Raw genomic sequence first — 52,095 nt, forward strand, 5'->3', positions numbered from 1 at the left:
AATGAATATTCAACACATAAAAATGTCCTCTCGGGTGCTACAGGAACAGCTTTCTCTTGTCTTGCCTACTGAAGCATGCTGCTTTTAATGGCCAGGTATACTGTCATCCTCACTGTTTCTCTTTTCCTTTCAACAATGAACCCATGTGCCACTGCATATAGTGCACTCAGAAAGTATTCAGACCCCTTGACTTTTTCCACATTTTGTTACGTTACAGCCTTATTCTAAAATTGATGAAATTGTTTTCCCCCTCCTTATCAATCTACACACAATACCCCATAATGACAAAGCAAAAACAGTTTGTAGAAAGTTTAGCTAATTTATATCTATTTTTTAATGAATCACATTTACATAAGTATTCAGACCCTTTACTCAGTACTTTGTTGAAGCACCTTTGGCAGTGATTACAGCCTCGTCTTCTTGGGTATGACGCTACAAGCTTGGCACACCTGTATTTGGGGAGTTTCACCCATTCTTCTCTGCAGATCCTCTCGGGCTCTGTCAGGTTGGATGGGGAGCGTCGCTGCACAGCTATTTTCAGGTCTCTCCAGAGATGTTAGATTGGGTTCAAGTCTGGGCTCTGGCTGAACCACTCAAGGACATTCAGAGACTTGTTCCGAAGCCACTCCTGCATTGAGTTGGCTGTGTGCTTAGGGTCATTGTCCTGTTGGAAGGTGAACCTTCACCCCAGTCTGAGGTCCTGAGCACTCTGAAGCAGGTTTTTATCAAGGATCTCTCTGTACTTTGCTCCGTTCATCTTTGCCTCAATCTTGACTAGTCTCCCAGTCCCTGCTGCTGAAAAGTATCCCCACAGCACGATGATGCCATAGAGATGGAATTGGCCAGGTGATGAGCGGTGTCAGGTTTCCTCCAGGCCAAATAGTTCAATCTTGGTTTCATCAGACTAGAGAATCTTGTTTTTCATGGTCTGAGAGTATTTTAGGTGTCTTTTGACAAACTCCAAGGTGGCTGTCATGTGCATTTTACTGAGGAGTAGCTTCCGTCTGGTCACTCTACTATAAAGGCCTGACTGGTGGAGTGCTGCAGAGTTGGTTGTCCTTCTGGAAGTTTCTCCCATCTCGACAGAGGAACTCTGGAGCTCTTGGTCACCTCTCTGACCAAGGCTTTTCTCCCCTGATTGCTCAGTTTGGCCGGGCGGCCAGCTCCAGGAAGTGTCTTGGTTGTTCCAAACTTCTTCAATTTAAGAAGGATGTAGGCCTCCGTGTTCTTGAGGACCTTCAATGTTGCAGAGTTTTTTTTCTACCCTTCCCCAGATCTGTGCCTCTACACAATCCCTTCGACCTCATGCCTTGGTTTTTGCTCTGACATGCACTGTCAACTGTGTGACCTTATACAGACAGGTGTGTGCCTTTCCAAATCATGTCCAATAAATTGAATTTATCATAGGTGGACTCCAATCAAGTTGTTGAAACATCTCAAGGATGATCAATGGAAACAGGATGCACCTGAGCTCAATTTCGAGTCTCATAGCAAAGTGTCTGAATACTTACAGTTGAAGTCGGAAGTTTACATGCACTTAGGCTGGAGTCATTAAAACTCGTTTTTCAACCACTCTACAAATTTCTTGTTAACATTTACATTTACATTTAAGTCATTTAGCAGACGCTCTTATCCAGAGCGACTTACAAATTGGAAAGTTCATACATATTCATCCTGGTCCCCCCGTGGGGAATGAACCCACAACCCTGGCGTTGCAAGCGCCATGCTCTACCAACTGAGCCACACGGGACCACACGGGTTAACAAACTATAGTTTTGGCAAGTCGGTTAGGACATCTACTTTGTGCATGACACAAGTAATTTTTCCAACAATTCTTTACAGACAGATTATTTAACTTATAATTCACTGTATCACAATTTCAGTGGGTCAGAAGTTTACATACACTAAGTTGACTGTGCCTTTAAACAGCTTGGAAAATTCCAGAAAATTATGTCATGGCTTTAGAAGCTTCTGATAGGCTAATTGACATCATTTGAGTCAATCGGAGGTCTACCTGTGGATGTATTTCAAGGCCTACCTTCAAACTCAGTGCCTCTTTGCTTGACATCATGGGAAAATCTAAAGAAATCAGCCTCAGAATTTTTTGTTGTTGTTGATTTCCACAAGTCTGGTTCATCCTTGGGAGCAATTTCCAAACGCCTGAAGGTACCATGTTCATCTGTACAAACAATAGTACGCAAGTATAAACACCATGGGAACACGCAGCTGTCATACCGCTCAGGAAGGAGACGCATTTTGTCTCCTAGAGATGAACGTACTTTGGTGCGAAAGTGCAAATCAATCCCAGAACAACAGCGAAGGTCCTTGTGAAGATGCTGGAGGAAACAGGTACAAAAGTATCTATATCCACAGTAAAACGAGTCCTATATCGACATAACCTGAAAGGCCGCTCAGCAAGGAAGAAGCCACTGCTCCAAAACCCCCATAAAAAAGCCGTAAAGCAGTTTGCAAATGCACATGGGGACGATTGTACCTTTTTGGAGAAATGTCCTCTGGTCTGATGAAACAAAAATTGAACTGTTTGGCCATAATGACCACCGTTATGTTTGGAGGAAAAAGGGGGAGGCTTGCAAGCCGAAGAACACCATCCCAACCGTGAAGCATGGGGGTGGCAGCATCATGTTGTGGGGGTGCTTTGCCTCAGGAGGGACTGGTGCACTTCACAAAATAGATGGCAATTTGAGGTAGGAAAATGATGCGGATAGATTGAAGCAACATCCCAAGACATCAGTCAGGAAGTGAAAGCTTGGTCGCAAATGGGTCTTCCAAATGGACAATGACCCCAAGCATACTTCCAAAGTTGTGGCAAAATGGCTTCAGGACAACAAAGTCAAGGTATTGGAGTGGCCATAACAAAGCCCTGACCTCAATCCAATAGAACATTTGTGGACAAAACTGAAAAAGTGTGTGCGATCAAGGAGGCCTACAAACCTGACTCAGTTACACCAGCTCTGTCAGGAGGAATGGGCCAAAATTCACCCAACTTATTGTGGGAAGCTTGTGGAAGGCTACCCGAAACGTGTGACCCAAGTTAAACAATTTAAAGGCAATTTTACCAAATACTAATTGAGTGTATGTAAACTTCTGACCCACTGGGAATGTGATGAAAGAAATACAAGCTGAAATAAATAATTCTCTCTACTATTATTCTGACATTTCACATTCTTAAAATAAAGAGGTGATCCTAACTGACCTAAGACAGGGAATTTTTACTCTGATTAAATGTCAGGAATTGTGAAAAACTGAGTTTAAATGTATTTGGCTAAGGTGTATGTAAATAAGGTATTTCTGTTTTTTATTTTTAATACATTTGCAAAAACAAAACAAAAAGTTTTCGCTTTGTCATTCTGAGGTATTGTGTGTGTACATTTGTTTTTATTTGATCCATTTTAGGATAAGTCTGTAACGTAACAATATTTGGAAAAAGTAAAGGGGTCTGAATACTTTCCGAATGCACTGTGTACACTGTGACTTCAGAAAGTATTCACACCCCTTGACTTGTTTTACATTTTGTTGTGTTAAAGAATGAATTTAAAATATATTAAATTGAACAATTTGTCAGTGGCCTACACACAATAGCCCATAATGTCAAAGTGGAGTTGTTTTCAAAAATTTTAAAAATCATAAAAAATTAAAAGGTCAAATGTATTCATTCAATATGCATTCAACCCTCTTTAAAAAAAAATAGTAAGCCTAAATAAGTTCAGGTGTGAAGATGTGCTTAGCCAGCCACAAAATAAGTTACATGGGCTCACTCTATGTGCAATAATAGGGTTTAAAATGATTTTTGAATTACTGCCTCATCTCTGTACCCCATCTGTACCCCATCTGCAAGGTCCCTCAGTCGAGCAGTGAATTTATTTCAAACACAGATTCAACCACAAAGACCAGAGAGGTTTTCCAAAGCCTCGCAAACAAAAAAGCAGACATTGAATGTCCCTTTAAGCATGGTGAGATTATTAATTACACTTTGGATGGTGTATCGATACACTCAGTCACTGCAAAGATACAAGCATTCTTCCTAACCCGGAGGGGAAGGAAACCGCTCAGAGATTTCACCTATGGAAATGGAATGGAGCTCAGTGACCTGTATTCATGATTACCAAGGGAAGCTAGGCTTCACCAAAAATGTTACCAATAAAAGAAGATACATTATTAAATAATTTATCTTTCGTCTCTCTCTGTGTTTTCATAATATTCCGTCATTTCTCAAGGGGCTGAATCTCACCGGAGAAATCACCAGAGCGAGCGAACAGTGCCCCTCTGTCTCAGTATGTATAGCCGTTGTTATGATTGCTGTCTGAACCAAAGCGTATAACATTTTGGTGCTGTAGCGTTTGATTGATTGATGTCAGCAATCATTTGGCCTTTACTAGCCAAGCTGAGCTCAACTGTGGGTTGTCCTGGTGCAACAAAACATCCCCCAAGGGAATGCAGTTTGGATTTGGCTTCAGACCAATCAGATCACTTCCTAAGCAAAATGTAATTTTCAGAGAAACATGTCTGTTTCTGGTCTGCTTGTGTTGATGTCCTTCAGTAGCTAGCTAGCTAAATCAGCCCTTTCCAAAGCCATGGATGGAGATGAGGATTTGGACTTGTGGTTTTGACTTAATTCTGTTTACAGGCCAATGGTTATTACTGCAATTCTAATCTAACCATAAATTAATATTTGGTACCACTGGCCTGAGATGCTTAAAGTTCAATATGTAGCCTAGATGTAGCCTTGTAGGCTCCCGCTAACTAGCTAGCTAGCTAACTTATCTGGTTCTGTGGTTCATTGTTGTCCATGAGAGGAAGTTAGGCTAGCAAGCATTTTAGCTAGGTAGCCCATGACAACAAAAACTAAAAGTGTACTGTATAACAGAGCCATAGACCGTTTTGCCAACATGGAAGAGAGGAGGATGACATTGGTGTTCAACTAGTCTACAAGTAGGGTGAGTCAACATTCTTTGTTTTACTTGCTTGTGCATGCACACACACACACACACACACACACACACACACACACACACACACACACACACACACACACACACACACACACACACACACACACACACACACACACACACACACACACACACACACACACACACACACACACACACACACACACACACACACACACACACACACTCCTGTCGCCTTTGTGCTGACCACGGTAACGCCGTGGTTCTAAATCAGTAGTTGTTTCGGAAACTGACGGGGGAAAAAACTTGCTTGACCATGCTGCAGATTATATAACTGTTAGTTACATGCAATATTTGCTTTGTGGACTTCACCAGACAGACATTGCTCACCGGTTTTGTGATGAACAACTGTATGTGTGGTTGAATTTGTTCTGCCACAGTGACAACTGTTTTGTTGTCACAGCTTTATTGTATATCCCGGTGGTGTATGAACAAATGGGTTATAGCGTAAACAACACCATTATCACAACATAGGTTGCAAAATGGCTTTTTTTACTGGCTTGGCTTCCTCAGTGATTTTACCCACGCACCGCTACTGATGGAGGTAAGCACAGGGTCAATCCTAGAGGAAACCTGGTTCAGTCAGCTTTACACCAGACACTGGGAGATGAATTCACCTTTCAGCAGGTGAATAACCTAAAACACAAGGCCGAATCTACACTGGAGTTGCTTACCAAAAAGACAGTGAATGTTCCTGAGTGGCCGTTTTGACTTAAGTCTGCTTGAAAATCTATGGCAAGACTTGAAAATGGTTGTCTTGCAATGATCAACAACCAATTTGACAGAGCTTGAAGAATTTTGAAAAGAATAAAGGGCAAATATTGTACAATCCAGGTGTGGAAAGCTCTTAGAGATGTACCCAGAAGACTCACAGCTGTAATCACTGACAAAGGTGAATCTAACATGTATTGACTCAGGGGTGTAAGTACTTAGGTAAATTAGATAATTCTATATTTAATTTTCAATAAATTTGCTAACATTTATAAATACGTTTTTACTTTGTCATTATGGGTTATTGTGTGTAGATGTGCGAGAGAAAAAATATATCGTACCAGTCAAGGGTTTTTCTTTATTTTTACTATTTTCTACATTGTTGAATAATAGTGAAGACATCAAAACTATGAAATAACACATATGGAATCATGTACAGTAGTCACCAAAAAAGTGTTAAACAAAACAAACAAAAAAGCTGTCATCAAGGCAAAGGCTACTTTAAAGAATCTACAATGTAGAAAATAGTCCAAATAAAGAAAGACCCTTGAATGAGTAGGTGTGTCAAAACTTTTGACTGGTACTGTATATTTATCCATTTTGAGTTCAGGGTGTAACACAAACAAAATGTGGAATAGGTCAAGGGGTATAAATACTTTCTGAAGGCACTGTATTAAACCAGATTTTTTATAACATGAAAGATTCATCATTTCCCTGTGCTCACAATCCAACCCCCTAAGAACCCAAGAAATACATACCATGGACTTACATTTCCAAATAGTGGATTACTCCGTTCAAGTCTAAAATGCTGTTGGATATAATCAATAGTTAGGGAATGGAAGTGTAATGACAGTAAGTAAAGACATTTCAACCTTAGGTGAAGTGTAACTGCAGCAACAGCCAACAGTGGTGCTGGGCTGTGTGCCCTGGGCAGTTAGGAGTTCACAGACGTTTGTTTAATGCTATAGTAATGATTTCCCTTCTGGCCCTGTCACAGGGGAAAGTAAAGGGGCATGGAATGACTCTAAATAATCAATTATATTAATGTAGTACCCACAGTGTTGGGAATGAAAAAGATTTGAAGAGCTTAATCACTCTGCAGTGTTACTCTGTGACATATATGCACCATACTCTGATCATTTCCTAGATTTTCCGAGAGTGAGCATCGAGTAAGACATTGACCAAATAGCTTAATTATGGTACTGAAAAGTGTTATGAATTATATTATTTTTTATTGTGGTAAAAAGGTATGGGGTCCTAAAGTTTATGAGGGGTGTGTGTGTGTGTGTGTGTGCGTGTTCTTTGACTTGGGCTTTGATCTGTCTGGGCACAGTCTCAGTTCACAATGCTTTTTCTCATATCAGCCAAATGAAATGACTGTGGTGAAACATTACATGAAGGACCCTCAAAGAACAGGATAACCTACTAAAAACAATATCTTGGTTGGTTAGTTAACCCGAGGGTCTTCACAGAGTCCACTCATGCTTTATTTGTTTAATTCTCCATAAAGAAGCCATACATAGCCCTTCTAGTGGTCAAGTCCACGCTCCTATTTCATTGACCCCATGACTATGTGACGTAAGGACCCTAATGTTTTTTTGGTCACCCATACCAAAAAAGTGCCAATGTAGCTCAGGGAGAGCATTGGCGCCTCACTCGTCTCACAGTGTATCGAACGAACGACAGAACAGCTGTTATACTGTACGTAGAAAGGAAGACCGTAAGTTGTGCAAGACACATCTAGACAATCAAGCATCCTTATTGGGAACTAAGCTACAAGATCAGTGTTTGCAAAAGTATTTGTATTATTGGTTTGTTGTAGGCTTGTATACGACCGTTTCTCTGCCTCTATAGTGATATGTTGTTACCGTGGGCAGCTTATAGCCTGCAATAAAAAAGCTTCGACTTCTACCTCAACCTAACCGTCAGCCAAACGGATAAAGGACACACTCAGAAGCTTACAGGTAATACGCATTTATATTATCTGCCACTTTCAATTGGTTCGCAATTTATGCAGGTGTATACCCCACCAATGAATACAATATGAAATAATGTGGCTTCATTCACACCAATTGACTTTGTTCAATAGGAGATAGTTGCGTAAATATCGGATGATTCACAGCATCACGCCCCTGACATCTATAGTATACAGAATGGATTTAAAGGTAGTAAATGCACGTTAAATGTGCATGCATATCTGGACAGATTGGAAACCGGTGAGGTACTAATAACATAATAAAACCATTCAAAGGCTGTTGCGCTCTAATCTGACGACCAGTCGAATAAACTAAATGTGTATGCCGCTATAATCAGAATAGTGGAAGGTTTTATTATATGTTGAATTGGACAACAATGCGAATTCGCTGCGAAATAACAATCGTGCCTCCTTTTTTTGAGATATCTGGCAATCTCTGAAGTGCATTTAATAGCCGAGGCTATAGCGCTGTAACAGGTGCTGGAAACTGAATGAACATGTTGAGGTGGGGACGTTAAGACTAAGCACAATCCATTTGATCATACTGCAAATGCACTTCTTGAAATAAGCAATTGCAATATAAAACATTGTATTCTCCTATCACATGCATCATTTGTCATCAAGTCATATTGAAAGGTATGAACCATAGAAACCTCATATGCTCATTAACAACTGATAGGTCAGTGTGCTTAGTAAATATCTCTCAAACAATCCGTTCTGAAAAATTGTGTGTCTGTGTTATAGTTGTAATAGAGTTTAGTATAAGCCTTAAGAGAATACTGCCTTTCCCTTTAACAGCAGCTTAGCTTTAATTGGGGGATTTTGGTTGTCGACTACATGATGGCCCACTGGGCATAGACATCGATTCAAAGTCTATTCCACATTGGTGCGACGTCTGGAAACAACGTTGATTCAACCAGTGTAAGCCCAGTGTGGGAGTTGAACTGGTCTTGACATTAGTCGTGTGAATGGGGTTTCATTGCTGATGTGATAGGTGACCTCTAGCACACAGTTGCTAAGTCAATGAATGGCCCTGTACACGCTCAAATTGTACAGCTGATACGACTGTGATACAGTTGACAGTTCTTCTGCACAAAAATAAATTCACAAGCATTGTGCATATATATACATATATATTTTTTGTTGCAGTCAAGCTCTCTGTTGTATCACAAAAATATCAATTGTATCACAACCATTGGTGCAAATGTGTTGTTGTACATCAAATGTGTTGTTGTACATGACTGTGTAAGGAGCCATAAAATAGGAAATGCTTCAGCCAGATATTCTCTTCCCAGTTTACTCTGCTATGGTCTGTTATAAACTGCTGGTGATATCCAACCTCGGAGTTAAGGGCAGACCCCACTACAATTTGTAATTTGCATAAGACTACATTTGATCATTTAGCAGACCCTCCCTAACAAAGGAGGCTGAACAGCATAGCGTAGAGATGATAATCATGAATAAACGATTGTGGTCATTATTCGCTGATTTCCCCCAGAAGATTTCGGCATGAAGTGAGAACTCCACTCAAGAATAAGAGATTGACCCTTCATAGATGTGTTGGACCCACAAGAGCATTAGAGCAATCAGCCATGGAACAACCCTAGGCTCTCAACAAAGAAGGAAGGAAGGATGAGAAAGATCAGGTCTCCAAAAGTGCTCATTTGAGCAGTCGTCCTTTAAATCTAAATCATCTGTATTGGCCAGCCCTTGCCAAACCAGTCCAATTAAAATATTATACATTAGTCTATAAGCAACAACTATACAGTCTTCACTCAATGTAAAACTGGCATTTTATTAGACACCATCGGTCAGAAGTTTTAGAACACCTACTCATTCAAGGGTTTTTCTTTATTTTTACTATTTTCTACATTGTAGAATGATAGTGAAGACATCAAAACTATGAAATAACACATATGGAATCATGTAAAAAAACAAACAAGTGTTAAACAAATCAAAATATGTTTTAAATTTGAAATTCTTCAAATAACCACCCTTTGCCTTGATGACAGCTTTGAACACTCTTGGCATTCTCTCAACCAGCTTCACCTGGAATGCTTTTCCAACAGTCTTGAAGGAGATCCCACATATGCTGAGCACGTGTTGGCTGCTTTTCCTTCACTCTGTGGTCCAACTCATCCCAAACCATCTTAATGTGGTTGAGGTCGGGGGATTGTGGAGGCCAGGTCAACTGATGCAGCACTCCATCCCTCTCCTTGGTAAAATAGCCCTTACGCAGCCTGAAGGTGTGTTGGGTCATTGTCCTGTTGAAAAACAAATGATAGTCCCGCTAAGCCCAAACTAGATGGGATGGCATATTGCTGCAGAAGGCTGTGGTAGCCATGCTGGTTAAAGTGTGCCTTGAATTCTAAATAAATCAGAGACAGTGTCACCAGCAAAGCACCCCCAGTCTCCTCTGGACAGTTGATGTTGAGATGTGTCTGTTACTTGAACTCTGTGAAGCATTTATTTGGGCTGTAATTTCTGAGGCTGGTAACTCTAATGAATTTATCCTCTGCAGCAGAGGTAACTCTGGGTCTCCCATTCCTGTGGCGGTCCTCAAGAGAACCAGTTTCATCATAGCGCTTGATGGTTTTTGCGACTGCTCTTGAAGAAACGTTCAAAGTTCTTGAAATGTTCAGTATTGACTGACCTTCATGTGTTAAAGTAACGATGGACTGTCGTTTCCTTTTTGCTTATTTCAGCTGTTCTTGCCATAATATGGACTTGGTCTTTTATCAAATAGGGCTATCTTCTGTATACCATCCCCACTACCTTGTCACAACACAACTGACTGGCTCAAACGCATTAAGAAGGAAAGAAATTCCACAAATGAACTTTTAAGAAGGCACACCTGTTAATTGAAATGCATTCCAGGTGACTACCTCATGAAGCTGGTTGAGAGAATGCCAAGACTGTGCAAAGCTTTCATCAAGGCAAAGGGTGGCTATTTGAAGAATCTCAACTATAAAATAAATGTTGATTTGTTTAACACTTTTTTGGTTACTACATGATTCCATATGTGTTATTTCATAGATTTGATGTCGTCGCTATTATTCTAGAATGTAGAAAATAGTAAAAATAAAGAAAAACCCTTGAATGAGTAGGTGTTCTAAAACTTTTGACCGGTAGTCTCGTTAAGTTGATGTAGCCTTCCTTGATGAATAAGACTATAATATAACATATGTCACAATTTCAGTGTCTCGTTAAATGTTATTGAACCTGGCAGTTTCACACTCTTAAATAGCATAGCCAGATGAAATTTTGCCGAGCCCCCGATTAAATGTTGCTGAGACATTGCATTGTTCAGTCAGACATTGCATTGTTCAGTCAGATAGGCATTTTGAGATGTGAAGACAACCTCGACTGAACCTCGACTGAATTACAACTATGTCAACAGTAACAACTAGCCTAAACCTGCTCTCCTCAAAACACAAAACCTGTTCATTGATTCTAAACCAGTAGAGCAGTACACCTTTAAATGTCACTGGAAACATTGAAAGTCTTCTGTCAGCCAGACAGGGATCAATAAACCATTCATTCTGCGCTCATACAACCACTATTGTTGTACTGTGTTATACAGAAATAACTAATTACCACTGTTAGATAATCATTGGGATTATTTCCACATATGCAATATACTTCCACATGCACTAGCAGATAAAAGGCAATAAGAGAAAAACAATATGAGAAAAAGAAAGATGAACATAAAGCTGACTAGAGCCACTATGAACCAAGAAGATGATGGTTGATGGTTAGCCTGAGGACAATGCAGAGTCTAGTAGGAGGGAAAGAGGACAGCTAGCAGGCAACAGCAGTAGCAGTGGGACTGTCACAGCCAGGCACTAGCAGCTTTTAGGTTACGGCAAATAGAGCCAAATTATGTTCTTTCACTAATGAACCACTGGCTCTGTCTGCTGCGGCACTATCGGTATGCACCCTGTTCTGCCACCTCTCAGAGCCCAGTCTCAGCCTTGCTTCTTGGATTTTGCCTCTTGGCTCATACACAACAATTTAACAGAACAGAATCACCTCACAAATACCAAACGCCACTAGCATACCACACCACTCGTTTTCAATTCAAGTATGTTCTGTGAATAGATTGGAATAGTTTTCGGGCATTGCAAAATTATCATTGTTTTAAATGCAGATTTTGAAGTAACCACGTCCAAAGGCTGGATGTCTAGGGCTGTGGTGTTGAGCCTACACATGAAGTGACTTTCAATTTATGTTTGGAATTGAATTTGAATTCACCACAGCCCTTATCTCACTATATACTTCCCTGAGGTGCCAGGACAGGCCCATCCATTTATTAGTGTGGTATATCCTAAGAAATGACATTTTTTATGTTGTTACTGATAACATATGTTTCTTGTTCCCTTTATATTACCATACAGCATTTTTTTAAAGACTGACTTGCTCAGGGAAAGCTTAAAGTATTTATACAGCTTCTATTCTTTCATGAGAATCCTAATTAGGAAACGGTAGTTGCAGCTACTCTGTTGAAAGCTAATTCAGTGCCAGTGGAGTTGACATTTTAATCAATACTGCATGGACTCTTTTTAAATGGGTCCCGCTACATGTCTACGGCTCATTGTTAGGTCAAAGTCAATACAGCGAAATCTCACCTTTTTACACAAAGATAGACACATCCATTCCACTGCAGTGTCGAAACAAAACACAGGAAGGCATTACATCTCAAAAAATAAATAGCATATTATGATAGTTCGGTGAATCAAATAGATTGATTAGTAATGAAACAAAACGTTTCTTCGTCTCTGTCACAAGACATTGCATACGGGGTGTCATCGACATGACCTCATCAACTCAATGCAGTAATTGACGTCCGTCCTAGGACCAACTCTATGGCATTGTGGATAGAGTGTCCACCCTGATATTGGAAGGTTGGGAGATAGATCCCTGGATGAGTCATACCAAGGACTATAAAAATGGGACCCGATGGCGGTAAGGACCTGTGATAGACTAACGTCCTGTCTAGGAGGTGTGCTTGAATACTGCAGAAACAGGAGATTGGCTCCTGTGTCTATGGGCTGTTCCATCTCGCACAAGCTGGAAGTACTCACTCGCCTTGACTTTTTCCCCAATACCCCATAATGTCAAAGTGGAATTATGTTTGTGAAAATGTTAACAAATTAATTAAAAAAGGAAATGCTGAAATGTTTAAAGTCAATAAGTATTCAACCCCTTTGTTATGGCAAGGCTAAATACATTCAGGAGTAAGAAATTGCTTAATAAGTTGCGTGGACTCACTCTGTGTGCAATAATATTGATTAACATGATTTTTGAAGGACTACTTCCTCTCTTTACCCCACATATATAATTATCTGTTAGGTCCCTCAGTCGAGCAGTGAATTACAAACACAGATTCAACTACAAAGACCATGGTGTTCCAATGACTTGCAAAGGGCACATATTGGTAGATGGGTACAAATGAAAAAAACAGACATTGAATATCCATTTGAGCATGGTGAAGTTATTAATTACACGTTGGATGGTGTATCAATACAACCAGTCACTACAAAGATACAGACATCCTTCCTAACTCAGTAAGAAACCACTCAGAAATTTCACCATGAGGCCAGTGGTGAGTTTAAAACAGTTGCAGAGTTAAATTGCTGTGATAGGAGAAAACTGAGGATGGATCAACAACATTTTAGTTGCTCCACAATACTAACCTAACTGACAGAGTGAAAAGAAGGACGCCTGTACATAATAAAAAATATTCAGAAACATGCATCCTGTTTGCGACAAGGTATGTGGTGGCATATTTCTGCTTTACCAAATGAGGAGAGTTACAAACTTCACACACCAGTCAGTTATACTTAAACTACATCTTTAATAATAAGAGCTTTGCAATAGCCTTTTTGACTTTCAATGATGCGCTATCTCTAATGAACCATTGAAAAGTACCAACAGAAAAGTACAAAGATCTTTTATAGCCAAGATACAACCTACATGACGAGCCACAGATCTTAGGAACAGTTCACAAAGGTGAAGATTTGTATGAAAGATATCTATAAAACATATCAGACAGTTACTGCTGTGTCAACAGTTTTCACTGTAAAAACCAGTGTCGGGCCCTCCTACTCCAAACTGGAACCGTCTCTCCCTGGTACGGAATAGAACAGAACCATTAGCTCATGTTCTCTGGAATGCTCTTTAGGTTTTATCACCCAAAGACATCGTAAATCTCCTCTGTCAGTGTTATCTCATAGAGGCCCATCCTCAGTAGAACACACACACACAATAGTTAACAGAATATTCTATTCTGTCGAAAAAAACAACCATTATAATGCAATACAAGCATTATAATATAATCTTGCAATTTTCCACGACAGGCATTAAAGTAATACTGCAAAAAATGTGGCAAAGCAATTCACTTTTTGTCCTGAATACAAAGTGTTATGTTTGGGGAAAATCCAATACAACACATTAATGAGTAGCACTCCATATTTTCAAGCTTAGTGGTGGCTGCATCATGTTATGAGTATGCTTGTAATTGTTACGTACTGGGGAGTATTTCAGGATAAAAAATAAATGTAATGGTGCTAAGCACAGGCAAAATCCTAGAGAAAAACTTGGTTCAGTCTGATTTCCACCAGACACTGGGAGATGATATCACCTTTCAGCAGGACAATAACCTAAAACAAAAGGCCAAATCTACACTGGAGTTGCTTACCGAGAAGATAGCGAATCTTCCTGAGTGGCTGAGTTACAGTTTTGACTTCAATCTATTTGAAAATCTATGGCAAGACCTGTAAATGGTTGTCTAGCAATGATCAACTACCAATTTATAGGGCTTAAAGAATTTAGAAAATAATAATGGGCAAATGTTGCACAATCTAGGTGTGGAAAGCTCTTAGAGACTCACAACCCAGAAAGACTCACAGCTGTAATCGCTGCCAAAGGTGCTTCTACAAAGTATTGACTCAGGAGTGTGAATATTTATGTAAATAATATATTCAATAAATTAGCAAACATTTCTGAATAGATTATTTCACTTTGTCATTATGGGATATTAGGTGTAGATTATTGAATTTTTAAAATATTGAATCCATTTTGAATTCAGGCTGTAACATAACAAAATAATAAGTAAAAGGGTATGAATACTTTGTGAAGGCACTGTACTTACCTAGGGTGGTGGTGTCATGATAATGTCATAGAAAATGTAAAACAGCAAATAGTCATGACAGTTGGTGTCTGTTATGACAACCGAACACTGTCATGACTCAACCATTGTTTGATTACTGAACTTGGTAGATTATGATTACTGCATTTGGTAGATATGGCCATTGTTTGACAAATATAAATAATGAATCCAAAGGCTTCATTTTTATTCCCTTTACATTAGTGGTCTCAAACTCCTGGCCAGCGGGGTACATCAGATCCGTAAGTCGCAGTTTGGTGGCCCTGCCTGGAGGTTGAGACCACTGCACAAAACAGGAGCCAAAGTTATAGAATATACTGTATAAAGACACACTTCATTTCATTGTTCTGTATAACACTGTTCACTGATCTAAGTTGGTCTGGTAATTTCTTCAAGCTACAGTAAATTCATTCTTCCTGAAGATAATCAATTTCTCCCTGTATACAGTTCTCAGATTTATTTGAACTGGTATCCATTGATTATTTTTCCTTTGTTCTGAGTTGGGAGTGAGAGTGTTAGATTCAAGTAATTTTTTTTAGCCATTTTCTCCTCAGTCTATCTCTGCTGGATGTATTTGATGCAAGGAAGCGTTAATGTAAGAAAACCTATTGATTTCCTGACACAGGCCAAATCAATACAGTCCAAGGAAATAGGGTTTTTCTTTGTCATGTGAGGTGTTTCTTTGATAGGATCAGACATTGCAATAAAAAAAATCTGAATTCTTACCATTATTGGGGCTAACATGGAGACAATTAGTCATATCTGTTTATGCTGTATAGCCATCTCCTATGTTTGGCTATGACAACGACCGGAGGAGTTGGTTCTAGATGCATAAAGAGGTCGATGGAACTCGACCAAAACAATGTAAATGCCATGTATACGCATGGGGGAAAGATCCTGAATCTTCTTATTGCCCCCCTGCAAAATTAGCCTACATTTAAGCTTGGTTCGAATACCCATACTAACATACCGTATACTACATATTTAGTGAGTATATACTACATATTATATACTAGTAGTTCATTTTAATAAGCTTTGAGTAGTTAGTTAGATAGCCTGTAGTTAATATACTGGTAAGTTTGATGTATAAGTAGCCAACTAACGTTAGGTAGCTAGCTAACATACCGGTATGTGGTTCGTAAGGACAGCGTAGCTAACAAATTGTCAGCCAACAGAATGTGTAAGGTAACTTATTTGAAAAGTCATTACTTTATTACATTGATCAACATTTTCTTAACATTTGTCATAATAGGTTAAAGCAATTCATTTGTATCCGCTCTCGTACTTCGGCTGTATATTTTTCGCAATTTTCTTCAAATCTGAAAACGATGTGAAGCCACGCCCATTTCCTGAAGAATTGCATTATGGGCCCTAAAGTACAGAAATAGTGTCCTCTGCATGTATGCTTTATATATTGGAGAATTTAGTGCGACATCTGGGACCTTTTGGCATATTAACTATATCCATACTATGACCAATAAGCATACTATATACTTAATTCACGTCACAAATAGTACGGTTAGTATGGTTAGTATGAGTATTTGAACACAGCTTTAGTCTATTATTTATATGTGTATTTCACACTATGTTAAGGTAAACATCAGAGTATAATGCTGTATGGATGTCAACTCCAATACATGTTCATATTCACTTTGTTAGATCAGATTTATTGAAATGTGCGTCATCTGGCATCCTTCTTCTATCCCCCACGGTCTGCGTTCCATTGACCTCTTCACCGCATCTATCCAACTGATTTTGGACCAGGCTAGGAGACAATATCAATGTCTATACTAAATGTGACAATCCTGTCAAATAATTAATTCTGGTTTCATTCTCTTTTTCCAGATGGACTGGCTCACACCGGAGATGTGAAGTGTGTTATGTGAAGCCAAGGTGTCATCCCACCTTGCAGGTGGTGGGGAGAGATGCTGCACTCTGTTGCCATGACAGCGGAAGTCCTGTTTGTTATGTGGTTTCTCATGACCAGTACTCAGTGTAATCCCGTGGCAGACTTGTTGGTGAGCCGGGAACGCTTTGAGCGCGTCCTGACCCAGGCCAGAGAGGACAAGTATGACAAGCAGCAGGCCTCGGAGGGGGCGCTCAGTTACAGCACCCAACAACAGCTGAAGGAGATCAGCTTCATGGGCCTGGAGGCTAACAGAGGGGTCAGCAATAGAACGTCTGTCAACAAATCCAGGACGAACTCCAGCTCCCAGAAACGTGGTGGATCCAAGGGTGGGAAGGCATCATCACAGGAGTTGTGGGAAGAGCAAGAGGGGGGCCTGAGTCGGGTAGACGAGGGCCCCACAAGTGAAACAAACCTCTCTCTTGACGCTATCGACGAGTACGCATATCCAGATTACAGGGGGAAGGGCTGCATTGATGAGAGTGGCTTTGTGTTTGCCATCGGGGAGAAATTTACTCCGGGGCCCTCCACGTGCCCTTGCCTCTGCACGGACGAGGGACCCCTGTGTGCCAAGCCTGAATGTCCCAAAGTTCACCCTCGCTGCGTCCGGGTGGACACCAGCCAGTGCTGTCCAGAGTGCAAGGAGAAGAAGAACTACTGTGAGTTCAGGGGAAAAGTCTACACAACGCTACAAGAATTTAAGGTGAGTCTGGAAATGAGGTCTTTAAAGATTTACAGGGTCGTATTCTCTAGGAACCCAAAAAAAGCCAACATGCCAAAAAAGGGAAGGGATTGCCTCAACGTGTCCAATAAGAAACGTTTGTGTTTGTTATCCATTGCGAAACGTTTGGCTACATGAATACAACCCATGTGATGTTGACACACCAATCCTTAGGCAGCATATTTCACGGTGCGGTTTCATTTCAGTGTCTTAAAAAGGGTTTCTTCGACAGGCTGTGCTTCACGAGATCAACCTCTGAATTGAAAAGAAGCTCCAGAACACTGGCGATCTACATGCGCCACAGATTGAATGTATCTTGTTACGAACGTTTCAGTCTCAGTAGACCTTCATCAGGGAAACTGTTGATAGCCTGCCAGTTGTATGCTGGCTTCATCGTGAGGGCTATACCAGTGCAGCAGGCAAAAAAGCAGCCAAGCACATTTAAAAGTCTGCATTTATTTGATTCACACAAAGCTTGAATTTTACTTGGCTCTGCTGAATTGAATAGTACTGTTTAAGCTTAAGAGTGTTTTTTTCCCCCCTTGATATTCTTATCTTGATACACTCGCTAGTTTTTGTGGAGTTATCTATTTCAAGCCAAGCTCAGGAGACCTCAAAAGGTCTTATCTCTTGATTTACTATACCATCAGCTTTCTATTCTATATTTGATCAAAAATGTATTATATGTGGCTGTATAATGCGTCCCTTTGTGCTAGCACTGGAGGGTCACACCAAGAGGTTAGGTCTAATATGGGGATTTATTTCTGCTAACGCAGAGTGATACAAGCAGCTCTGTATTGAGAGGCACAGCTTGTTACTCTCCTGGGAGAAGTCTGCGGGGAGAGAGAGACAGACAGAGATCAGAGAAAGAAAAGAGAAAGAGAGAGAGATACCGACTTCCACTAGAGTAAATAGCACTATCCTCTGTGGATGCCTGCCTATGGGATTTGAAACAAAGCAACAGGCAGAGCCTTCTGGTTGATTGCTGTGTTCTGCGGTGGTACAGTAAGTGGCGTCTCTCTTGCCGTTTTTCACAGTGGAGTGCCAGGCCAAAGCACGAGACGCTCTGCAATCAACTTGATCCATGCTGTTAGGATTAACCTATGGTCTCTGATTAAAAGGAAAGGCTCACATGGCCACGGGTGCCGTCAGACTAAAACCTACAGCGGTAACATCTCCAGTCGAGGGGGGTGACCTGGTTGAAGGCGTAGTGTCGACAGAAGCTGCATCAGACAGTCTGTCGGATCTGTTTTTCTCCAATACTTTCAGAAATGGAAAGCTCCATTAAACAAACAAACTGTTCTCTCTTGTTCACAAAGCAATACACTTGGAAGCTTCTATCTGTTACCCACTGAGCACACAATCAGCACATTGATTTCCCCATTTTCGGTTGATTGCGCACTGAAGTTCATTTCTCCTCTCCTTCAAATAAAGTATTTATTTCCAATGAAGTTCTGTAAGATCGGGAACTTCCTGTGTTCTAAGCTTTGTGGCTGACTCTTCGATGTTCAATGTCATTGTGTTGGCTAGCGGGCCAGACATGTGTGTGTGTGTCTGGTGTGTGTGTGAGTGTGTCTGTGAGCGAGTGAGTGAGTGAGTGCTTACATGAAAGAGATGTACAAATAGTCTTTCTCCCTCTGCCCCCAGGTGTCTCCGTGTGAGAAGTGTCGCTGTGAGGGGAGTGGAGAGGTGTTGTGCTCTGTGTCAGCATGCCCTCAAACAGAGTGTGTGGATCCAGAGTATGAGCCTGATCAGTGCTGCCCCATCTGTAAGACCGGTGAGTGATCAAGCTTGTCTCAAAACACTTACGTTTCCGTAATACGGAACACACAGCATGCACACATGCAGCACTGAGCCATTTCATTTACCATTTGAATTTGAGTGTGTGTCTTTGCGAAATCATACATGATTGCCCAGAAAAAACCATGCCTCATCATAGTTTGTTGCAGTGCTATTAATTCATATGATAGTGGGAATGCCTCTTTATTACCCAGACCTATTTGTTTCTAATGTGAACAGATGCTCCTGGTAAGTTGCCACAATATGCTGGTGTGAATAAAAGGCGAATCAAGGTTTGGGAATCCTGGGTTAGGGTGAGAACCTTCTGATTTGAAAGCATTGCACTGTTTTATAGGAGTGCTTCTCTGGCTCACTGTGGATTATCTGAAGTTGCTTCAGATGATTTTAGACAGCATGTCCTAGGTTGTGTCCCCTTGTTTTTCATGGCGTGACTCTAACGCAACATGGCAATGTCAGCAACGTTGCCTCGTTCAGCAAAAATAATGATGACTGGTGATATGTATCTCGAACATATCTCGGCCTCCTAAAGCGATGCTGTACCACAAACAAGGGAAACGCAATCAACATGAAATGAAATATCTATTGCTGCAAACACACAAAAACTGATACCAACAGAAAGTAATACCTTTATCATCTTCACTTGTGAAATACCACCATTTAATATTAGTACTGTATTGTTTTCTTAAATACATTTAATTGATAGTTATAATTTTTCAATAGCTATTTTTGCATACATGTGCATCCTGTCTCTTCAGCAGTAGTGCTCTCTCTTTCTCTAGAGATGTTTAGGAATACCTGCACTTGGAGAAATATGGCATACTGTATGTGGTGTCCATGTATATCAAAGATCCAAACAAATCTATGCGCCCATTCAGGCAATAAGAGCTTTGTAGTGTTGTGGTTTTAAAATTAATTAAGGCCAGCTTCAGTCAAATCAAATCAAATGTATTTATATAGCCCTTCTTACATCAGCTGATATCTCAAAGTGCTGTACAGAAACCCAGCCTAAAACCCCAACAGCAAGCAATGCAGGTGTAGAAGCACAGTGGCTAGGAAAAACTCCCTAGAAAGGCCAAAACCTAGGAAGAAACCTAGAGAGGAACCAGGCTATGAGGGGTGGCCAGTCCTCTTCTGGCTGTGCCAGGTGGAGATTATAACAGAACATGGCCAAGATGTTCAAATGTTCATAAATGACCAGCATGGTCAAATAATAATAATCACAGTAGTTGTCGAGGGTGCAGCAAGTCAGCACCTCAGGAGTAAATGTCAGTTGGCTTTTCATAGCCGATCATTAAGAGTATCTCTACCGCTCCTGCTGTCTCTAGAGAGTTGAAACAGCAGGTCTGGGACAGGTAGCACGTCCGGTGAACAGGTCAGGGTTCCATAGCCACAGGCAGAACAGTTGAAACTGGAGCAGCAGCACGGCCAGGTGGACTGGGGACAGCAAGGAGTCATCATGCCAGGTAGTCCTGAGGCATGGTCCTAGGGCTCAGGTCCTCCGAGAGAGAGAAAGAAAGAGAGAAAGAGAGAGCATACTTAAATTCACACAGGACATCGAATAAGACAGGAGAAGTACTCCAGATATAACAAACTGACCCTAGCCCCCCGACACATAAACTACTGCAGCAGAAATACTGGAGGCTGAGACAGGAGGGGTCAGGAGACACTGTGGCCCCATCCGATGATACCCCCGGACAGGGCCAAACAGGAAGAATATAACCCCACCCACTTTGCCAAAGCACAGCCCCCACACCACTAGAGGGATATCTTCAACCACCAACTTACCATCCTGAGACAAGGCCGAGTATAGCCCACAAAGATCTCCGCCACGGCACAACCCAAGGGGGGGCGCCAACCCGGACAGGAAGATCACGTCAGTGACTCAACCCACTCAAGTGACGCACCCCTCCTAGGGACGGCATGAAAGAGCACCAGTAAACCAGTGACTCAGCCGCTGTAATAGGGTTAGAGGCAGAGAATCCCAGTGGAGAGAGGGGAACCGGCCAGGCAGAGACAGCAAGGGCGGTTCGTTGCTCCAGAGCCTTTCCGTTCTCCTTCACACTCCTGGGCCAGACTACACTCAATCATATGACCCACTGAAGAGATGAGTCTTCAGTAAAGACTTAAAGCTTGAGACCGAGTCTGCGTCTCTCACATGAGTAAGCAGACCATTCCATAAAAATGGAGCTCTATAGGAGAAAGCCCTGCCTCCAGCTGTTTGCTTAGAAATTCTAGGGACAATTAGGAGGCCTGCGTCTTGTGATAGTAGCGTACGTGTAGGTATGTACGGCTGGACCAAATCGGAAAGATAGGTAGGAGCAAGCCCATGTAATGCTTTGTAGGTTAGCAGTAAAACCTTGAAATCAGCCCTTGCCTTAACAGGAAGCCAGTGTAGGGAGGCTAGCACTGGAGTAATATGATCAAATTTTTTGGTTCTTGTCAGGATTCTAGCAGCCGTATTTAGCACTAACTGAAGTTTATTTAGTGCTTTATCCGGGTAGCCGGAAAGTAGAGCATTGCAGTAGTCTGACCAAGAAGTAACAAAAGCATGGATACATTTTTCTGCATCATTTTTGGACAGAAAGTTTCTGATTTTTGCAATGTTACATAGATGGAAAAAAGCTGTCCTTGAAAACAGTCTTGATATGTTCGTCAAAAGAGAGATCAGGGTCCAGAGTAACGCCGAGGTTCTTCACAGTTTTATTTGAGATGACTTTACAACCATCACGATTAATTGTCAGATTCAACAGAATATCTCTTTGTTTCTTGGGACCTAGAACAAGCATCTCTGTTTTGTCCGAGTTTAAAAGTAAAAAGTTTGCTATGATGGGGTCTAAAACCAGACTGAAGCATTTTGTATACATTGTTTGTCTTCAGGAAGGCAGTGAGTCGCTGCGCAACAGCTTTTTCAATTTTTTTTGAGAGGAATGGAAGATTCGATATAGGCCGATAGTTTTTGATATTTTCTGGGTCAAGGTTTGGCTTTTTCAAGAGAGGCTTTATTACTGCTACTTTTAGTGAGTTTGGTACACATCCGGTGGATAGAGAGCCGTTTATTATGTTCAACATAGGAGGGCCAAGCACAGGAAGCAGCTCTTTCAGTAGTTTAGTTGGAATAGGGTCCAGTATGCAGCTTGAAGGTTTAGAGGCCATGATTATTTTCATCATTGTGTCAAGAGATATAGTACTGAAACACTTGAGTGTCTCTCTTGATCCTAGGTCCTGGCAGAGTTGTGCAGACTCAGGACAACTGAGCTTTGGAGGAATAAGCAGATTTAAAGAGGAGTCCGTAATTTGCTTTCTAATGATCATGATCTTTTCCTCAAAGAAGTTCATGAATTTATTACTGCTGAAGTGAAAGCCATCCTCACTTGGGGAATGCTGCTTTTTAGTTAGCTTTGCGACAGTATCAAAAATACATTTCGGATTGTTCTTATTTTCCTCAATTAAGTTGGAAAAATAGGATGATCGAGCAGCAGTGAGGGCTCTTCGATCCTGCACGGTACTGTCTTTCCAAGCTAGTCGGGAAGACTTCCAGTTTGGTGTGGCGCCATTTCCGTTCCAATTTTCTGGAAGCTTGCTTCAGAGCTCGGGTATTTTCTGTATACCAGGGAGCTAGTTTCTTATGACAAATGTTTTTCGTTTTTAGGGGTGCAACTGCATCTTGGGTATTGCGCAAGGTTAAATTGAGTTCCTCAGTTAGGTGGCTAACTGCTTTTTGTCCTCTGACGTCCTTGGGTAGGCAGAGGGAGTCTGGAAGGGCATCAAGAAATCTTTGTGTTGTCTGAGAATTTATCATTTATAGCACGAGAATTTTGATGCTCCTTGGTTGGGGTCTGAGCAGATTATTTGTTGCGATTGCAAATGTAATAAAATGGTGGTCCGATAGTCCAGGATTATAAGGAAAAACATTAAGATCCACAACATTTATTCCATGGGACAAAACTAGGTCCAGAGTATGACTGTGACAGTGAGTAGGTCCAGAGACATGTTGGACAAAACCCACTGAGTCGATGATGCCTCCGAAAGCCTTTTGGAGTGGGTCTGTGGACTTTTCCATGTGAATATTAAAATCACCAAATTTGAATATTATCTGCTATGACTACAAGGTCCGATAGGAATTCAGGGAACTCAGTGAAGAATGCTGTATATGGCCCAGGAGGCCTGTAAACAGTAGCTATAAAAAGTGATTGAGTAGGCTGCATAGATTTCATGACTAGAAGCTCAAAAGACGAAAACGTCATTTTTGTTTTTGTAAATTGAAATTTGCTATCGTAAATGTTAGCAACACCTCCGCCTTTGCGGGACGCACGGGGGATATGGTCACTAGTGTAACCAGGAGGTGAGGTCTCATTTAACACAGTAAATTCATCAGGCTTAAGCCATGTTTCAGTCAGGCCAATCACATCAAGATTATGATCAGTGATTAGTTCATTGACTATAACTGCCTTTGAAGTGAGGGATCTAACATTAAGTAGCCCTATTTTGAGATGTGAGGTTTCACAATCTCTTTCAATAATGGCAGGAATAGAGGAGGTCTTTATCCTAGTGAGATTGCTAAGGCGAACACCGCCATGTTTAGTTTTGCCCAACCTAGGTCGAGGCACAGACACGGTCTCAATGGGGATAGCTGAGCTGACTACACTGACTGTGCTAGTGGCAGACTCCACTAAGCTGGCTGCCTGGCCTGCACCCTATTTCATTGTGGAGCTAGAGGAGTTAGAGCCATGTCTATGTTGGTAGATAAGATGAGAGCACCCCTCCAGCTAGGATGGAGTCCGTCACTCCTCAGCAGGTCAGGCTTGGTCCTGTTTGTGGGTGAGTCCCAGAAAGAGGGCCAATTTTCTACAAATTCTATCTTTTGGGAGGGGCAGAAAACAGTTTTCAACCAGCAATTGAGTTGTGAGACTGCTGTAGAGCTCATCACTCCCCCTAACTGGGAGGGGGCCAGAGACAATTACTCGATGCCGACACATCTTTCTAGCTGATTTACACGCTGAAGCTATGTTGCGCTTGGTGACCTCTGACTGTTTCATCCTAACATCGTTGGTGCCGACGTGGATAACAATATCTCTATACTCTCTACACTCGCCAGTTTTAGCTTTAGCCAGCACCATCTTCAGATTAGCCTTAACATCGGTAGCCCTGCCCCCTGGTAAACAGTGTATGATCGCTGGATGATTTGTTTTAAGTCTAACACTGCGGGAACCATAAGTCCCTCTATTACCATAAGATTACCACATTTCAATTTCCCCCCGTTTTAGAGTAGCACTGTAAAAATGTAAAGTGGTACTTGACTGTACATAACACACATTTTGTCATGGCTCCATTTATCACGTTGGAGGTAAGACCCAGATGCAGACAGCGTTGAAGAAACAAAAGTTTATTCCTGACAACAGGGGCAGGCAATCAACAGGTCAAGGCAGGCAGGGGTCAATAATCCAGAGAAGGTATAAATGGTCCAGAATGGCAGGCAGTCTCAGGGTCAGGGCAGGCAGAACGGTCAAAACCCAGGAAGGACTAGAAACAGGAGCAGGAAAACAGGCAAGAGCAGGGAAAAATGCTGGTAGGTATGAAAGAACAAAACGAACTGGTAACAGACAAACAGAGAACACAGGTATAAATACACAAGGGATAATGGGGAAGATGGGCGACACCTGGAGGGGGTGGAGACAAGCACACAGGTGAAACAGATCAGGGTGTGACACCATTGAGAAGTACTTGGGTCAGTAGATTTTTTACATGGGTCTCAACATGGGTTTAGGTGTCTTCATTGTTTCATTGTGTTTCATAGTCTAGGCTACATTTACACGGTCTTGTAACAAAAATAAATGTTACTCGTTTTCTGGAGTCTGTAAGAGGGCAATTGTCAGCCCTTGTAAAGGCCACTTATATCTGAATCAAGCTGAGAAGTTAACCTTTTTCTCATACGTCTCTGTTAATGTTGCGCAACCAGCTGCTTTAACTTTTACCTGGTACTCATCCCGGATCTGGGAGCACCCCCCACAGTAAAAAAGCTGACTAGCATAGCCTAGCATAGCGTCACAAGTAAATACTAGCATCTAAATATCATTAAATCACTAGTCCAAGACACCAGATGAAAGATACACATCTTGTGAATCCAGCCATCATTTCTGATTTTTAAAATGTTTTACAGGGAAGACACAATATGTAAATCTATTAGCTAACCACGTTAGCAAAAGACACCACTTTTTTTACTCCACCAGTTTTTTACTCCATCAGTAGCTATCACAAATTCGACCAAATAAAGATATAAATAGCCACTAACCAAGAAACAACTTCATCAGATGACAGTCTGATAACATATTTATTGTATAGCATATGTTTTGTTAGAAAAATGTGCATATTTCAGGTATAAATCATAGTTTACCATTGCAGCCACCATCACAACTCTCACCGAAGCGACTAGAATAACTACAGAGAGCAACGTGTATTACCTAATTACTCATCATAAAACATTTCTTAAAAATACACAGCGTACAGCAATTGAAAGACACAGATCTTGTGAATCCAGACAATATTTCAGATTTTCTAAGTGTTTTACAGCGAAAACACAATATAACGTTATATTAGCTTACCACAATAGCAAACATCACAACAGCATTGATTCAAGCAAAAACATAGCGATAAGTATAAGCCACCAAAAGGTATTAATTTTTTCACTAACCTTCTCAGAATTCTTCAGATGACAGTCCTATAACATCATATTACACAATGCATATAGAGTATGTTCGAAAATGTGCATATTTAGCGGCACAAATCGTGGTTATACAATGAGAATAGTGGCCAAAACCTAGAGCAATCTGTCCGGCGCCATCTTGGAGAAGCACCTATTCTAATCGAAAACTATTCATAAACTTGACTAAAAAATACAAGTTGGACAGCAAATGAAAGATAAATTAGTTCTTAATGCAATCGCTGTGTTAGATTTTTAAAATTAACGTTACTGCGCAATACAGCGTGCGCTAAAGCGAGACGGCACCATAATTCATGGCGGAATTATTATTTGACATTTGTCAACATAAGTACGAATTAACAGCATAAAGACTGCTTACTATTAGCTGAGCTTCCATCAGAATCTTGGGCAAGGTGTCCTTTCTCCAGAACAATGGTCTTTGGGTTGAAAGATGTCCTCTTGTCCTGTCGAAATAGCCGCTAACGTTAGCCACCCACTGGAGAGGTGTCCAACTCGTGAAAGTGCATCACAAAGAAATCCAGGAAAATCGCAATAAACTGCTATAAACTGCTATAAGTCGGTTTAAATTAACTACCTTATGAAGTTTTTAAGACAAAAAACAAATTAAATCAGAGCCGGAGATAAAGAACTGCTAAACCGAAAGCTTTTGAAGAAGCCATGCCGATGTCCTTCATGCGTCAGGCGCCCGGTCGAAAAGGTCGATACTTCCGTTCCAAGAGGTTTTATACTCCCCCAGATGGTGCTATCCGCTCCATTCAAAGTCTCACCGCTTACTGACATCTAGGGGAAGGCGTATGCAGTGCATGTAGCCCCATACCTTATAAGGGAATTTATAAACCGACCCTGGAACAGAGACCTCAATTTCAGAAATCTCACTTCTTGACAGGAAGTGAGCTGCAGAATGACTTCTGTTTCACTCAGAGAAATAATTCAAACGGTTTTAGAAACTAGAGAGTGTTTTCTATCCAATAATAATAATAATATGCATATTGTACGAGCAAGAATTGAGTACGAGGCAGTTTAATTTGGGAACGCTAAATGTCGAAGTTGAAACAGCACCCCCTGTAGTGACAAGAGGTTTTAATTAAGGGACTATGCAAAAAAAAACTGTGGTGCGTCCCAATAATGATCTCCTTTCTTCTAAAGTGTACACTCATTCACTACTTCCCACAGAACTCAAAGCATTGGATTGGTGGAGGAATTGGCTAGAGGGAGTTTCCACCCTAATTCTTATACCAATTATTTCCTTTAAAGTCAAGTGAACAAGGAGGAGAGAGAAACAACTTTGTTTAAACAGTGTGTGCCCAGTGGTTTGCCACCTCATTCACATTTCTTACATTATGTGTCCTTGTATGTTAACGTGTAGGTAGACAACACAACTTTTGCTATGAGTTTTGCTTACAGTGATCTTTATGTCCCTGTCCACTTCAATGTTGATTATAGCTCTACCAAACTTAAACAGCTTACCCATTCTCCAATAAGTTTGACTCAGGTAGTCTCTTAAGTTTTTCACTGTATCGTAGGAGTGCCAGGCCCACATACAGATGTTGTCTAAGGGGGAAACAGCTGTTGCAACCTCCTGAGCGCTCCATGCATCTGAAGTATGACATCAAAGCACCTCTCATTGCTAATGGCCATCATGTCGCAGACAGGATGGGAGACTCACAAAAAAAGATTGTCTAATTGTGGAAAATACCTTGTACTTGGGTCAGTAGATTACAGTAGATGTCCTTACTTCAATATAAATTATGTTTTAAGAAGAACATCTGAGAAATAGAAGTTGGCCAAATAACAAGTCATAGCAGTAAGGCTGTCATTCTTTTATCTCATTTTCACATACATTACATTACTATAATGAATTATGATAGTAGGCATTGTATTAACATTGTAAAAAACCTACGTGTTGGGAAGTTTGATACCTTCATCTATTATGCAGAGAGATCATTTTGTCCTTTTCAGGCATGCAAAATCATTTGTGATCGTCAGCGAGAGCAACGTGTCTCAGGTGTGTTGCTCATGCTGTACGCAAAGAGACACTTGAGGAAGACCCAGGGGTACAGATGAAAGTGAGAGATATCGCTAGCATCCAACCCAGGCAGTTGTTCATGAATATCAAAGAACATCTGTGACATTGCAACTTTGTGAGATTCAAACAGGTTCACATTAGGTTTTTACCTGTTCATTGAACCAGGGTAATCTATCATGAAGATACAATCATCACATCATATTTGGTTTCACATAACAAGTAAAATACAGATGGCAGAATGCATGCACAGGTGCAGTCAATTGAATTGTGGAAGAAAGACAAAAACAACCTTTCTCAATACTTCTAAAGATTCCATGCACATGTTTTGTGCACAAATTCAATTATACCAGTCTACACAATGGATTAAAAGTATGCTAAGGAAATTCAGCATCCCTTCTGTAAGTTTCCTGCTGCTTCCAAGAATCCAGTAGTTGACTTTACTGACTCTAAATCCCTCTGTCCTCAATGCCTCAGTGGTGGTACTGGTAGCCCCTCCTTCTGGAGTTTTCTCGTGCAGACCATTGCCTTGGCAACACTTAAGGAAACAAGTGGTGCTCTCAAAGGCTCAGACATTGGGGTCGACACTCATCTGAGGAGGTTGTAATAAACAGTCGAAACCGTAGCCAAAACCCTTTCAAACGGCAAAACACAAGAGGAAGAAGCCTGGTCGCTAGGGGGAACAGCAACTCTCTCATTTAAAATGAGGGAGGTATTGGTAAAAATATTCATTGAAGAGGTTTGGAGATGCTGTAAAAATATATTTAAGAGCACTTTCAAAATGGCAGGGGTGGGAGACATATATGGTGGTGGGGATATTAGACTGCATTGATTTCCCACTTTCGAAGCAGCTCTCGACCACCCTTGATTATGAAGGAAAGCAATGGTTTCCATTCTCGATGCTATTACTCCTACTCATTAAATGCAAAAGCTCAGATGTCCATAACCATTCAACCGTGCAACATTTTGCTCTTTTGATTTCAATAATGCTCCCCGCAGACTCTATTAGACTATTTGCAAGACTATTACGATGGAAATATTTTGTAGGTTTATTTCAGGCGCCTTTGCTTTAGCTTATTTGTTTTACTGTGTCTGATGATATAATGGATTGGGATAAGAAAGCCATGGAAACACAGACAATGACAGCTTGTGAGATAAACATGAATGGAAAATGCTCTACTACTAGATAAACACTAAAACCTAACATAGAAGGTGTGCTGCGTCACAGAAGGTAAAACCTGGCACTGTCTTACACCATTGACTGTTCCAGAATAATGTGGCAGCACATATTCAAGACGGCACACTCATTCTAGTGCAACATGTTGGGAAGTAAATGATTCACAGCATAGAAAAATCACTGCTCTGAAGGCTTCTTCACACCCAAACAATTTCGATGACCATTTCCACAAAGCCAAGGCATTTTGCTGCATTCATAATGCATACGTACTAAAGAACTACATTACGGGAAGTGATTTCTCACTATTCTGCTATTTCCCTTACCTCAACTCTCAGAGCCAGTAAAGTGGAGCATTAAGGATGTGTACAGTATAAGGATGTGTCCCTGATTTATTTATATCTCTCGCCTACCACCAGTAGCGTTGAGCCACAGGTGCTAATGGCTGTTTCTTTCACATTCAGCCCACCTGCTCAGTTTTCAGTACCTATTACACGATCACATTTTGGACTGTCCATTTGTGTTTTCTGATATAGTCTGATGCTTGAGGTTATTAACGGTGGATAATGCTCTGTTGAGGCCCATTTTAATGTTATCGGATCAAAACACTTTCTATTGTCAGAGAGAAGAGAGATGTTGTGTTAATGAAGCCGTGGCGACTAAAAGATGGGCGTTCGTGTGATAAGCAGAAAGAAAGGGGGACAGCAATGAGTAAGCACAGCAGAGAGGCACATAATGGGTGCATACATTAGTAGGATTGAGTGACATGCTAATCATTCTGTCCACAAATGGATGACAGGCTGTCTGTCGCTCAAGTCTTGGCTCCATAGCAACATTTCTCCTGGTTTGTATTGGGGTGAGGTATACCTCTTTAGAGCATCACACGTCACACATTATTTACCAGTTTGTCTCAATCATTTTGTTAAGACTATCCTCGAGGAAATATTTTGCTTAATGTTATTAATGACTCAATTGCGACAGAAGACGGGACATGTGGTGAGTTGTTATTCAGGGAGGGTTTCTTCAGTCTTCATCTAGAGTTATAAATGTGCGAGTGCTCCCATTTTGACAGCCCCAGCAAACTGTTCACTATAGATTGATGCGCCGGCAGGCCTCTCCTCGGTGCTTCTGTCCAGTGAAGATTCCTTTGCTTCAGCTGAAAGACGCACAACTTATCAGTGGGAGCAGCATCTTAATACCAGAATAGTGTTGCTCGAGCTCATGTTTTTTTTTTAAGGAGAAACCATTGCCTGCAGCTGTATGTCATGTTGTGGCTGCAGCTCCAGGAATGGGTATTTGGGTCCGTGCTGCTTGAACGATAAGGGATGATTTATGTGAATATATTTCTAGCCAGTTGTGGAAGAAAAATGGAGCTTCTTGAGACAATGGCCAACGTTTCATACTGGGAACCAGAGCTAAGTAGGTTATAATGTAGGTTACATGTAACTAAAAATTGATGAACCGAGATTTTACATTTCAGTGCAACTGCATTTATTAATTGAATACTGATGTTTTACAAAGTTGTATGTCTGATTTAAACATGGTGTTGAAATGTTTTTGATCATATGTGCATTAGTAACATTATTTTTCATCAGAGAGACAATCCAATGAAGGGTAATGAATTTGGGCATGTCTTCCCTTTTACAACCTGTTCAGGGGTTCGGCACCATGAAAAACAGCTCAGTGGGACTGTTGTTGGAGTGGGTGGAATTCTAACACAGCTGGGTGTCGGCATCTCAACTGTCCAGTGTTCTTACCGATTTGTATTGGCGTGATTGTTAAACAGTAGCGATAGTTTTGATGTCTTCAATATTATTCTACAATGTATAAAATAGTCAAAATAAAGAAAAACCCTTGAATGAGTAGGTGTGTCCAAACTTTTGACTGGAACTCTGTATTATGACGACATTTGTTGACGTTTTTGTTCGTTTTGGTCTTCAGCAAGTATTTTTTTGGTTGTTCATACATTTTTTTCAGTGAGCAAGCCAAAATCGGCAACAGTAGCGATTCTTCAATGAAGTGTTTGTGTCATTCAACGAGAGACAACTTGTTTTCATGAAAAAAAAATTCACCTGAGAAATACTGCACCAAACAGCTTAGTTACATGTAAAATTGCGCAACTAAGATCTGCTCAGCAAAAACGTCAAAATTAATGAAATATTTATTGAGTTATCTATTACTATTTTGAGGACGCGTATACTGTCTACGGGATCTCAAGATGGACAAACAGTACTACTGAAGCTTTTTTTCTCATTTTTCAACAAAGATATTTTAAGGGAGTATGCGAGCACACTTGTTCGGTTTGCCCAGCCGAGTTTGGCTAGGCGCCAGCCGAACCAAAGCATGCCGACGGCTTTAGCCAGCACATCCACTCCATCCACAATCCCACTAAGCTATTTTTCAGGGTAGACCAGCTCTTGGATTGACTGTATACAAGATCATTGAGATTGTCTGACACCACTTTAACAGTTACCTTGATTCTTCTTTTGCCAGGGCCAAACTGTTATGCAGACACACAAGTGATCCCAGCTGGGCGCGAGGTCAAGATTGATGAGTGTACAATCTGCTACTGCACCTATGAAGTGGGCACGTGGCAGATCGAGCATCAGGCTACCTGCAGCAAGAACGATTGCCAGGTGAGCTAGAGACTGGCCCTGACAGTGGGTATGGGGGCAGGGGCTATGGGGCCATAGGTGCTCCCGCCGTGTCCATGTCAGCCAGCACGCAACTCAACGCTAGCCTGATTAAACCAGACTGAACGCTGGTGAGCGCAAACAAATGTTGAGTGCAGCGTTCAGTCTAGTTTAACCTGGCTAACTGAACGCAGCCTTCACCCAGTCTATACCAGACATCAGGGTCATCCCCCAGACCGTATGATTTCTGCATTTACAATCACATGTATTATTAAATCAAGCTTTATATGAAGAGTTTGAATCCATATACAGAATATCTATTTATCTATGTACTGAATTATTTATGGAGAAAAACTAGCCAAAACATATTTTTTATAGCCACTGCATTTTATTAAACTGCAATGTGTTGGGGTTAGAGGTCAAATAAACATAATGGAATGTATAGAATCCTTACTGTCTGTGTTTCATGGAGGTAGAAACCATAGCCTACTGACAGGGGGTGTCATTCTTACACGATGCACCACCTGAAGTAAAACAATGGGTAAAACTTGTAAGGTTTCAATTTGAAAATTGTACGTAATTTTGAAAATAACTTAGTGAAGAAATGTAAGAAATGACATGACTGTTTTGTGATTTGGTTATATGTGTTTTGCAATTTCAATGTGTTTTGATTTTATGTGCTTTTTGTAAGCGGTTCTCTTTGTATTATGTATTCATGTTTAAAATAAACAGCAACCTGTGCGCTGTAGGTGCTTGTATGATAATATCAATCAATTTCTTGAACCAAATACATTAAAAAAGTATAATATATATATTTTTTCAATTGTAACATTTTTTTCCCCAACTCCAGATACAAACTTATACATACGAACAACAACTTACAGACACACACAAATGATGACTACCTCTCATCTGCCCAGACCCACATGCTCACACCCCCATCCCTAGTGCCTGCATTATTGTTTGCCACTTGGCCTTAAATTGTACCAATTTATTTTTCTCGGTCGCCCATGCTATTCCAATATTTCAATAATACATATTTGGATTTTGCCATTATGTTAATGATGGCGGATTGATTGATTTCCAAGTTTTTAGTTTGTTTTTTCAAGATGAGAAGAGAATCCTCCAGTCCATTGGGTATCTCACTACACCATGTCTTGAAATATGCAGACAGATGGATTAAAAGTAAGTTTACATTGTCATTTTTCTGACAACCAACTTTCTAGTTCCACCCACAACTTCTGAACTTTATAGCATTCCCAGAATTGAGATTATTGAGTCGTTATTAGTTTTACACTTAAGACATGAATCTGCCGTTGTGTTGTAGAATTTGCTAATTTATTTTCTTGTATAATAAATTCGATATATTATTTTATACTGGATTAAGCACACATTTTTGTTAACTGTAATTCTGTTAGTTATGCTCCAACTTTCCATCCTTCTTGTGCCAACATCAGTTATTTTTAAGTCTTGGTTCCAATAGTTTACATTATTTTCTAAGATTTTGTCAGTTGGATATGCTCTCTGCAAGGTTTTGTATATCTTCCCTATCATATGAACATCCTCTTCTGACTGAAATAGGATTCCCTCAAGGTTGCTCTGATGTCCAAAATATATTTTGTGATATGTACCTTTTAAGTATGTATTCGAAAGTGTCTCCATTGGTTAGTCTAAAATTACTTTTTAATTCTGTCATGGAAATACATTTATTTTCTGTTACCAAGTAATTTTCAGTTGCTATGCCTTTATATTTACGTTTTCCATGTGGACCAATTTATCTGTGAATTCTGAAAAGCTATCCAAGGATTTTTCCATAAGGTTGTGTTTTTAGGGCGTGATATTTGGTTCTTGTAGAATACGTTTCAATGTCTTCCATATTGTTATAGTGTTCTTAACTATGAAGTTGTTAATGTTCTTAGCTTTATCCTTTGTAAATAGACACGTGGAAAGATTCTGGGGATGAGCATGTGCAGTTTAAATATGAACCCATTGTTCCTCTTTAGTGCATTTAACCATATGTCGTAAGTTAAAGCCTTGTGTAGCGAGTTGATACAATTCCGGGTCTGGAAGGGTAAAACCACCCTCAGACATAGGAAGATGTAAAACTTTCCTTTTTATTCTATGAATTTTATATGCCCATATAAAGTCTTATGACCGGGTATACTTTTTAAAAGAATGTCTTCGGTGTTAGCGAAAATATATACAAAACTTTGGCAGCCATGCCATTCTAAAGAGGTTTATTCTACCTGTAAGATTTATGGGAAGATTATTCAATTTAATTAGATCTGCTTTCATATTGTTGAGTAATGGAATAAAGTCTTTACATATTTGTTGTTTGTTGGCACTTATTAAGCATCCTAAGTATTTCATTTTTTTTTTTTTGTGGTCCACTTAAAGGATTACTGTAGCTCGTGAGTCATTATTTTTCCTTTTCCTATTGCCATTCATTTTGTATCCTGAGATTTTTGAGTATTCAGAAAATATTTTTATCAAAGGGGGCATTGAGTTTTCAAAATTGGTCAGGTATATCAGGAGATCATCAGCAAATACGTTTTGTTCTTTATTGATGTTTACCAATGCTAATACCTGTTACGTTTGTGTTCTGTCTAATTCTTTCTGCAAGCGGTTCAATTGCCAGTGCGAACAGAAGGGGGGAGAGGGGACATCCATGTCTTGTGCTCCTTTCTAAAGCAATTTCATCAGATAATGTAATATTTGTGTATATGTTTGCTTTAGAACATTTATATAATTATTTTATTAAATGTATTACTTTAGCTGGAAAGTTGAAATCTTCCAAAGTTTTGAATAGAAAAGGCCTGTCAATATGGTCAAGAGCCTTTTTTGGCATCAACAGACACTGTTGATAAATCTTTATCATATTTTTTTGTGTATTGTAATAAACTGAAATATGTTCTTGTATTTGTTTGTAAGTGTTGGTTTTTTATAAACCTTGTTTGATTGATTTGTATGAAGTCTGGTAAGACATTTGTCATTCTATTTCTTATATGCTTTGTTTTTATTTTATTGTTGTAACGGCTGTCTTCGGGTGAAAGAGAGGAGGACCAAAATGCAGCGTGATGATAATCCATATTTTAATTTGGATATTTAAACGACGAACAAAAACAACAAACTGACAGAAGGAACCGAAAACGCTACAGTCCTGAACATGGGAACACAGAACAGATGAACACACGAACAGGAACAGGAACAATCACCCACAAACAAACAGTGAAAACAGGCTACCTTAATATGGTTCCCAATCAGAGACAATGACAAACACCTGCCTCTGATTGAGAACCATATTAGGCCAAACAACAAATCCAACATAGAAACACAAAACATAGAATGCCCACCCAGCTCACGTCCTGACCAACTAAACAAAAACTAAACAAAGGAAATAAGGTCAGGAACGTGACAGTACCCCCCCCCCCCCCCCCAAGGTGCGGACTCCGGCCGCAAAACCTGAACCTATAGGGGAGGGTCTGGGTGGGCATCTATCCACGGTGGCGACTCTTGCGCTGAATGTGGCCCCCACCCCACCATAGTTAATTCCCGCTTCCGTGGCCTCCTCCTAATGACGACCCACCAAAATAACCCCACTGTACTGATGGGCGCCTCTGGACAGAGGGGCAGCTCTGGACTGATTGACGGCTCTGGCAGGTCCTGGCCGACTGACGGCTCTGGCAGGTCCTGGCCGACTGACGGCTCTGGCAGGTCCTGGCCGGCGGGCGGCTCTGGCGGCTCCTGGCCGGCGGGCGGCTCTGGCGGCTCCTGTCCGGCGGGCGGCTCTGGCGGCTCCTGTCCGGCGGGCGGCTCTGGCGGCTCCTGTCCGGCGGGCGGCTCTGGCGGCTCCTGACTGACGGACGGCTCTAGCGGCTCCTGACTGACGGACGGCTCTAGCGGCTCCTGACTGACGGACGGCTCTAGTGGCTCCTGACTGACGGGCGGCTCTGAAGGCTCCTGACTGACGGGCGGCTGTGAAGGGTCAGGACAGACGGGCGGCTCAGACGGCGCTGGGCAGACGGGCAGGTCAGACGGCGCTGGGCAGACGGGCAGGTCAGACGGCGCTGGGCAGACGGGCAGCTCAGACGGCGCTGGGCAGACGGGCAGCTCAGACGGCGCTGGGCAGACGGGCAGCTCAGACGGCGCTGGGCAGACGGGCAGCTCAGACGGCGCTGGGCAGACGGGCAGCTCAGACGGCGCTGGGCAGACGGGCAGCTCAGACGGCGCTGGGCAGACGGGCAGCTCAGACGGCGCTGGGCAGACGGGCAGCTCAGACGGCGCTGGGCAGACGGGCAGCGCAGGCGGCGCTGGGCAGACAGGCAGCGCAGGCGGCGCTGGGCAGACGGCAGACTCTGGCCTGCTGAGGCGCACAGTATGCCTGGTGCGTGGTGCCGGAACTGGTGGTACCGGGCTAGGGACACGCACCTCAAGGCTAGTGCGGGGAGCAGCAACAGGTCGTACAGGGCTCTGGAGACGCACAGGAGGCTTAGTGCGTGGTGCCGGGAACTGGTGGTACCGGGCTGGAGACACGCACCACAGGGCGAGTGCGTGGAGGAGGAACAGGGCTCTGAAGACGCACAGGAATCCTGGTGCATGGTGTTGGCACTGGTGGTACTGGGTTGGGGCGAGGAGGTGGCACCGGATATACCGGACCGTGAAGGCTTACTGGAGCTCTTGAGCACCGAGCCTGCCCAACCTTACCTGGTTGAATGCTCCCCGTAGCCAGGCCAGTGCGGCGAGGTGGAATAGCCCGCACCGGGCTGTGCTGGCGAACCGGGGACACCATGCGTAAGGCTGGTGCCATGTACGCCGGCCCGAGGAGACGCACTGGAGACCAGATGCGTTGAGCCGGCTTCATGGCACCTGGCTCAATGCCCACTCTAGCCCGGCCGATACGTGGAGCTGGGATGTACCGCACCGGGCTATGCACACGTACAGGAGACACCGTGCGCTCTTCCGCATAACACGGTGTCTGCCCGTACTCTCGCTCTCCACGGTAAGCCGGGAAGTTGGCGCAGGTCTCCTACCTGACTTCGCCACACTCCCCTTTAGCCCCCCCCCCCCCCCCCCCAAGACATTTTGGGGGTTTCCTCTTGGGCTTCCTTGCAAGCCGTGTTCCCTCGTAACACCGGTTCCCATTCGCAGCTGCCTCCGCTCTCCTAGCTGCCTCCACCTGTTCCCATGGAAGGCGATCCCTTCCAGCCAGGATCTCCTTCCATGTGTAGCAACCCTTTCCGTCCAACACGTCTTCCCAAATCTATTCCTCCTGACATCGCTGCTGCCGCTGCTGCCCGTTACCACGCTGCTTGGTGCGAGTTTGGTGGGTGATTCTGTAACGACTGTCTTCGGGTGAAAGAGAGGAGGACCAAGATGCAGCGTGAATATCATCCATATTTAATGGGAAAATACTTAAACACCGAACAAAACAACAAACCGACAAAAAAAGGAACGCTAAACACTGGAACAGGAACACTAAACACTGGATCAGGAACAGGAACAATCACCCACAAACAAACAGTGAAAACAGGCTACCTTAATATGGTTCCCAATCAGAGACAATGACAAACACCTGCCTCTGATTGAGAACCATATTAGGCCAAACAACAAACCCAACATAGAAACACAAAACATAGAATGCCCACCCAGCTCACGTCCTGACCAACTAAACAAAGACTAAACAAAGGAAATAAGGTCAGGAACGTGACAATTGTCACAATTTATTAAACTTATGTGTCTATAATCCGCAGGGGACTCTCCAGATTTTCCTGAAATAACTGTTTGATATATGAAACTAGGAAGGACTGAATTGAGTGACATGTGTAAATAGGGGGGCTACTTTGTGCCAAAATGTTGAATAGAATTCTATGGTTGGCCATCGATTCCTGGTGCTTTTCTCCGTGTGAATGTTTTAACAGTATCTAATATCTATTCTTAGTTGATCTCTGTTTTTAGTGATTACTTTTTGTCTACTGATAATTGCTTCAGAGTTATGGAATCTAAGAAGGCTATAGGACAACTAAATGTTGTTTAGTTCTAATTTATATACATTTCATAGAAGCTTTTAAAATTGTCATTAATCGCATTGTTTCTAATTACCACTTTTTTTAATCTTCTTAAATTATAACTGGTTTAGCATGGACTAATTTTATGAGAGCTGCAAGATATTTACCAGGTTTATTTGCCACTACACTGAACAAAAATATAAACCCAACATGTAAAGTGGAGGAGTATTTCTGTCTGTAATAAAGCTATTTTGTGTGGAAAAACTCATTCTGATTGGCTGGGCCTGGCTCCCCAGTGGGCCCACCCATGCCTGCACCTCTGCCCAGTCATGTGAGGTCCATAGATGGGAGACATCGATCTGCATATGAAGTTGTGTCTTGGCTCAGTGTAGGAGCCAATCTGTAAATAGCACACCCAACTACCTCATCCCCATATTGTTATTTATCCTCTTGCTCTTTTGCACCCCAGTATCTCTACTTGCACGTCATCATCTGCACATCTATCACTCCAGTGTAAATGCTAAATTGGAATTATTTCGCCTCTATGGCCTATTTATTGCCTTACCTCCCTACTCTTCTACATTTGCGCACACTGTACATAGATTTTTCTATTGTGTTATTGACTGTACGTTTGTTTATGTGTAACTCTGTGTTGTTGTTTTTGTCACAACGCTTTGCTTTATCTTGGTCGCAGTAAATGAGAACTTGTTCTCAACTGACCTACCTGGTTAAATAAAGGTGAAATAAAAAATACATAAAATAAAAGGAGGACAACTATCTCCTGGAGTTCATAAATTGGCGACAGCCTGTAGGCTGCTAGCATTTCTTAATGAACATGTGTAGCAGCTGAAATCAAGGTCTAAGTCGAGCTCTTTATGGCGAGAAGTTTGACATTTTGCAAACTAAACAAAATGCAAAACTAATTTTTCAACCACTCCACACATTTCTTGTTAACAAACTATAGTTTTGGCAAGTTAGTTAGTACATCTACTTTGTGCATTACACAAGTCATTTTCCATACAATTGTTTACAGACAGATTATTTCACTTATAATTCACTGTATCACAATTCCAGTGAGTCAGAAGTTTACATACACTAAGTTGACTGTGCCTTTAAACAGCTTGGAAAATTCCAGAAAATGATGTCATGCTTTAGAAGCTTCTGGTAGGCTAATTGACATCATTTGAGTCAATTGGAGGTGTACCTGTGGATGTATTTCAAGGCCTACCTTCAAACTCAGTGCCTCTTTGCTTGACATCATGGAAAAATTTAAAGAAATCAGCCAAGACCTCAGAAAACAAAGTGTAGACCTCCACAAGTCTGGTTCATCCTTGGAAGCAATTTCCAAATGCCTGAAGGTACCACGTTCATCTATACAAACAATAGTACGCAACTATAAACACCATGGGACCACACAGCCGACATACCGCTCAGGAAGGAGACACGTTCTGTCTCCTAGAGATGAACAAACTTTGGTGCGAAAAGTGCAAATCAATCCCAGAACAACAGCAAAGGACCTTGTGAAGATGCTGGAGGAAACAGGTACACAAGTATCTATATCCACAGTAAAACGAGTCCTATATCGACATAACCTGAAAGGCCGCTCAGCAAGGAAGAAGCCACTGCTCCAAAACCGCCATAAAAAAAGCCAAACTACGTTTTGCAACTGCACATGGAGACAAAGATCGTACTTTTTTGAGAAATGTCCTCTGGTCTGATGAAACAAAAATGGAACTGTTTGGCCATAATGGCCATCGTTTTGTTTGGAGGAAAAAGGGGGAGGCTTGCCAGCAGAAGAACATTACATTTACATTTAAGTCATTTAGCAGACGCTCTTATCCAGAGCGACTTACAAATTGGTGCATTCACCTTATGACATCCAGTGGAACAACCACTTTACAATAGTGCATCTAAATCTTTTAAGGGGGGGGGGGGCCAGAAGGATTACTTTATCCTATCCTAGGTATTCCTTGAAGAGGTGGGGTTTCAGGTGTCTCCGGAAGGTGGTGATTGACTCCGCTGTCCTGGCGTCGTGAGGGAGTTTGTTCCACCATTGGGGTGCCAGAGCAGCGAACAGTTTTGACTGGGCTGAGCGGGAACTGTACTTCCTCAGTGGTAGGGAGGCGAGCAGGCCAGAGGTGGATGAACGCAGTGCCCTTGTTTGGGTGTAGGGCCTGATCAGAGCCTGAAGGTACTGAGGTGCCGTTCCCCTCACAGCTCCGTAGGCAAGCACCATGGTCTTGTAGCGGATGCGAGCTTCAACTGGAAGCCAGTGGAGAGAGCGGAGGAGCGGGGTGACGTGAGAGAACTTGGGAAGGTTGAACACCAGACGGGCTGCGGCGTTCTGGATGAGTTGTAGGGGTTTAATGGCACAGGCAGGGAGCCCAGCCAACAGCGAGTTGCAGTAATCCAGACGGGAGATGACAAGTGCCTGGATTAGGACCTGCGCCGCTTCCTGTGTGAGGCAGGGTCGTACTCTGCGGATGTTGTAGAGCATGAACCTACAGGAACGGGCCACCGCCTTGATGTTAGTTGAGAACGACAGGGTGTTGTCCAGGATCACGCCAAGGTTCTTAGCGCTCTGGGAGGAGGACACAATGGAGTTGTCAACCGTGATGGCGAGATCATGGAACGGGCAGTCCTTCCCCGGGAGGAAGAGCAGCTCCGTCTTGCCGAGGTTCAGCTTGAGGTGGTGGTCCGTCATCCACACTGATATGTCTGCCAGACATGCAGAGATGCGATTCGCCACCTGGTCATCAGAAGGGGGAAAGGAGAAGATTAATTGTGTGTCGTCTGCATAGCAATGATAGGAGAGACCATGTGAGGTTATGACAGAGCCAAGTGACTTGGTGTATAGCGAGAATAGGAGAGGGCCTAGAACAGAGCCCTGGGGGACACCAGTGGTGAGAGCACGTGGTGAGGAGACAGATTCTCGCCACGCCACCTGGTAGGAGCGACCTGTCAGGTAGGACGCAATCCAAGCGTGGGCCGCGCCGGAGATGCCCAACTCGGAGAGGGTGGAGAGGAGGATCTGATGGTTCACAGTATCGAAGGCAGCCGATAGGTCTAGGAGGATGAGAGCAGAGGAGAGAGAGTTAGCTTTAGCAGTGCGGAGCGCCTCCGTGATACAGAGAAGAGCAGTCTCAGTTGAATGACTAGTCTTGAAACCTGACTGATTTGGATCAAGAAGGTCATTCTGAGAGAGATAGCGGGAGAGCTGGCCAAGGACGGCACGTTCGAGAGTTTTGGAGAGAAAAGAAAGAAGGGATACTGGTCTGTAGTTGTTGACATCGGAGGGATCGAGTGTAGGTTTTTTCAGCAGGGGTGCAACTCTCGCTCTCTTGAAGACGGAAGGGACGTAGCCAGCGGTCAAGGATGAGTTGATGAGCGAGGTGAGGTAAGGGAGAAGGTCTCCGGAAATGGTCTGGAGAAGAGAGGAGGGGATAGGGTCAAGCGGGCAGGTTGTTGGGCGGCCGGCCGTCACAAGACGCGAGATTTCATCTGGAGAGAGAGGGGAGAAAGAGGTCAGAGCACAGGGTAGGGCAGTGTGAGCAGAACCAGCGGTGTCGTTTGACTTAGCAAACGAGGATCGGATGTCGTCGACCTTCTTTTCAAAATGGTTGACGAAGTCATCTGCAGAGAGGGAGGAGGGGGGAGGAGGGGGAGGAGGATTCAGGAGGGAGGAGAAGGTGGCAAAGAGCTTCCTAGGGTTAGAGGCAGATGCTTGGAATTTAGAGTGGTAGAAAGTGGCTTTAGCAGCAGAGACAGAAGAGGAAAATGTAGAGAGGAGGGAGTGAAAGGATGCCAGGTCCGCAGGGAGGCGAGTTTTCCTCCATTTCCGCTCGGCTGCCCGGAGCCCTGTTCTGTGAGCTCGCAATGAGTCGTCGAGCCACGGAGCAGGAGGGGAGGACCGAGCCGGCCTGGAGGATAGGGGACATAGAGAGTCAAAGGATGCAGAAAGGGAGGAGAGGAGGGTTGAGGAGGCAGAATCAGGAGATAGGTTGGAGAAGGTTTGAGCAGAGGGAAGAGATGATAGGATGGAAGAGGAGAGAGTAGCGGGGGAGAGAGAGCGAAGGTTGGGACGGCGCGATACCATCCGAGTAGGGGCAGTGTGGGAAGTGATGGATGAGAGCGAGAGGGAAAAGGATACAAGGTAGTGGTCGGAGACTTGGAGGGGAGTTGCAATGAGGTTAGTGGAAGAACAGCATCTAGTAAAGATGAGGTCAAGCGTATTGCCTGCCTTGTGAGTAGGGGGGGAAGGTGAGAGGGTGAGGTCAAAAGAGGAGAGGAGTGGAAAGAAGGAGGCAGAGAGGAATGAGTCAAAGGTAGACGTGGGGAGGTTAAAGTCACCCAGAACTGTGAGAGGTGAGCCGTCCTCAGGAAAGGAGCTTATCAGGGCATCAAGCTCATTGATGAACTCTCCAAGGGAACCTGGAGGGCGATAAATGATAAGGATGTTAAGCTTGAAAGGGCTGGTAACTGTGACAGCATGGAATTCAAAGGAGGCGATAGACAGATGGGTAAGGGGAGAAAGGGAGAAAGACCACTTGGGAGAGATGAGGATCCCGGTGCCGCCACCCCGCTGACCAGAAGCTCTCGGGGTGTGCGAGAACACGTGGGCAGACGAGGAGAGAGCAGTAGGAGTAGCAGTGTTATCTGTGGTGATCCATGTTTCCGTCAGTGCCAAGAAGTCGAGGGACTGGAGGGAAGCATAGGCTGAGATGAACTCTGCCTTGTTGGCCGCAGATCGGCAGTTCCAGAGGCTGCCGGAGACCTGGGACTCCACGTGGGTGGTGCGCGCTGGGACCACCAGGTTAGGGTTGCCGCGGCCACGCGGTGTGAAGCGTTTGTATGGTCTGTGCAGAGAGGAGAGAACAGGGATAGACAGACACATAGTTGACAGGCTACAGAAGAGGCTACGCTAATGCAAAGGAGATTGGAATGACAAGTGAACTACACGTTTCGAATGTTCCGAAAGTTAAGCTTGCGTTGCAGAAATCTTATTGACCAAAATTATTAAAATGATACAGTACTGCGGAAGTGGGCTAGCTAGCAGTGGCTGCGTTGTTGACTTTGTTTGAGAGTGTCGCTGGCTAGGTAACCTCGGTAGCTAGCTATGTAACCTCGGTAACTGGCTCGTTAATTAGTATAAACTACACAATTGTCTTAGATACAAGGACAGCAAAGACAACTATGTAGCTAGCTAACACTACACTAATCAATCGTTCCGTTGATCCGTTGAATGTAATAGTTTCTACAGTGTTGCTATTCGGTGGCTAGCTGGCTAGCGAGCAGTGTTGACTACGTTACGTTACGTTAAAAGGACGAAAAATAGCTGGCTAGCTAACCGAATTAGTCTAAACTACGCAGTTATCTTAGAAACAAAGACAGCAAAGACAACTATGTAGCTAGCTAACACTACACTAATCGAGTCGTTCCGTTGAATGTAATAGTTACTACAGTGTTGCTGTTCGGTGGCTAGCTGGCTAGGTAGCAGTGTTGACTACGTTACGTTAAAAGTTACGTTAAAAGAACGAAGAATAGCTGGCTAGCTACGCAATTATCTTTGATACAAAGACGGCTAAGTAGCTAGCTAAGATTAAACAAATCAAACCGTTGTACTGTAATGAAATGAAATGAGAATGTGAAAATGTGATACTACCTGAGGAGCGAAGCGGAATGCGACCGGTTTCCACTCTAGCTTCCGGAACACGGAAGAGAGCAAAACAGAGAAATAATAAACTACACAAGTGTCTCTGCTGGACCTAGTTTGTGTCAGCAAAGTAGTGCATGTAAAGAGTGCCTATAGCTCGGAGAATATGTACCCATGCATGCAGCAAACAGACACACACACTGTTATATGCTGTTTTGTCGAGTCTGAAGGAAGGTAGTATATTTGATGAGCTTTACAACACAGTTGGGATGAACACCATCCCAACTGTGAAGCACAGGTGTGGCAGCATCATGTTGTGGGGGTGCTTTGCTGCAGGAGGGACTGGTGCACTTCACAGAATAGATGGCATCATGAGGAACAAAAATTATGTGGATATATTGAAGAAACATTTCAAGACATCAGTCAGGAAGTTTAAGCTTGGTTGCAAATGGGTCTTCCAAATGGACAATGACCTCAAGTATATTTCAAAAGTTGTGGCAAAATGGCTTCAGGACAACAAAGTCAAGGTATTGGAGTGGCCATCACAAAGCTCTGACCTCAAACCTATAGAACATTTGTGGGCAGAACTGAAAAATTGTGTGCGAGTAAGAAGGCCTACAAACCTGACTCAGTTACACCAGCTCTGTCAGGAGGAATGGGCCAAAATTCACCCAACTTATTGTGGGAAGCTTGTGGACGGCTACCCGAAACGTTTGACCCAAGTTAAACTATTTAAAGGCAATGCAACCAAATACTAATTGAGTTTATGTAAACTTCTGACCCACTGGGAATGTGATGAAATAAATAAAAGCTGAAATAAATAATTCTCTCTACTATTATTTTGACATTTCACATTCTTAAAATGAAGTGGTGATCCTAACTGACCTAGAACAGGGAATTTTTACTGGGATTAAATGTCAGGAATTGTGAAAAACTGAGTTTAAATGTATTTGGCTTAGGTGTATGTAAACTTCCGACTTCAACTGTATCATGATGATTTTTGCCTAAATTTTTTTTTTTACAACCTATGTGTTTGCATTGCAAATTGTTTCAGTGTTTGCTGTTGGAGTCCGGAACATAAGTCCAGTCAATGCATTACTCCAAATTCACCTAGCCAACAAGTTATTTATTAATCTTTTCCAAACAACGGCCGAGCCAACGCACTGACCAAATGTACAAGCACAGCGGGACGAGCGAGGCCAGTCCGGCCCTACAGACATCTACTCACCTACCTGATGACAATACTACTGCTCGCCGGGGATGTCTAGATGAATCCAGGCCCCACAGACGGACGCTCCTCCCCGGGCGTTCTCACCGCCGGTCAAGGTAATCATCTACCAGTGGGACTACTGTCAACGGTGGCGGAGTTACCCCAGCGTAATATCCAGTCACTATCCAGTCACAAGTAAGTCTCAAGTCTTAGCACTCAAGTCAAGTCCCAAATCAAGACAAGCAAGTCCGAGTCAAGTCTCAAGTCCTACATTTTGAGTTTCGAGTCCTAAACAAGTCATAATGTGCTCTTCACCAAATGTAATACAATTTCATATTTTTATCAAGAGTAATAGTTAGTATATTACATTTATGCAAATCATGAATGCGTTAATATATATATATATTTATTTTTATCCAAATAAACATTTTTACATGGAAATACATGGGTAGCCATGAGAAGACCCCCCATAGCGATCGACTATCGAGGATCGCTATGGGGTGCAATCGGGCGATATAGGCCTGTACACAATCGGCCAACCTACCTACCTATAGCTGTCGGCTATATTAGCCACGACTTACTGTTCTTTGTGCAGCTTCAAATGTCGAACAAAGTTGGAAATTGTTGCGCCTCCGTCTGTAATTTTCTTCCCGCATGTTTTGCAAGTTGCAATCCATTTTTTGTTGACTACAGCGTAGTCTTTATATCCGAAAATAATAATTTTGGATATCATCTTTCCAAGGGCTCAGACTGAAATCACCCACCGGCATTCCTCTGCATTGCCACTTGAAACTTTTTCTCAGCTGGCACAATTTGATTGGCTGCTGTCCGATTCAAACTGTAATCTGTTAAATGAAGAGTTTATGGGGTGCACACTTTTTTTAATAGCATAATTTTTAATATTTGGGCTTGGGGAGGGTATCAAGTCAGTTCGAGTCAAAAGGCTCAAGTCCAAGTTATGAGTCATTGGTGTTAAAGTCAAAGTCGAGTTACAAGTCATCATATTTGTGACTACAGTCTGACTCGAGTCCAAGTCATGTGACTTGAGTCCACACCTCTGGTAATATCCATATTGCATCAGACACGCAAACTTCATCCCCCATATCAGACACACTAAGCACCATCCATATAAACTCGTTAAACAAACAAAATATCACTGGGAGTTCCAGCATGAAAAAGGTGATCCCACCCTCTTTCAAACAATGAACCATGCAAAAGTTCTCTGGGAACCTGGGGCGAAACCAAAAGGATTGCTCGGGGGTCATTTGAACATCAGAAGCATCACCTAAAAAACTGATCAGATTGAAAAAGGTTGAACTTATTCAAATGTGGATTTCCTTTGTTTATCTGAAACATGGTTATCCGAAAAATCACCTGAGGCTGCTTATGTTATGCTGAGGTACAATGTTTGCAGAAAAAAAATACAAATGAGCGTGGCGGGGGGCTGCATTAAATGCACCCAACTTGAATTCACCCGCACAATGGAAATGGAATGTATTGCAGTAACAATAACACTGTCACTACAAATGTAATTCACTGTTGTTGGCATATACCGCCAACCATTATCAAACAACATCTTCTATGAATATTTTAAAGCAATACTAAAACAACTTGACACCAATTTGGTGATTTTAACTTTAACTGGGCTGATAAAATGAATTACAAAAAAGCTCAAGGAAATCACTAGTCAATGTGACTTTACCCAGATGAAAAATGGACGAACTAGAATCACACATTCTTCAAAAACTCAGATTGATCTTATTTTCAGCAACAAACCAGAAAGGATTACAAAATCATTTACATTTATTACACGAATATCAGATCATAACCAGACTCTGATTACCAGGAAGCTAACCAAAAACAGAATAATGTACAGACAAGACAAAAAGCAAGTCTCCTACAGAATACCTAAGAAGTATCTGGCTAAGTTTGAGGAAGAATTGAAACAAACAAACTGGAGTGACTTGCTGGCCACTGAAGATTTAGAATAATAATTTAAACTTTATTGTTACAATTACTGGTGTAAAGGACAAATTCATGAAGAAAACTGTGAATGGCTGCAAAAAAAGTTACTTAGCCTGGTTCTATGAGCAGTTATGGAGTCTCATGAAGCATAGATACTTTGTCCTCAAAACTGCTCTGAAAACAGATCTAAGTACTGCCTTGAGGATTTTTAAGGATCTGTGCAATAAAGTTCTAAACAAGTTTCGAAAGCCCAAAGCCAACGTTTTTATTGGTCTTATCAACCAAGCCAAAATAGCCCCAACATTTAACAATTTCTTAAATGACTCAGTTGAGAACTTGGGTGTAACAATTGGCCATAGAAATAAAGTGATAATTTACCTGACTATACCACTCTTGTTTTTAAAAAGCAGGTACAAATACACCTTATGGAACAGCGGGGACTGTGAAGTAACACAAACATAGGCACAGACACATGCATACACAAACATGACAATATACGCGCTATACATACACGTACACATGGTTTTGCGTTGTAGATATGTGGTAGTGGAGTAAGGGCTTGAGGGCACACACTTAATGTGTTGAGAAATCTGTTGTGAATGTATTGTAATGTTTTAAAAATGGTATAACTGCCTTAATTTTGCTAGACCCCAGGAAGAGTAGCTGCTGCCTTGGCAGCCTTGGCAGCAGCTAATGGGGATCCATAATAAATACAAATACAAACCAAATACAGTTTTAAAATTTCATAGGACATATCTTATCGATTCATGCAGATGTTTTGTTTTTACGTCTCACGAGACCATTTTCATATGCTTGGTGCAAGAGCTAATGGTTAATATTTCATAGACAGTCAAAAGTACATAGATGAAATTATGAAACTATTGTGCCAATTAATATGCAACAGCTGTCTGCTCTTACAGTAGAGATACAATGGTAACTGAGAATCGTGAATTTCCATCAAATCTGCCAAAGGACAAAAGCTGGAATCAAGTTATTTTCAACTGAATTAATAAGGAGGAGACGGGGATCCAATTTCATTGATCCCCATTTTCTGCCCGTTTCCCAGCCGTGAAAGGGCAGCTGACTGGGAGTATGTCCGTCGGAAGTCATATTTAGGAAAGAGAGAAAAGGTTGTCTTTAATCATACAGGTAGGCTAAGGACGAAGAGAGAGTGCAATGAGTATTATACTCAAACCAGCTCCAGGGGTGCTTGGAGACACAATCTGCAATGGTGGATTTTGTGTTCAGCTGTATTCTTGTACTAAGCCATTCTCACTCACAGTGTTATCTGTTATAAAAAATAATAGCCTAATCCCATTATGGTTTTACAGGGTAACAGTACAGAACAGTGCATGATACAAAGGAAGCACAAGGACAGATGTGGGGTTGTTTTCTTCGGAGAGGGTCTCTGTCAGCTCTGCAGCTTGGTTCTCAGGGACCCGGTCCCTAATGTGCGAGCCACACAGCAGTGCTCTTTGATCCAGGGTTGCCAGACAACGGTAGTGTGCCTCCAGCAGTGCGATGTGCCTGTGAGCCAGCCTGAAGGATTGAGGTAAATAACCCCAAATATGTGCATATACATGACGAGCGCCACTCAAGCAGCAGGGGAGCAATGCCACACATCAGCTTCTGTCTCTAGTCATCTTCCCTTATTCCTATACACTTCCGCTCCCTTCCAATCAATTCTCAGTTCACTCAAGATGTATTGGGAATGTGCTTGTGTGAAATGAGTGCTTCTTCTTTCCCTCTTGTTCTTTGCTCGTATACAGTCGGTTACACTTGCTGGTGTGCACTGTGCATACTCCAGTCCACGTTTGATTTACATCTCACTCTCAATCTCTCACTCTCTCACTCTCTCACTCCGTCTTTTCAATGGGTTGAGAGTTCCGCTCACTTCCAGTCTCAATACCAATTTCCTCAAGATATATGGATTTGCAACATGCTCGGATAAAAGGCTCCTTCTTTCCCCCTTTTTTCTTTTCCCGTATGCAAGACGCGTACTGGTGTGCGCTGGGCATACCCCAGTCTACATTCACATCCCTGCAACTGGATGTGTTGGTGTCTTTCAGGTAGTTCAGAGTGTTGATTGAGGAATGTGATTGTTTTTCATGAGTGTGTTTTGTACGTTTGTGTTCTCTTTGTACAGTATGTTCGTTTAAAATGTTCTGGTGCATTTCCTACTCTCTAAAAATCAGGGGTTCAACAAGGGTTCTTCTAAGATCCTCGAAGTTCTTGGCACTGAAAACGTCCCCAAAAGGTTCTTCCACGAACCCCATAGGAGGTGGGGTTCATCGAGGAACCTCCTTAGTTGGTGGGTGTTCTTGCAGGAACCTAACTGCTCAACTGAACATTTTGGATTTGAATTTGAAAGGACAGTAGGTGAAGGCACTTAACTGAAACATTTAAAGATCTCAATTTAAGTTAAGGTTTGTGCCTTGTATGATCTAAATGTATATTGTTTTATGGTGGTACCGTCTATCCTCTACATTATGGACATGGTATGTGTATGACAACTATTATCAAAACAGGTTTTTTCATTCACATTCACCTCAAAAACCAAGGTATGAATACTGTTGTGTGCTTATAATTACATTTTTGGGGATCCACAGACTTCATGTTCCCTACACCTCTGATGAATATAACAGGCAACCTGTTTGATCACCATGTTCTGCAAAATCATTCTGGCTATAGATACGGAGAACATCAACACATTAACATCAACACGCCAGAGGATATATCCATTGGACTTGGGGCTCTGCTGGGAGTTTACTTCAAATGTAGATTTTTTTATTCTGCTTTGCCACTAAAATGAAAACAAACACTGAGATCTAAAAAATTGTGTTATTGTTGTTATTGTTATGCATATTATTATCATTAATAATAATAATAATAACGGGGGGGTAATTCAAAAATGTACCCAAAAAGGTTATTAGAGGATCCATTAAAAGGGGTTCTTTGAAGAACCCTTTTAGAGGGTTATTCGAAGAATTTATAGGGGTTCCCCCACAGTTCACTTTCAATTTGAAAATTTGAATACTCCAGGGACTTTTTCTTTTTAAGAGTGTATGTGTAATTTGTTGTGTAACGGTAAGATGCAGGACTCCCTTGCAAAAGAGAACTTGGTCTCAAAGGGACTCTTGCTAAGTACATCTTCCCCTCTCTCTCTCAATCTCTCAGTTAGCAATGGAGAAAAATACAAGATTCGCTCCAAAAAGACTAATTCCCAAAACAGAGGAGAAGCCTGCTGTGTGTTCGCTCCGAAAGTAATGAATGTGTGCAGAGACTTTATATTCTATCTCTGATGATGGTGGATAGATTATTCGTGAAATATTGCTTTTTAGAAACAGTTTTCCACCAGTTATCTATTCAAAATGTCAAAGTTGATTCAAAGTTGTGTCTGACATGAAGTTTTAAATTGAACAACATGATTAAAACCATCTCTAACGTCTACATACTTCAAGAGAGACTAAATTAGTCATCTACTTTGAAGTGAAATTCCCAAAGTATTGTGCTTACAGACCTCCGAGTCTGCCTTCAAAAAGAGCACATTAATTGGAGACATATGTCTGGGAAAAACACAAGAGATTATCCTGGTCCTCTCGGCAATTAATCCCCGTAGTTCCGGACAATGTTCATATCAGTGAGCCTGCCTTTGTTCCTATTAAGTGATGCAATTCATTATTAATTTACGGCAATCAACCATGGACTTGAAAAGAGTGCATGCAAGGGTTGAAGGACCATTTGTGTAGTCAAGTGTTCATATCATGACGACATCATAAGTAGTTTACCAGTATCTGAGACACTATACCCATTCTCCTATGTCAGATAGAGCAAATATTCGCCAGCGCGACGAGAGGCGCCTAGGGGTGCCACCACCTGACATAAGACAATGACAGTATACCATCTGAGACTAGCATCTGGCATTATTTCCATTTTATTAGAATGACATTGCTGGGCTATCTAATAATAATGTGTTAACAATGTCTACCTACAGATGTAGGATCTTTGAGCCTGTATGCTACAGCAGGATAGTAATCCTGCAGGAAGAGGAAATGTAAATTGTTCTGTGGGTTATAATGAATGGACATTTTTGTAGGGGTTGAAATTCTGACATTTCAAAGTGGAAATTACAAGCTTCAGAAGGTTTTTTTAAAACCTCAAATACACTACACGTTTAAAATGTCCTGCCTTGCAGGAATTTGCTCCTGTCGAGGGGGTGATCAAATTAAGATCCTACATCTGGAAATTAATTACAATATCCATGCGGGTATGGAATAAACAAGTCGTGATGAATACCATTTACATGTGGGTGCCAATGTAGCTAATCTATATCAAAGGTACAAGTCAGCATTCAAAGGCTGGATTCATACCGGCTGCCCAATTCTGATAATTTTTCCACTAATTGGTCTTTTAGCCAGTCAAATTAGCTCTTTTGCCAATAATTGATTAGAATTGGGCCTGTGAGCTCCTCAAAAATTCAAGAGATGTTAGGCTGTGTTTGCACAGGCAGCCCAATTCAGATCTTTTGTCAATTATTTGCACATCTGAAACTTATCTGATCTTTTCCCTAATGTGTAAACAGCAACAACAACAAAAACCACATGGAATCTGTTCTTTTGACTTCCGATATATACCACCTCCATATGTGGATCTCATTCCTGATACAAACCCGATCCTCCATATGTGACCTCTGGCTGGACACTCAGATCCGATTTTTTTTTGCTCTGAAATGTTTTCTTTTGCACATAACATGCCTTTTTAAGGAACAATAGCAGGAAATGAGCATTGCATGTGTGTGTTACTTCAGAGGCCACATCAGTGTGCATGCACACATTCTGATATGGGTCACATGTACAACCGCACAACCTATGTGCAGCATAAATATGGCAATGTGTGTTTGAATTAGGTATGATATCTAACATAGGTCTAGCCAGATATGATTTGTTTTTGCGGACACATTCTCCCTGGTCATGTTATTCATAACATCTGCAAAACATGTGTACGCGACCAATACAATTGTATTATATTTCATTCATCATTGCCCCCAGTGGATAAATCAGGGAAGAAATCCAGAGTTAAGCTTACTACTGTACTGGAGGTTTGAAAACAGCCCAGACGTAGGCTAGTGCATGTCCTTGCTGCCGCCTGCGTGTGCCAAGAAGAGTTTAAGTATTTTGTCGGCTAATATGTTAGGAGTGCGTCTCATGCAGCTTGTCAGTTCTCAGAGAATAGGATGTAACATTGCTGCATTCTGAATGTGCTCGCAGCAGATATTTGTAAAGAAATGTTTGTGTTGACCTTTTTTTTTTACTCTTTCGTTTTAGGAGATGCGAATCATTCTACGAGTCTCCTTTCTTTCTACGTATGACATTGAAAGCAATATTGTTGACCATTTTCCATCTTTATTCAATCGTGACCTGTACCTTGCATGGGAGCTGGAGG

At 42.1% G+C, this 52,095-nt stretch overlaps 1 protein-coding gene across 1 annotated transcript; it reads left to right on the forward strand.

The window, feature by feature from the left end:
• Nucleotides 1-7,338: 7,338 nt before the first annotated feature.
• Nucleotides 7,339-32,584, forward strand: LOC139562438 (brorin-like). The gene is made up of 4 exons (XM_071380155.1): nucleotides 7,339-7,666; nucleotides 16,691-17,454; nucleotides 19,120-19,249; nucleotides 31,681-32,584. The coding sequence occupies exons 2-4, from the start codon at nucleotides 16,771-16,773 to the stop codon at nucleotides 31,830-31,832; spliced, it is 966 nt and encodes a 321-aa protein (XP_071236256.1). The 5' UTR covers nucleotides 7,339-7,666; nucleotides 16,691-16,770; the 3' UTR covers nucleotides 31,833-32,584.
• Nucleotides 32,585-52,095: the final 19,511 nt, after the last annotated feature.

This window comes from Salvelinus alpinus, chromosome 32 (genome assembly GCF_045679555.1).
Source record: "Salvelinus alpinus chromosome 32, SLU_Salpinus.1, whole genome shotgun sequence".
In the NCBI taxonomy this organism is placed as follows: Eukaryota; Metazoa; Chordata; class Actinopteri; order Salmoniformes; family Salmonidae; genus Salvelinus; species Salvelinus alpinus.

Excerpts from the sequence above, each read along its gene's own strand:
- LOC139562438 (XM_071380155.1), top strand. The coding sequence starts at position 16,771 with ATGCTGCACTCTGTTGCCATGACAGCGGAAGTCCTGTTTGTTATGTGG. Across the intron at positions 17,455-19,119 it reads CAACGCTACAAGAATTTAAG|GTGTCTCCGTGTGAGAAGTG; the intron begins GTGAGTCTGGAA and ends CTCTGCCCCCAG. Across the intron at positions 19,250-31,680 it reads CTGCCCCATCTGTAAGACCG|GGCCAAACTGTTATGCAGAC; the intron begins GTGAGTGATCAA and ends TTCTTTTGCCAG.